The sequence below is a fragment of the Salvelinus fontinalis genome, chromosome 36, assembly GCF_029448725.1.
Source record: "Salvelinus fontinalis isolate EN_2023a chromosome 36, ASM2944872v1, whole genome shotgun sequence".
NCBI lineage: Eukaryota > Metazoa > Chordata > Actinopteri > Salmoniformes > Salmonidae > Salvelinus > Salvelinus fontinalis.
Genome location: NC_074700.1, coordinates 4,567,387 through 4,639,475, shown reverse-complemented (window position 1 = coordinate 4,639,475; position 72,089 = coordinate 4,567,387). Strand labels below are relative to the sequence as shown.

At 44.0% G+C, this 72,089-nt stretch overlaps 3 protein-coding genes and 1 pseudogene across 5 annotated transcripts in view; 2 read left to right on the top strand and 2 right to left on the bottom strand.

The window, feature by feature from the left end:
- sorcs2 (sortilin-related VPS10 domain containing receptor 2) overlaps positions 1-6,703 on the bottom strand; it is a 345,517-nt gene extending 338,814 nt beyond the window's left edge. Inside the window, exon 1 of one of the 3 annotated variants that reach the window (XM_055900408.1) lies at positions 6,233-6,703. In XM_055900408.1, coding sequence (XP_055756383.1) covers positions 6,233-6,610 — 378 coding nt within the window. In that variant the 5' untranslated portion in view covers positions 6,611-6,703. The remainder of the gene's footprint in view (positions 1-6,232) is intronic. The other 2 variants (XM_055900409.1, XM_055900410.1) reach the window with 2 other exon arrangements.
- Positions 6,704-48,943: 42,240 nt separating this feature from the next.
- Positions 48,944-52,024, top strand: LOC129835062 (grpE protein homolog 1, mitochondrial-like). Its single transcript, XM_055900407.1, has 4 exons — positions 48,944-49,069; positions 49,741-49,885; positions 50,402-50,483; positions 50,698-52,024. Exons 1-4 carry the CDS (start codon positions 49,002-49,004, stop codon positions 51,048-51,050), a joined length of 648 nt encoding a protein of 215 aa, XP_055756382.1. The 5' UTR covers positions 48,944-49,001; the 3' UTR covers positions 51,051-52,024.
- A 145-nt stretch (positions 52,025-52,169) lies between these two features.
- Positions 52,170-57,622, bottom strand: LOC129835061 (transcriptional adapter 2-beta-like). The gene is made up of 2 exons (XM_055900405.1): positions 57,254-57,622; positions 52,170-56,698 (listed from the first exon to the last, which is right to left on the bottom strand). The coding sequence occupies exons 1-2, from the start codon at positions 57,605-57,607 to the stop codon at positions 55,493-55,495; spliced, it is 1,560 nt and encodes a 519-aa protein (XP_055756380.1). The 5' UTR covers positions 57,608-57,622; the 3' UTR covers positions 52,170-55,492.
- A 181-nt stretch (positions 57,623-57,803) lies between these two features.
- On the top strand, positions 57,804-60,679 carry LOC129835404 (coiled-coil domain-containing protein 96-like; annotated as a pseudogene).
- The last annotated feature ends 11,410 nt before the right edge of the window (positions 60,680-72,089 follow it).

Here is a 72,089-nt window from a genome sequence, read left to right as displayed (position 1 = left end):
GCCCGCTGCTGCTGCCAGCCCGATCAGAACGATCTGGAAGGAAAACACATCTAAAACACAACCTAATTAGCTCTCATCTCTAATGCTAGCGCAGCATCCCGCCTAGCCTAGCCTGCCTGGGTGGTTCGCCATGGGGTTGACCTGGAAGCCTCACCCTGCTAAAGTAAAGTAGCCTTGGGTGTTATGTATAGATGGTCTGTGCCAAATAGTGTACCAACTCAAATAGTGTACCAACTCAAATAGTGTACCAACTCAAACAGTGTACCAAGCAAAATAGTGTACCAACTCAAATAGTGTACCAACTCAAATAGTGTACCAACTCAAACAGTGTACCAAGCAAAATAGTGTACCAAGCCAAATTGTGAACCAACCCACAGTAATGAGACAATAACTTTGCGTCAGACTTTCTAAGTTGCATCATTCAGATCAAGCAATAGGTTTAACAGTAAGTAGTTACTAGTTAATACATGCATTAAGTCTAAATCTATGTTATAATTATAAAACATTGCAGCCATTGCCTTATGCTGCCCTGTCATTGTTATTGTCAGACAATCAGTGACAGAAACATTGGGAGGGAGGGAGGGCACTCTAAGCCACAGGCCAGCAGGCATCTTTGGTGGCAGAACCAGTCATTCTGAACTCCCTGGCAAAGACCTTGTCTCCGTGTCCCCTGGGGGACCCATGATTCATGTCAACTGTACACGCACGCACGCACGCACACACACACACACACACACACACACACACACACACACACACACACACACACACACACACACACACACACACACACACACACACACACACACACACACACACACACACACACACACACACACACACACACACAAGATCAGCCCTAAACTTCCAGACCTAGCATTGACCTACAGCCTGGTTGGAGAAAAGTGCGCAGAGGATGGATCGAGAGAGATGACATAAACGATTTGGAGGACTCACTTCACATGTACAAACAATTTCCAACCGAAGACTAGTGGAACCAAATGAACTGTCTGTTTAGTATGCGAAGCGTGAACAAATGTATTTTGCATTAAGTCAGCACCTCAGCTTACGACCAGATCCAGGAAGTGGTGGTAGGAGGGAGAAAAAAATTTGTTATGTATGCAAATTGCAATCAAGCACCTTATCATAAAACGTGTTTTTCAATTCTCAATCTAAATGCACCAAATATCATGTTTATATTACATGTTTGCTGCAGGGGATAAACCCCTGACATGATTGGCTGAAATGATCCCTGCAATCTCCCGCCAGCATCTGGCGGCTCGGCGGAATACATCGGCGTGGTAACAAGGGGGGTTAGGGGTGAGGACACGGGCGAAGGGGTAGGGAGGTGAGGTCATCTTATGTCTCCTTAATGTCCTTTAGTCGGACACAGGGTCATCAACACAGACGCCGTGGTAAACAACACTGGTAAACACCGTCCGTAAACACCGTCCGCCTTCCAACAGAAACAATGATAAGAGGAAGAGGATGAAAAGTATCAAGATGATGAAGAAAGAGCACAAGGAGGCACACCAGAGGAGGCTCATGGGAGGAGCTATGGGAGGAAGGGCTCACTGTAATGGCTGGAATGGAACAAATGGAACAGAGTCAAACATGTGGTTTCCATATGTTTGATGTGTTTGACTCCGTTCCATTAATTCCATTCCAGCCATTACAATGAGCCCATCCTCCTATAGCTCCTCCCATGAGCCTCCTCCGGTGTGCCTCCTTGTGCTCTTTCTTCATCATCTTGAAACTTTTCACCATCACCATTACCTTCCACACACACACTCTTTTAACACAACAGTGCAAGTGTGAGCAGTCATCAGAAAAAAACAAGAAGCACACAGGGGTGTGTGTGTGCGTTTACATGTGTGCGCGTGTGTTTACATGGGTCAAAAACTCACTCTTCAGGGAGGAGAGTGTGTGCTTATGATAGATGTTTCTCTCTCTCTCTCTCTATCTCTCTCTCTCTCTCTCTCTCTCTCTCTCTGTCTCTCTCTCTCTCTCTCTCTCTCTCTCTCTCTCTCTGTCTCTCTATCTCTCTCTCTGTCTCTCTCTCTCTCTCTATCTCTCTCTCTCTCTCTCTCTCTCTGTCTCTCGCTCTCTCTCTCTCTCTTGCTCTCTCTATCTCTCTCTCTCTCTCTCTCTCTCTCTGTCTCTCGCTCTCTCTCTCTCTCTTGCTCTCTCTATCTCTCTGTCTCTCTCTCTCTCTCTCTCTCTCTGTCTCTCTCTCTCTCTCTATCTCTCTCTCTCTCTCTCTCTCTCTCTGTCTCTCGCTCTCTCTCTCTCTCTTGCTCTCTCTCTCTCTCTCATTCCCATTCTAAAACTCTCACTTTGCAATCATCCATCATCCATCATCCAATCGCTCTATCGCTCTTTCTCGCTCTCCCTCATGTCTATCTCCTTCACAGAGTAGAGGCCCTGGATACTACAGAGCACTTGCTAAATGCTGAGCTTAACGCCATCGAAAGATGAATACAGAAATAGAGAGTACCCGACTTCTCAGAGCCCTGGAGCTAGTCAACAAAGCCCAGAAGAAAGGGGAGAGAGAGAGAAAGAGAGAGAGAGAGAGTGAGAGAGTGCATAGCGAAGCACAAAGAAGGCTCTTTCAACAGTGGAAGCAAACTCTCTGTTCGGAATGCTGGTATCAAGTTATGGGGCTTGGTGCGCGACCGTTCCCAGAATGTCTTCCGGAACTGACAACAAGGGGTTCTGGAATTAATTACCGTTCTTGGGGACATGTAAGGGAATGTTCCTCCGGCTCCTCCGGTCGGACTGTGTGCGGTCCAAACACGACCAAGCCCTCATTACACCACATGTCAACCCGGACTCCCTACTGAACAGAGACTGGTTGGTTCAACCGAGTGTCTGAACCCTGTCTCGTTAACTTAATGACAAGGGAAATGTGTGTGCGTGTGTGCGTGTGTGCGTGCGTGCGTGCGTGTGCGTGAGTTTGTGTGTGCGCGTCTGTGTGTCTTGAGCATCATTATGAAGAAAAGTGAATGTCTACATTACCATTATGACAATGTGCATGACCCTTCAGTACACTGGCAATGTTTGTCTAGATGTGTAATAAATATGTAATAATAGGGGGTAAAGGGCAATGTGACTTTGTGTACACACAATTAAAAGGTCAAATTGTAATTGGGCAGTCCCATAGAGTCTGACCTCCAGATGCACACCAGGCATGATGCATCTTGGGATACATTTATTGACAATGACAATTGCAAGGAATCCTTTGTCTGGCCACAGCCACCTCTGAAAACCCTATAGACTGTATCAAACCAGACTGGCTGGCTGGGCTATGCATTATGTACATAGCTAATGCCACTTCCTGAAAGAGACTGATACTCACCCTTCAGAGCGGTGTTAGAGAACTTGAGAGGCAGGGAAAGATGTACCGAATCCTATGGCTGTGGGTGTGTGTGTGTGTGTGCTAAGATGGGAAAAAATGACAAAATACATTTACAAAATGCAGATACAAAATCAAAGTATCAAAATGTTTCAAAATAAAAAACAAAATACTTGTATTTTGTAATGTATTTAATTAAAATACAAAATTGAATTAGTAGCCGGCCCTAACAGCAACAACATTCTCAGTAACAGTTACAATTATTTTTTTTTACTTGCTATGACTGTGATATGTTATTGTTTAACTACCTTAGTTGAGCAAGTCACTCTGAATGAGCATGTCTGCTAAATGACCAAAATGTTTACGTATATGTAAAAATGAACACAACAAAATGAACTGCAAAGCACACTGTGGATTGTTTTGGGGCGGAGCTCATTAGAATAATACTCAGCATGCTGTGTATTTGTTCATGTTTACATTTATATTTATTCTCAAATACTTCCCATCCCATGTGTGTGTGTGTGTGTGTGTGTGTGTGTGTGTGTGTGTGTGTGTGTGTGTGTGTGTGCGTGTATAAAATGCACATGTGCCAGCAGCATCTCCAGCAACCAATTCAAAGAAGACAGCACTCTCTCAACCTCCCCTCTAACCCTCCCCTCTCCCTTTCTTCCCTGCCTCACTCTGTCTTGCTCCACATTTCCATCTTGTTCAACCTCCCGAATCCGCCCTTTTCCATTTCTCTCTGTTCAAATGATGTTCCACCATCAGTGAAAGCCGCCCACCACTCTCTTTCTCTCTAAACAGGACATCCTCCTCCCACCACCTCCCTATCAAACACGGGCATCATCGATCTCCAACAGCGACAACGTATGCACACAGAGAGAGAGAGAGAGAGAGAGAGAGAGAGAGAGAGAGAGAGAGAGAGAGAGAGAGAGAGAGAGAGAGAGAGAGAGAGAGAGAGAGAGAGAGAGAGAGAGAGAGAGAGAGAGAGAGAGGAGAGAGAGAGAGAGAGAGAGAGAGAGAGAGAGAGAGAGAGAGAGAGAGAGAGAGAGAGAGAGAGAGAGAGAGAGAGAGAGAGAGAGAGAGAGAGAGAGAGAGAGAGAGAGAGAGAGAGAGAGAGAGAGAGAGAGAGAGAGAGAGAGAGAGAGAGAGATTTCCTCTCCTCTGAGTGGCACTTGATCAATCAAGGCTTCTCAGAGAAATAACAGCCCTCGTCTCGTCACCGTCATAAGTGAGTGAGCCGGGCACAGGACATGTGATTGTAATAAGAGCACAGAGGAGACACAAAGCAGAGGGCATAAGTGCTTTCATCAAGCCATATAATAATCACTTTAAAGACATAGAGACAGGTAGAGTGGGTTTTTAAATGGGTTACTACACTAACAAAGAACACCCACCTTGGACTTTTCAATCTTATATTGGCTCGGGGCAAAAAACACAACATCTTCTACCCATGATTGCTCCATCATTTCCCCCTTAAGAAAGCATAGATCCAGAAGTGGCTGTATTCTTCAGGGATTCCAAATCATGACGCATCTGTAACTGTAACTAACAATAGCCCTTTATACACACAAATTCGGAGGTTTCCTCAAATCCATCCATACAAATTTCTCAAATAGAGAGGGGGGGGGGGGGGGGGTGAAATTAATTTTTTAATACCTATCAATCTGTACTGGGGGGCGTAAATGTCAGACCTGGTGATATTGAATGGCAGCATTTGTCTTCTTTTATTAGCCTGCGTTATATACGGGGAGACCTCCTTATACAGTCGACCTTTCCGAGGTAGGACATTGCCAAGTGAATTTAGGATAACTCAAACACGTCCTCCTGGGCTGTCAGTGTACGTTTGACTGACAGATTCACACTTGGCTCAGTATTGAATCGCTGCATATTGAAGTAGAGACGTTCGTCGGGAGGAACACAAAACTCTGTGTTCTAGTCTACACGCTCAGTTTATTTTTATAGATATCAATCAAATTCACTGCCAAGTCAAAATGTGATTTCAATCTTATAGGCCCAGCATGTTGCTGTTTGTGGCTTCACACTAACCGCTACCTAGTAGACGTCTATTTAAAGGCATGTTAGAGAGCAGTCTTGATTGTGTTTGCAGGAGTGGGCCATTTCTGTCTTGACAATAGCACCGTATTGAAGTGATGTCTCCGGTAGACACTGCGAGGTCCCGGACAGCTGACAATAGGCCTCGAAAAAAAAGTCACAAAGCCCCCTTTTATGTTGTTTACATTGGCCTGTTCTGACTTGACCTCGGCCTTGCGAAGCTCAAAATATACAGTTACACATGTCAATTCATTACATGTCAATTAAACTAGGTTATAAACCTCTAATTATGCGCCGTTCGTTGTTGGAACAAATGCCGTGAATAGACTGAAACATTCACGGTTGATAGGATACTAATACATATTATTTACACACTTTCGTAACATACATGACAATGTCAGGCAACGACACTAACCTAGTGGCACCGAGTGGGACAGAAAAACCAGCCTCCGGTGTGCGCGCCGTTCAAACAGGCTGTCATGATAATGTGCAGCTAAACAAAAGACAGGCGCATTTCTCCGCACCTAATCATGCCCTCTCTCTCACCAGTCCGAGCAGGACACACAATAGGAAAATAAGCTGTTGTAAACATATATGCCTATCCTTTTAGATGCGCACTCGAATAATTATTTTTTTCTACATAGATTCAATGCCATGCGCAATGCCATGACGGAAATAATTTACGCATGTATAGCTACTGCATTGACAATAACTTGTGTCAATTGGCATGGGGTGTCTTGGTGACTGGTGGGTTGTGTAGGCTACAAGCAGGGAACCCGACATATCGCGACTGAGTGGAACCGGGACGGGACCGGTACTTACGCTGCTGTTCTCCCCAGTCCAGTGCACCATCGCCTGGTTGTGGGTAGCATCTCCCTTGAGCACGAACGAGCTGCTGAGCAGGGACACTTTCTCTTGGGATAGTGCTCTCCTGAAGCGCGGGGATTCCACGTCGCCCGCGTCCCCATCATTATCACCCAAGCCCGGACCGAACACTCCGTCAACCCCGTCTATGCCTACAGCGCCGCGGCTGTCAAGCATACGATCCCCGTCGCTCCGGTGTAAAACGCCGCTGTCACATAGCACGGGTCTCATCAATGACATCCAGGCGATAACCACCGCCAAGCACAGGTGCGCTGAAACGATTCCTTTCGGACGCAGAGATACCATGCTTCGCGCCATTAGGCCTATAGCGCTCATATCGCGGATACTGACAGAGACTGCGATGTGAGTGGAAGATAGATAGCTATACTGTCAGCGGAGAGAGAGGGAGGGAGGGAGGCTGGGAGAGAGGGAGTGGAACTGGAGCGAGGGCAGACACTGGTAACAACGTGGTCGTCTATGTGTGCCAACTCCAGGACGCGCGCCGTGCACATAGCATGGGCGCCATCTGGTGACGCATCTCATACTGCAAAAACATTGCTGTTTCTACGAGACTAAAATTATTTGACTTGATCACTTCCCACAAGATTATATAGGCCTACTATCTTCAAAGATGGTGGATAAATGAAGATAGTTCACTCAGGCCGTTAACCATTAAAAACACATTGAAGTTCCGGTCTGCTTAATGGGTGGCTATCCCATTGGTGTGATAGCAGTTGGGTCTGGTCCTCTTTCCCAACTGCGATGTAACTTAAACATTAAGATGATCATAGCAGATGCATCGTAATTTACGAGCCAATTTATTCAGTGTTTTCCAAACAACCATGTAGAATGAAACTCTAAGTGCCACAGCCAAGAGCGTCGTTGGGGCCGTGTTCTTCACACGATCATGTTGGGCGAGCTGTCCAATTCCCAGGTGCTGAAATCGATGCCACTTGCATCATAAGCAAAATCGACCAATAGCCCACATTTAACATTAAACGTAAGCTAGGCCTATACATTTCGCAGAATAGTTTTTATGAATGAAAAATAAATAACACCATAATCTACAAACGAACCATTTCCGTCATGTAACGTTAATTAATTTCAAGATTTGAACCCCCGGCGTCTTCTTACCTCCACAGCGCCACAATATATCGGTCTCAGTTTCCTTTTATACAGTAACTGACCCTACTCTACTGCACACATATAGTTTGTTTAATCCGAATATCCCGGGAAAGCCTGTATTTTGGAAGGATACACCCTTCATTGTGAGTCTGCAACAGGCTCCGTGAGAAAATGCACATTATATAGTCTACACCAGCAGACTGAGCTGCCTGCGCAGGTTATGTTGGAGAGCAACAATCCGTTGAATAGCAGCCATGCTGTATTATTGTTGTTTTGCTAACCTCTGACAATGGCTTGGTGTTTATAGTGTTCCAGGGGTATCCAATTTGTCAGTCTGGACTCAAAGACTAAATGTAATATAGTAAACACAAATCCAGGACACTCAAATGAGTATGATACTGTAGGCCTATGTTATATTTTGTATGGTTACTTTAGGAAAAACTGAAGTAGGTTGATTTGGTGTTCATATAACATGAACGTCTAGCATCCCAAAGATTGCAAGTTTGAAAGCATTTTAGTTAATTATCAACTTTTCAACTATGTACTACTTTTAGGCTACTTTGCAACTACTTAGCATGTTAGCTAACCCTCACCCTAACCCCAACCTTAACCATTTTAGCTAACCCTTCTCCTAAAGTTAAATCAAATCAAATCAAATGTTATTGGTCACATACACATATTTAGCAGATGCTATTGCGGGTGATTCGAAAATGCTTGGGTTCTTAGCTCCAACAGTGCAGTAGTATCTTACCCTTTAACCTAACTCCTAAGCACCTCAACTTAAGCTTAACCTTAACCATAACCCTAACTCCAAACCCCTTTTCAGATAATTGCACCGGAGGGGATGGCTGTCGTTTTACGGGCTCCTAACCAACTGTGCTATTTAAAAAAAATGTATTGCATTGTTTGTAACTTAGTTTGTACATTCAGTTGCTGCTGCCGTCTCTTATGACCGAAAAGAGCTTCTGGACATCAGAACAGTGATTACTCACGAACTGGACCAAAGATTTTTTCTTTAATGAGTCCGACGCAAAGGATATACTGCTTTCCGGAGACCAGGCCCAAATCCACGTCATTCGCGTGAAGAAAAGATGGAGATACAAAGGGAGAAGGTTGCGGTGCCTTGTGAGGATTCAGAAGCAAGGCAGTAAAGGGCCACTACCATCGGTTCTATTGGCCAAAGTGCAATCACTGGAAAACAAACTCGATGATCTATGGTCGAGACTATGCTACCAACGGGACATTAAAAACTGTAATACCTTGTGTTTCACCGAGTCGTGGCTGAACGACGACATGGGTAATAGAGCTGGCTGGGTTTTCCGTGCATCGGCAGGACAGAGCAACTACGTCTGGTAAGACGAGAGGCGGTGGTGTGTGTCTATTTGTCAATAACTGCTGGTGCGCAAAGTTTAATATTAAAGAAGTCTCAAGGTATTTGCTCGTCTGAGGTAGAGTACCTCATGACAAGCTGAAGACCACACTATCTACAAAGAGAGTTCTCATCTATATTATTTGTAGCCGTCTATTTACCACCACAAACCAATGCTGGCACTAATACCGCACTCAACGAGCTGTATAAGGCCATAAGCAAACAAGGAAATGCTCATCCAGAAGCGGTGCTCCTAGTGGCCGGAGACGTTAATGCAGGCAAATGTTTTACCTAATTTCTACCGGCATGTTACTTGTGCAACCAGAGGACAATAAACTCTAGACCACCTTTACTCCACACACAAAGACACATACAAAGCTTTCCCTCGCCCTCCATTTGGCAAATCTGACCAATCTGACCTAAAGCAGGAAGTACCAGTGATTCGCTCAATACGGAAGTGGTCAGATTACGTGGATGCTACGCTACAGCTGCTGCATTCAAGGAGTGGGACACTAATCCGGACGCTTATTTGATATCCCGAAATGCCCTCAGACTAATCATCAAACAGGCAAAGCGTCAATAGAGGAATAAGATTGAATCCTACTACACCGGCTCTGATACTTGTCGGATGTGGCAGGCCTTGCAAACTATTACGGACTACAAAGGGAAACCCAGCCACGAGCTTACCAGATGAGCTAAATGCCTTTTATGCTCGCGTCGAGGCAAGCAACACTGAAGCATGCATGAGAGCACCAGCTGTTCCAGATCACTGTGTGATCACGCTCTCCGTAGCCGATGTGAGCAAGACCTTTAAACAGGTCACCATTCACAAGGCTGCGAGGCCAGACGAATTACCAGGGCGTGTACTCAGATTGCGCGGACCAACTGGCAAGTGTCTTCACTGACATTTTCAACCTCTCCCTGACCGAGTCTGTGATATCTACATGTTTCAAGCAGACCACCATAGTCCCTGTGCCCAAGAATGCGTAGGTAACCTGCATAAATTACAACCACCTCGTAGCACTCACGTCGGTAGCCATGAAGTGCTTTAAAAGGCTGGTCATGGCTCACATCAACACCATCTTCCCGGAACCCCTAGACCCACTCCAATTCGCATACCGCCCCAACAGATCCACAGATGACTGTAACGGTTGTTCTCCTCCTCGTCTGAGGAGGAGCAGGGATCGGACCAAAACGCAGCTTTTGTGGAATACATAATGAATTTATTTAAAGAAGACGAACACGAAGCACACTTGATAAATTACAAAATAACAAAAACGACGTAGACCGACCTGGACATGAGAACTTACATAACACGAAGAACGCACGAACAGGAACAGACTAAACAAACGAAACAGTCCCCTGTGGTACATAGACGGAAAACAATCACCCACAAACAAACGGTGTGAACAGCCTACCTTAATATTGTTCTCAATCAGAGGAAACGTCAAACACCTGCCCCTGATTGAGAACCATATAAGGCTAATTAACAATGAAACTAAACATAGAAACAAACAACATAGACTGCCCACCCAGCTCACGTCCTGACCAACTAAACACAGCTAAACAAAGGAAAATAAGGTCAGGAACGTGACAATGACGCAATCTCAATCGCACTCCACACTGCCCTTTCCCACCTGGACAAAAGGAACACCAATGTGAGAATGCTGTTCATTGACTACAGCTCAGCGTTCAACACCAAAGTGCCCACAAAGCTCACCACTAAGCTAAGTACCCTGGGACTAAACACCTCCCTCTGCAACTGGATCCTGGACTTCATGATGGGCCGCCCCCAGGTGGTAATGGTAGGCAACAACACATCTGCGATGCTGGTCTTCAACATTGGGACCCCTCAGGGGTGCGTGCTTAGTCCCCTCCTGTACTCCCTGTTTACTCACAACTACATGGCTAAGCACGACTCCAACACCATCATTAAGTTCACCGATGACACAACAGTGATCTCACCGACAACGATGAGACAGCCGGTCAGAGACCTGGCAGTGTGGTGTCAGGACAACAACCTCTCTCTCAATGTGTGCAAGACAAAGGCAATGATCGTGGACTACAGGAAAAGGAGGGCCGAACAGGCCCCAAATTACATCAACGTGGCTGTAGAGAAGCGGATTAAGAGTTTCAAGTTCCTTGGTGTCCACATCAACAACAAACGATCATGGTCCAAACACATGGGTCCCCAGATCCTCAAACAGCTGCACTATCGAGAACATCCTGACCTGTTCAGCATCCGACCACAAGGTCCTACAGAGGGTGGTGCGTATGGCCCAGTACATCACTGGGGCCAAGCTTCCTGCCATCCAGGATCTATATACAAACCAGAAGGCCCCAAGAATTGTCAAAGATTCCAGTCACCCAAATCATAGACTGTTCTCTCTGCCACCGCACGGCAAATGGTTCCCGGACTGCCAAGTCTAGGTCCAAACGGCTCCTTAACATCTTCTAACCCCAAGCTATAAGACTGCTGAACAATTAATCAACTGTTCACCTGGACTATTCACATTGAACCCCCCCCCCCTTTGTTTTTACACTGCTGCTACTCACTCATTTTATTGTGTTACTTTTTATTCAATATTTTAACTCTATTCTTAAACTGCATTTTTCGTTAAGGGCTTGTAAGTAAGCATTTCACGCTAAGTTGTATTCGGCGCATGTGACAAATAACATTTGATTTGATAACCCTAACCCTAAGTCTAGCTAACGTTATCCACCTAGCCACCTAGCTAGAAATCGTAACATATCACACATTTAGCACATTTGTAACATATAGTATGTTTTGCAAATTTGTAGATTATTGTACGTTTTGCAAATTCGTAACATATAATACAAGTTGTAATTCGTAAAATATCATACAAAATGGGTGATGGACATACAGAAATTAATACATACCATACAAAACGTAACATATCATACTCATTGGAGTGTCTCGGATTTACGTACAGAAAAATACGAAATGCTCTGAGACCAGGTTGAAGATCAGCTGAATATAAAACTAAGCTTGACAAAATGTTACAAATTCATATTTAACATTTACATAAGAACAAAAAAAGGACAGCAGGGTGAATAAATCGCCATTTCTATCTGGAGGTTCCGTAACATTGCATGGCTATTGTGTGAAGAACATGTAGAATAAGCTTTTGGGAGTACAGACTCTGTACATCACACTTCTATCTGCAGGGTTCAGAACGATGCACCTGAGTAATGCCAAACATTTTCTATTGTAGCGTCTGGGCTAGCATGGGCAGAGCTATTGAGGTTATCTCCATTTTAAAATAGTACCCTTTTCTTCTTCTTCATTGGCTAACACTGCATCCCAACTAATTGGAATCCCCTCCCAGGTGACTACTTTAAAATGGTGAAAGCCCTCAATGGCAACGTCCATGCTAAAAATGGGTTATATCCATGATGATTCCTCTATCTATCTCAGTGGCAACAGGCACAACTCCGATATAAAGCCGTTTTTTTTTTCAAAGTTGCCAAAATGACACATGCGTCCACTTACATTAGCGCACTTGTAGCGACATAACCCGTACGAAACTTCTATCAGATAAAATAAACCTCACATAGCAAATTAGCAATTACATTTTTTGTTGACCAAATTTGACACTCTCATTGACCTCCATATAAAAATTCCTCACTTCGTGGGCTTATTTTCGTGGACAGATTTTGAACTGAGTAAAGCCCCTCGCTTCACCTCTTCCTCTTTGGTAAGCACCTGGTCGCTAGCCTGGCCAGTATAATAATGTCTGGAATGGACCAAATGAAATGGCATCAAACCATGTGTTTGATGTATTTGATACAATTCCACCATTCCGCTCCAGCTATAACCACAAGCCCATCCTCCCCAATTAAGGTGCCACCAACCTCCTGTGTTCCACATAGATCCCGTTATAAAGCACTGTACTTAACCCTTGGTTAAAATGCTGTAAACCCACAACTATCAACACTGTAGAGTCCCTGTACATGTAGATGTGGAAAAGGTAATCTCTGTAAAATATTGCTGACTGCCAGGTAGCCCTTGTCCTCCAATTTGTCTGTGGGCTAGTTTATTTTTGTTGGTTTAGAATAAATGGTGAACCACAGGCTATTTACCGTTCATGGATCAGCTGTTTTAGGTGTCGAGGGAGGTCTAGGAGGAGCTGGAGGAGTTTGAATATTTGATGGTGTTGGACCTACTGCAGGGGGAGGGATGGAGGAGAGGAGAGGACAGGAGGAGAGGTGTGAGAGGAGTCCTTACACCCAAAGTCCTCGTATCCATTTTTTGTGTTATCAATGGGTCTTTCTCTATTTTTGTCATGCATTCTCTCTTCAGTGTTCTTTTCCGATTTTTTTTTAACCTATATTTGTCCCTAACTACCCCTTTAACTTCCCATCTACCCCTTATCTTTCCCTCTCCCCACCTCTGTGCGTTTTGCTCATGCAAGAGAATACAACACACACGGCATTGGGAGCACAGTGGGAGATTACAGATGATGATGACCAACTTGGCACAGACGTAAATTGAACATAAATTCCACGTTGGCTGGTGTAATTTCATTGAAATGACGTGGAAACAACGTTGATTCATCCAGTGTGCGCCCATTGGGGAGTGTGTGTGTGTGTGTATCTCTGTTGACCTCTGTTGTCAGCATCCTTGCCTCAAATTGTTGCTCCTAAACTGGGGCTAAAATGTAAATATTCGATACCGCTGTAATTCGATGCATACAAGAGCAGCAGGGGGAGGAAAATACCAACCGGGCTGGTATGAATACAAATTCTGGGATGCATGCAGTGGCTCTTACAATAGGGCTGTCGTTATCGTTCTAATAGTGAAAATGAAAAAAAGTATCCTGCTTACTGCTGCCTGCCCGGTGAAGATTTTAATGCTGAAATATATGTTGTTGTTTTTATTCATAAACACTTCATTGAACTCCCAGAGTGCCTGAATAGGTCTACCTACCTCTTTCACATGAATCAAAACAACACCCAGCTCACCGAGACAGTTCATGGAGCAAATGCTCCCATTTAACGCAGCATGTAGCGCCACGTTAGCTCGGTGCTTTTCCCAGTGGAGAGATGGGCCCAGCGCCTGTATTCATAAAGCACCTCAGAGTAGGAGTACTGATTTAGAATCCGTTTGACCTTTCAGATCATAACGAATAAGATTACATGGACAGGTGGGACCTGATCCTAGATCAGCAGTCCTACTCTGAGATGCTTGTTGATCACGGGCCTAGGGTTTAATGTTGGCAGCAGTGTGTGCTAATGTGACACAAGACCTCGGCATTCACCCCTAACGCTCATCACTGACTATAGACTCACACACTACACCGTCACACATCCATGGCGTGTTGAAATATTGCAAGAGTTGACTTCAACAAAAGGTTATGCATTTGAACTTGGATTGTGAGCGCGTACTACGGTGTCACTGACTATCGCCATTGGTGTCTGTATGTCAATTATTTTCTATTTCACTTGACACAATTACCCAATTGAATACAGCATAGATACTGTAGATTGGAATGCTGGTCTGGGCTTCTAGTCTGTTTGAGATTTTGCCAACTCCTTTTTCATTGCCATGCCAAACAGTTTGGATGCAAGCTTTCTGAGTGTTAGGTCATTTAAAACGTGTATTGTTTTTGAGGTTTAAATTGATCATTTCCACTTAGATGTGTCAGACTTGATTTTGTGTATCAACGCCTACAAAAATGTCCATTAATTATAATCCACCTAGTGTAATAATTCATATTTCCTGTTGCTGCAGGATAATTTTCCTGCTGTAGTAAAATATATCAAATTAGGATCCTACATCTGTGTTTCTTCTGATCCTATGTGTGTATGATACTTAACTGTATAATGTATGTATTTCATTGATGGCATATTAAAGACTAAAACCAAGTTGACATTGAAGCCAAATTGACATTGAAGTCAGCGCCTACCACGTCATCTTAAATTAAAATGTCATAATAATATTATAATGACATTTAGTAGACGCTTTTATCCAAAGCCACTTACAGTCATGCGTGCATACATTTTACGTATGGATGGTCCCAGGAATTGAATCCACTATCCTTCCTTTGCAAGTGCCATGCTGTACCAACTGACCTACAGAGGACAATATCGTCAATCCTGGAATGTCACCATATAATACTTCAGTCATAACATAGTCATACATTCCCATTCCCTAGCATGACCCATACACCTTTATCGGGTGCTAATAGTATTTCAAACACATTTTAATGGGATGTTCCAGTGAAGTAGTGAGGCCGCCAGCGATTGACCCCGTGTAACCTGAGGAGTAATTACCTCAGTAGGCTAGTCTAAAACCAATCACCCCCCCCTTCCCAACGCTCACTGGGTCTCATCTACGCCGTGCGGCGGGTGTCTCATCAAGGGCCTCAATCTTCCATTAAGCAGCACACACTCGTTCTGTGTGGTGGGTAGTCAGTGTGTGTGTGTGTGTGTGTGTGTGTGTGTGTGTGTGTGTGTGTGTGTGTGTGTGTGTGTGTGTGTGTGTGTGTGTGTGTGTGTGTGTGTGTGTGTGTGTGTGTGTGTGTGTGTGTGTGTGTGTGTCTGTGTGTGTGTGTGTGTCTGTGTGTGTGTGTGTGTGTGTGTGTGTGTGTGTCCCTGTGAGGACCATAACCGTCCATTAAGTAGTGGGTCGTTCTACCCCGGCCTCCCTCAGTGGGGCTCCACACCGCCACTGTCACGCTCTGTCGTCTGAGATTAAACACCACTAGTCTGATAACTAACCCCCCCCCCCACACACACACACACACACACAACCACCCGTAGACCCAGTCATAGGAATTAATATGTCTGCTTAAGACGCAGAGTATCTGATTAGTGTCGTCTGTGGATGTAATGTAGATGTGCTGGATGTGGATATAAAGTACTTGGTATCACGTTTTAGGAAAGACCCAGATGCAGACAGTGTCAAAGTAATGAACGTGTATTACTCAAACAGGGGGCAGACAAAACGACAGGCATAGGTCAGTAATCCAGATCAGAGTCCAAAATGAACTGGCAACAGACAAACAGAGAACACAGGTATAAATACACTGGGGATAATGGGGAAGATGGGCGACAGCTGGGGGTGGGTGGAGACAAGCACAAAGACAGGTGAAACAGTTCAGGGTGTGACAACTTGGGTATGCGAACAGTCACACACACAAACACACATCAAACTCTCTCCTACTTCACACACACACACACACACACACACACACACACACACACACACACACACACACACACACACACACACACACACACACACACACACACACACACACACACACACACACACACACACACACACACACACACACACAATAATAGGTGCAAATGAGTGAAGGACCTTGGTAAGTGCTATGCTCACCCTGGGCATACAAAAGACCTGAGAGACATGGCAGCATACAGTGAATAAAGAAAAAGTGCACCTAAGGTCCTTGAGCTACCTTTGGCATGTTCCCTGTAGCTGTAAAGGCACTGACTGGAAAGCATTAGTAGCCTCCGCTTCACACAAAGCAACCATTTAACTGCAACTAAGAATGTGAATATAGTCAACAACATTATCTAACAGTCAGTTACAATAGCATGTCAATTAACCTTCTCGGGAGCAAAGAAACCCCACACGACACAATGTGATGGATACGTCTCATAACCATGTTTGAAAAGGGTAGGACCTTCCACACCATTCAGTACATGGATCGTTCACAATGTCTCACCACTGTATGGGCATCATCTAGAGTAGGTATTTCCAAACTGGGGTACGCATACTGCCGTCAGGTGATTCACATTTTAAATGGGAATTCCACTAACGGCCCATATGTAGCCGTATCTAATGCTCACGTTGGTATCTGTACTGTTGGCACAAAAGCCATGACAGGGAGACATAGTGGAGTGGTAAGGTGCGCGCAAGCAGACGCTCCCGACGCCACTTGGGTACACTGCAGCATCCACCGAGAGGCTCTTGCTGCCAAGGGAATGCCTGACAGCTTGAAAAACGTTTTGGACACTACAGTGAAAATGGTTAACTTAGTTAAAGCAAGGCCCCTGAACGCTCGTGTATTTTCTGCACTTTGCAATGATATGGACAATGACCATGTAACGCTTTTACAACATACAGAAGTGCGCTGGGTATCAAGGGGCAAAGTATTGACACGTTTTTTTGAAGTGAGAGACTAGCTTAAAGTTTTCTTTACTGACCATCATTTTTACTTGTCTGACCGCTTGCATGATGATGAGTTTCTCACATGACTGGCCTATCTGGGTGATGTTTTATCTTGTCTGAATGATCTGAATCTAGGATTACAGGGACTCTCCGCAACTATATTCAATGAGTGGAACAAAATTGAGGCTATGATTAAAACCTCTCTGGGATAGGGGGCGGTATTTTCACGTCTGGATGAAAAGCGTGCCCAAAGTAAACTGCCTGCTACTCAGGCCCAGAAGCTAGGATATGCATATTATTAGTAGATTTGGATAGAAAACACTCTGACGTTTCTACAACTGTTTGAATAATGTCTGTGAGTATAACTTTTTAGGAAAGTTGTTTGAAATGTTTGGCCAAAGATTACAGGTAACTTATTAGATATTTTGTAGTCGTGTTGCGCGAGTTGGAACCAGTGTTTTTCTGAATCAAACGCGCCAAATAAATGGACATTTTGGAGATATAATGACGGAATTAATCAAACAAAAGGACCATTTGTGATATTTATGGGACATATTGGAGTGCCAACAAAAGAAGCTCTTCAAAGGTAAGGCATGAATTATATAGCTATTTCTGAGTTTTGTATTGCGCCTGGCGGGTTGAAATATGATTGTCATGTGTGTGTTTGATGGGGTGCTGTCCTCAGATAATCGCATGGTTTGCTTTCGCCGTAAAGCCTTTTTGAAATCTGATACGGTGGCTAGATTAACAAGAAATTAAGCTTTAATTTGGTGTATTGCACTTGTGAATGTATTAAAGTTAAATATTTCGAATTTAAAAAATGAATTTCACGCTCTGCAATTTCACCGGATGTTGTCAAATCGATCCCGCTAACGGGATTTGATCCATAAGAAGTTTTAAGTAGTTGGAGCTCTTCTCTGCCTGCATTAACAAGGACAACACACAGGTCTTTCCATTATTGTATTATTTTTTGTGTGCAAATGAACTCAAGCTCACGGTCAATGTCAAATGTGATATAGCGAAGCACCTGAGTGAGTTGGGTGCGCAATTACGCCGGTACTTTCCCGAAACGGATGACACAAACACCTGGATTCGTTATCTCTTTCATGCCCTGCCTCCAGTCCACATACCGATATCTGAACAAGAGAGCCTCATCGAAATTGCAACAAGCGGCTCTGTAAAAATTTTATCAGAAGCCAATGCCAGATTTCTGGATTAGGCTGCGCTCAGAGTATCCTGCCTTGGCAAATCACGCTGTTAAGACACTGATGCCCTTTGCAAACACATACCTATGTGAGAGTGAATTCTCAGCTCTCACTAGCATGAAAACTAAATACAGGCACAAACTGTGTGTGGAAAATGATTTAAGACTGAGACTCTCCAATACAACCCAACTTTGCAGAGTTATTTACATCCTTTCAAGCACACTCTTCTCATTAACCTGTGGTGAGTTATTCACAATTTTCGATAGACAAATAAGGTTTTATATGTAAGACGGTTAAATAAAGAGTAAAATTATTGATCATTATTATATTATTATTTGTGCCCTAGTCCTATGAGAGCTCTTTGTCACTTCCCACGAGCCGGGTTGTGACAAAAACTCACACTCATTCTTATTTTTAATAAATGTATCATATAGTGTGGAAGGCTTACAATGGTGGCAAAAAAAACAACATTTAAGAGTGCGCTGACCCTGGTTCTAGAGGGGGTACGCAGCTGGAGGTTGAATGTTTGAAGGGGTACAGGACTATAAAAAGTTTGGGAACCACTGATCTAGAGCAATGGAATGCAAACACCGTATGTGTAGTAATAACGCTATGGAAATTTAGAGAGTTATAGCTGGAGTAGGGTGGGCCAACTCCTATGCATCTATTCTCAAGTGGGATATTTCCCACACCTTCCCATCCAGAACTCCCACTCAATCCAGCTCTTCCCTAAGGATACTACCAATCTCCTGTTCGCTATAGGACCCTCCCACTATCACACCCCTGGTGTTCTGTGCCATTGGTCCACGCCAAGGGGAAGTAGGAACGCCATCCTTCTCTAACGCCACTAATTGTGACAGATCTGTTTACACCCAGCTAGGCAAACAACATCTTAATCATAATCAAGGGGGAGGGAGGGGGAGAGGAGGGAGGGAGGGTGGATTTCAAGCTTTTCTCTGTGCCTAGGGAGACTGGAGGAAATGACGCGATCACACTGACACATTTACCAGTGAATTAAGCCGCAAAGTTATTCCACACACAAGGTTGGATGTAGGTCGCCTGATAAGAGCCAAAACTCCTGTGAGGAAAATAATGCCAAGGAAGTTTTCTTACCAACGAGTTCAAGTGCATTGCTCAGAGACTAAATTATTGGGATGGTGTGGTTGAGGTTGAGGGAGATAGGGGAGAAATGTGGTACTTTGAGAATGTCTAAAACTGATTAATGCACTTTGCAGTAAACACAATGCACAAGGTGAAAATGTTCTGTGCCTATGAGAGCCCGAGAGGCCCAAAATGTGAATGAAAGCCAAATAATATAACATTTATGAAGGATTTAATGAGAGGGAATCCATCTTTATCCACACCACTGGGGAGATTCAGAGACGGATTAACATTTAATGGTGCCGCAGCTCGGAAAGCAAAACAAAACTCTTACGGTCCCAAATGGAGACGGAAAAGGCATCTTTCCCCTTACAAACGTACACTGCAGTGGGCCAAAACGCCCAGCTCACGCGCACATGATGAGCTCTGAAGACAGCAGTGATGACAGATGCCTCTCTCCAGTGGTGATTTTACCATGTAAATCTTGGTGGGGCAAAAAATAAATAAACTGGGATGCATGCCAGCAAAGCCGCAACACACAAAAAAAAAACCACTAAACAATACATGAATTGCACTATAACGGTGACAAACGGTGCCAGCAAACTGTTAGGGCCTACATCAAGTTGTCCCAACAGCAGTCCCAACATCTTTCCACTGCTACACCTGGCTGTCAGCAGAGCCGAGCGAAACAGTTCATTCAGCCTTTAAAAAAAACATAGCTGATATGGCTGACTTGCTTAAACAACTGTGGTTTCTAATATCAATTGAGATGTACAAACTATGGCATAAGGGGACGACAAGCGGATAAGAGGCAATCCGTAATTTCGATTAAGACATTAATGAGGGAGCTAGGACAAAAGTAAAAAACTGTTTGTTTAGCACTTTTGAAATATACAGCGACAGAATTCAGAACATGGGCCATTCTTACAGTGTTCTCCCTGTACACCAAGTCAGAACAGTAGGCAAAATTAAGAGGGGTAAATACACCAAATTATTAGGGTGAGGCACATGGGCTACTAACATCTTACTACATAACACACACTTGGTATTACTTTCTTAGCAACAGTCCCTGGCATATTACATCATTTATGCAGCAGCATACAATATACCTTGTTGTGCTCACTTGAACAGGAAGGTGGCACCGCGGTCCTTCGTGGGCAAATTTTGTCATCAAAGTCTGGCATTCTTTGGATTTATGGTGCTTTCAAAACAACTGGGAACTCAGGAAAATAACAAGGCCGAATCATGATGACGTCATTGATCTTCAGGTCTTAGCTCTAGAAAGATGCCGGATTTACAATTTCGAGTTGGATGACCGTTCAAAACGTATTTCCCCAGTCGGAGCTCGTTTATTCCCGACTTCCCAGTCATCTTGAACTCACTGAAGTCGAGTTTTCGCAGATCTGAGTTAACAGTTGTTTTGAGTGAGGCATTTTAAACTTGGAAAAGAGCCCCTTAATCCCAGATTTGGGACCACACAGCCACTCCACTGAATAGCAGGCTAATGATTGCTTTGCAATGCTTGCAGTTAGCCACTGTCACTGATTCCTTCCAAACCACTCATTGTTGAATTAGCGATTTCCAACTTGTTGTGTAATGTTTATGTCCAATGGCCGATGAGCACCAATACGTTTTATCTATTATTTTTCTTCATATGACAAGGATCAAAAATGATTTGCCAGTAGATTGTCAAATTGATTCAGGATGATGACTGCTAGCTAAGATTTTGAAAGTATGATGTTGACATGATCAGTCCAATCAAAGCCACTGTACATATAACGTGATTTGACATCCTTTTATCTGTGGCCAATGACCTTGAGCCTTCTTGGATGGGCACCTCGAATGTAACTCTATGGCAGCACCCAAGGGGCTAGAATTTTCAAGCTCTAACCTTGGCGGTGACGTAGTGTCCCCATGAGTGACAGAACACTGAGCCAATCATGGCGCAACGCCCCGTATTTTCTGCTGTCTCGCCCCACCACCACAGAAAGCACTGAGCTAGCCTGAAAACACCTGCATGTTGGAGCTGCCTTACTCAAGAAAACAAAAAAGAGACCATGTTTGTATGCAAATTTATTAACTCAATGATATATATATATTTTTTTACATGGTTTGCAAACTGATATGTGACACATATGAATGACAAAATAACATGGAAAACAGGCAAGCCCCACCTGCCCTGAATGATGGGTCGCCACTGCCTCTCTCAAAGGAACATCTCTCTTTCTCTTTCGCTTTGTGTGGCAAAGAATTCAGTCAACAAAAGTAGAGATGGATGAATGTCTTTCTGTCTGTCATGAACATTCATCCAGACTTGACGGAAATATGCTCTGTCTTCCTAATGTATAAAATATATTCACTCCTTCTGGGCCCTTGACAAGAGATTTGGGTGTTTCAATGCTGGACTACAGTAGAACTATATTTTATCATTCTGTGGGACCAGGCCAGGCAGGTAGACTATGCTTCAGTGCCCTCTATTGACCATTCATGATAGAGTGTGTGGAGTTGTCTGTCAATCACAACAGAAATGTGTTTTTTGTATCAAACAGAGGACTCACACCAAGCAACAGTAGCGATTTGATATATATAAAGACAAGTGACAGCTGCAGTGCAGTGTTGTGACAACCTTGTTAGTCAGGAGAACGAGGGGTTATGAAAGATTCCTGTTAATTGCTAATAAACAACGAGACCAATATGAAACTTGTCTCGCATTTTATCTGTTTGCATTAGAATTCATTAAGATCTCGATGAAGAGTTAACTTAACAAACCCGCTCTCTCTCTTACCCTCCCTTTCAGGCTGCTCTATACCGCTCTCCTCTCTCTACCTGCCTCTTTGCTATCTCTCTCCTCCTCTCTCACTCTCCCCCTCCCCCTCTTTCTGCATGACATCAGTCTGCTATTTCGGTGCATCTCTTCTGTCACCCTCACTAACAGTATAGGAGCAGCAGTAAAGAGCGTCCTCAGGCCCCCGGGGTGGTACAGTCACAATGACTATTCATAAGGACTAGGCCCTTAACCTAGAAAAGCACCAGAGTGGAGAAAAACAAACACTTGTCTGTCTACCCACATCAACTTTGGAGAGTTGTCTGGAAATAGAGTAACGGGTAATGAAGTCAGGGAGGTATCAGAGGTCGGAAAACACAGACAGGCAAGCAGGGATGAGGTCACTGATAGTGGGATAGTGAGTTCAATTCCCGGGACCACCCATATGTAAAGAAATGTACGCACACAAGTTGCTTTGGATTAAAGCGCCTGCTAAATGGCATACATTACATTAGGTCTTCAAAACAGCATGGTCACAAAACGGTTGCCCTTAGAAATAGACAAAAACACAGCACAAACTACACATGATCTGGAAGGACATCTGAGCAGGTGTTAAAGGGTGCTTTTATACATTTCACATTTTACCCACCAGTTAGGGTCCCCTATGGAAATACGGACCAAAACTAGGGCTCCTACCCTGTCACACAATGTGATATATTGCAGCAGTTAAAATGATCTGTGGTGATCTAAAACTGTCTTTGCATAAATGTTTCAATAAGCCCCCATTTATTTCAGATGGCGGCATCTATTTTCGGTCTGGTGGCACTAGAGTCAAACACACATTAGTTTGCAATATCCACACGTAAAAACCAGCGCACTGGCCTTTTCCAGCCCGAACGCCATGTTCGGCAATTTACTTGTGTAAAACCCAAGCCCTCCATAGGCTACCCTTACCCTAGGCCTACTATAATGAAGGCTGGTTCAACAGCAATCCAGCATTTTTTTTATACTGATTTTATGATATGATTACATTTTACATGTATTTACTGTCGTTGGAAAAAAAAAAAAAAAGATTGCTACTGTGAAAAGTTTGGATGTCCGTAAAACCCTCCATAGTCTGCGTTGTTTTAATATTATATGCCCACGGAAAGCAAATATGGTGCCTCTAACTGTATTTAGACATTCTTTATTCAAAATACATTGTTGTTTCATTTTGGTTAGAATTTAATTATAATTATTCATTATCTTTTTAGGCCTTATCAATAATGAATTTAATCGTGCTTATTGACAATGTTTGGCATGTCCATGCTCAGTCCTAATGCGCTTTATAACAGACTAAAATTGGATTGGAGTTGATTCCAAGGCAATACGTAAAAGACCGTAAATACACAACTTGAAGCCACCACATATTTAGCCATGAAGCACTTTCTGATTGGCCAGTGAGGGTCCAAGCTTCGAGACACCCGCAACTTGTTAATTCATTAAAACCCAGCCGTTTCGTGCCAACGCCAGGCTTGAACGCCAGCAACTGAGCCAATAATTGTGGTTGTGAATACAACAAACCTATTTCTGACCCACCCCAGAACCTATAGCTCTACTGCCAGCGCTTAGATATAACATCGCGTTAGGCTTGTTAAAATAGAGCCCGTAGAATGACATTTTTACCACAGACATGAAAAGATAAGACAGGATGATCATTTTGTCTTCCTATTTTGTCTTTGTGACGAGGATGCGGGTGGGCGTCCCCACTGCTAAACTTTCCTGCTCAGATCATGTTGGTGTTCAAAACACAAAAGTACATCTGTGAAGACATTTTAATGAGAGGAACCTAAATCTATATTTTACAGAGAAAGATGATCTTTCTACTTGGTCCCAGTAAAAAGAAAGTGCAGAAATGGATCCTGAATTATATGAGCCACTAAGGTTTGCACTCTCTGGTTAGTGATGATTCATATAACCTTCTCAGGCAATGAAAAAAGAATCTAGTGATTAGCTTGGTCAATGCATTTGGAATTCTCCTTTAACTCATTGCTAATACATGGTTATGCAAAATATCAGATCACTGTATGTCAGTTTGCATCTTTCTCTTCTAATTCTAATTCATTGATACTGAAAATACATGCTGCTCTAAAGCCATAGACTGGTATAGAAACCCAACAGCTCTACACAAACCCTTACCCAGCAAACATGACCCCACTATCCCCATGTGGGTATTAGATGGGCAAGGTGGGGACGGGCAAGCCCACACCAAGCCTACATAAAGTCTACACCAGCCCAATACAGACTAGCCCACAGCAATCTCCAACCTGATCTCAGAGCACTTTGTATTATTCTGTGCGTAAATAGAAGACACTCCATTTAGTATGATATATTACATTGTTTAAGGTATGTATTAATTTCAGGATGTCCCATCACCCATTCCGTATGATATGTTACGAATTAAAAATCATATTATGCGTTAAAAATTTGCTAAATTTACAATATGTTACGAATTTGCAAACATTTGATATGTTACCAATTCTAGCTAAGTGGCTAATGTTAGCTAGCTCGCTAACATAGGATAGGATAGAGGTTAGGGTTTAAGGTTAAGGTTAAATTTAGGAGTTAGGTTAAAGGGTTAAGGTTAAGATTAAGGTTAGCTAAATGGTTAAGGTTAGGGCAGGTGAAGGGTTAGCTAACACGCTAAGTAGTTGCAAAAAGTAGATTAAAAAGTAGTAAGTAGTTGGAAAGTTGCTAATTAGCTAAAATGCTAAAGTTGTTTTTAAGGAGATTTCTTTCTTGCAACATTCGGGTTGCTAGATGTTCACGTTATACGGATACCCATTCACCCCGACCAACCACCCTCCTTTATGTTTTTGCTTTAAAGCTGCAATATGTAACTTTTTGGGCAACCAGACCAAATTCACATAGAAATTTGAGTTACAGATTTGTCATTGTCATTGAAAGAAAGTCTTAGAAGGAGTAGATCTGTTCTATGTTCACTATTTCTATGCTTCTCGTGCTCGTTTTTGTATCTTTAACTTTCGGTTTTGTACACCAGCTGAAAATACTGTATTTTGGTGATGGAAAAGATATTCCACAGCAGTTTAGATGGTACAATGATTCTCTACACTATACTTGCTTGTTTTGTCACATAAAATTAGGCAAACTAATAGAATTTGAGCAACCAGGAAATGGAGGAACGATTTCTGCATAGTGCATCTTTAAGTAACCATCTGTCTTATGTAACCATACCAAACATAACATATCATACTAAATGGAGTGTCACAGATTTACATACAGAATAATACTAAATGCTCTGAGACCAGGTTGCAATCCTACATCAGTGCAAGCCCAAAATTGGCTAACCCACACCACCCAACATGGGCTAGCCCACAACAAGACCAACACAGGCTAGCCCACAACAAGACCAACACAGGCTAGCCCACAACATTCCCACATCAGCCCAACAAAGGCTAGCCTACACTAGCCCAGCATGGGCTAACCCTTGTGTCAAGTTGGCTGAATGTCCTTTGGGTGGTGGACTATTCTTGATACACACGGAAAACTGTTGAGCATGAAAAACCCAGCAGTGTTGCAGTTCTTGACACACTAAAACCGGTGCACCTGGCACATACTACCATACCCAGTTCAAAGGCACATACATATTTTTCTTGCCCATTCACCCTCTGAATGGCACACATACAAAATACATGTCTCAATTGTCTCAAGGCTTAAAAATCATTCTTTAACCTATCTCCTCCCATTCATGTACACTGACTGAACTAGATTTATCTGGTGATATCAATAAGGGATCATAGTTTTCACCTGGATTCACCTGGTCAGTCTATGTCATGGAAAGAGGGGTGGGGGGTGTCCCCCCACATTCTGAAATTGCATTTTTCCCCCCCTGTTTTATCACTGCAATGCGTTTCAAAAAGCGGCATCAGTGTGCTTTAGGACCATGCAAGACGCCTCAGAGCGGCTGTGTGAAGGCAAAGAGCAGGAGAGCAGAAACTGGCTCCTCTTTAGTTTACTCATGTAGCTGGCAAGGTAGCTGCTGTTTAACTTAACAGAAAAAAAAACTAGTGTTTATTCGCAGTGCAAAGCTAGTATTGTAACTGACATGTACAGTAGCGTTAGCTAATGTTTCATGCCCTCTCAACTGAGGTGAATGAATTAACTACACTAGCTAGTAGCTACCACAGCCAGGTCAGCTCTAGCCTCTAGCTAGCGATCTGTCAGATAGATAGAATATGAGGTGGCTATTGTTATTAACAGCTGTTGATTGTATGGAAATGTTTTGTAGCCTTTGTTTTGTCCCCTTTCAACAGATATAATGTCACGCCCTGATCTTAGTTATCTATGTTTTCTTTATTATTTTGGTTAGGTCAGGGTGTGACGAGGGTGGTTTGCTTGTTTTGTATTGTCTCAGGTTTTTTGTATGTCTAGGGGTGTTGGTGAGTCTAGGCATATGTATGTCTATGGTGGCCTGAATTGGTTCCCAATCAGAGGCAGCTGTTTATCGTTGTCTCTGATTGGGGATCATATTTAGGTTGCCATTTTCCCTTTTGGTTTTGTGGGTTCTTGATTTATGTTTCGTTGCCTGTCTGCACTATACATATTAGCTTCACGGTTCGTTTTGTTATTTTGTTCGTGTTGTTCAGTGTTCGTTCTTTTAATAAAGAAGAATGTACGCTTACAGCGCTGAGCGTTGGTCTCCTCCTTACGACTGCCGTGACAAGTAAATTAACTTGGATAGCTTTTGTCAGTTGATGTACCGTTAGAGAGCTGACCAAAAGTTGTCTAACGTTTTTTTTGTTGCCTCAATCACACTAGATCTGAATCAAACATCTGCCCAAAGATTGAAGACCGATTTTCAGATGTTTTTTCAGTGCAATGTGAGTTTTTATTAGTCAGTATGTCAACGTAATGTTGTTGATCTGTCAGTTTCCCTAGCTAATTCCCTATTTTTCCCACTGACACAGTAATAAACAGCTCTAAATTTACAGGCTTCACTATCATGGGGCACAGTAGATGTCTGGGACCAATTTCTTCATTCCACACCAGGTCAGCACCCACTGGCTTTCTGTCCGACTCGCTAACGCAAGAACTGGTATCAAACCTATCCGCAGTCGCACAATGTTATTTTAGGCATATGTGACGCAGCTTACTTGCCAGCCGTGATCCCAGCAATTTTTGCACCCTATAGGCAATATCAAATGCACAAAAATAACTTACGAAATAGGTTAAATTACCAGAGATTCTCACATGGCCCTTATATTAGGCTATCTGTATTACTGGGCTATATCAGCCAATATGCTTGATGTAGTTTGAGGAAAGCAGAGTAGGAGAGACTTGCACCTTCTCTTGAGCTAATTTTATAGCGTGGGAAGTGGGAAGATTTTCAGACGGAGAAATATAGGTGATCAATATTTATTTCTTGGCAATGTAGTAAACTATAGCCTAATCATAGGCCTATTTAGGAAGTACAGTGCATTCGGAAAGTATTCAGACCCCTTGACTTTTTCCACATTTTGTTACGTTACAGCCTTATTCAAAAATTGATTGAATTGCTTTTTGTCCTCATCAATCTACTCACAATGCCCCATAATGACAAAGCAAAATTATTGTTATTTTGTCTTTTTCTTATTAAAGAAATTAAATAAAAACGGAAATATCACATTTACATAAGTATTCAGACCCTTTACTCAGCACTTTGTTGAAGCACCATTGGAAGCAATTACAGCCTTCAGTGTTCTTGGGTATGACGCTACAAGCTTGGCACACCTGTATTTGGGGAGTTTACCCTGTGCTTTGACCTCTTTCTCCCCTCTCTCTCCAGATGAAATCTCGCGTCTTGTGACGGCCGGCCGCCCAACAACCTGCCCGCTTGACCCTATCCCCTCCTCTCTTCTCCAGACCATTTCCGGAGACCTTCTCCCTTACCTCACCTCGCTCATCAACTCATCCTTGACCGCTGGCTACGTCCCTTCCGTCTTCAAGAGAGCGAGAGTTGCACCCCTTCCGAAAAAACCTACACTCGATCCCTCCGATGTCAACAACTACAGACCAGTATCCCTTCTTTCTTTTCTCTCCAAAACTCTTGAACGTGCCGTCCTTGGCCAGCTCTCCTGCTATCTCTCTCAGAATGACCTTCTTGATCCAAATCAGTCAGGTGTCAAGACTAGTCATTCAACTGAGACTGCTCTTCTCTGTGTCACGGAGGTGCTCCGCACTGCTAAAGCTAACTCTCTCTCCTCTGCTCTCATCCTTCTAGACCTATCGGCTGCCTTTGATACTGTGAACCATCAGATCCTCCTCTCCACCCTCTCTGAGCTGGGCATCTCCGGCGCAGCCCACGCTTGGATTGCGTCCTACCTGACAGGTCGCTCCTACCAGGTGGCGTGGCGAGAATCTGTCTCCGCACCACGTGCTTTCTCCACTGGTGTCCCCCAGGGCTCTGTTCTAGGCCCTCTCCTATTCTCGCTATACACCAAGTCACTTGGCTCTGTCATATCCTCACATGGTCTCTCCTATCATTGCTATGCAGACGACACACAATTAATCTTCTCCTTTCCCCCCTCTGATAACCAGGTGGTGAATCGCATCTCTGCATGTCTGGCAGACATATCAGTGTGGATGACGGATCACCACCTCAAGCTGAACCTCGGCAAGACGGAGCTGCTCTTCCTCCCGGGAAAGGACTGCCCGTTCCATGATCTCGCCATCACGGTTGACAAATCCATTGTGTCCTCCTCCCAGAGTGCTAAGAACCTTGGCGTGATCCTGGACAACACCCTGTCGTTCTCAACTAACATCAAGGCGGTGACCCGTTCCTGTAGGTTCATGCTCTACAACATTCGCAGAGTACGACCCTGCCTCACGCAGGAAGCGGCGCAGGTCCTAATCCAGGCACTTGTCATCTCCCGTCTGGATTACTGCAACTCGCTGTTGGCTGGGCTCCCTGCCTGTGCCATTAAACCCCTACAACTCATCCAGAACGCCGCAGCCCGTCTGGTGTTCAACTTTCCCAAGTTCTCTCACGTCACCCCGCTCCTCCGCTCTCTCCACTGGCTTCCAGTTGAAGCTCGCATCCGCTACAAGACCATGGTGCTTGCCTACGGAGCTGTGAGGGGAACGGTACCTCCGTACCTTCAGGCTCTGATCAGGCCCTACACCCAAACAAGGGCACTGCGTTCATCCACCTCTGGCCTGCTCGCCTCCCTACCTCTGAGGAAGTACAGTTCCCGCTCAGCCCAGTCAAAAGTGTTCGCTGCTCTGGCACCCCAATGGTGGAACAAACTCCCTCACGACGCCAGGTCAGCGGAGTCAATCACCACCTTCCGGAGACACCTGAAACCCCACCTCTTTAAGGAATACCTAGGATAGGATAAAGTAATCCTTCTAACCCCCCCCCCCCTAAAAGATTTAGATGCACTATTGTAAAGTGGTTGTTCCACTGGATATCATAAGGTGAATGCACCAATTTGTAAGTCGCTCTGGATAAGAGCGTCTGCTAAATGACTTAAATGTAATGTAAATGTAAATGAGTTTCTCCCATTCTTCTCTGCAAATCCTCTCAAGCTCTGTCAGGTTGGATGAGGAGCTTCGCTGCACAGCTATTTTCAGGTCTCACCAGAGATGTTCAATCGGGTTCAAGTCTTGGCTGGCCACTCAAGGACATTCAGAGACTTGTCCAGAAGCCACTCTTGTGTTGTCTTGGCTGTGCGCTTAGGGTCGTTGTCCTGTTGAAAGGTGAACCTTCGCACCAGTCTGAGGGCCTGAGCGCTCAGGAGCAGGTTTTGATGCCAGGTTTCCTCCAGACGTGACACTTGGCATTCAGGCCAAAGAGTTCAATCTTGGTTTCATCAGGCCAGAGAATCTTGTTTCTCATGGTGTGAGAGTCCTTTAGGTGCCGTTTAGCAAACTCCAAGCGGGCTGTCATGTGCCTTTTACTGAGGATTGTCTTCCATCTGGCCCCTCTACCATAAATGCCTGATTGGTGGAGTGCTGCAGAGATGGGTGTCCTTTTGGAAGTTACTCCCATCTCCACAGAGGAATTATGGAGCTCTGTCAGAGTGACCATTGGGTTCTTGGTCACCTCCCAGACCAAGGCCCTTCTCCCGCGATTGCTCAGTTTGACCGGGTGGCCAGCTCGAGGAAGAGTCTTGGTGGTTCCAAACGTCTACCATTTAAGAATGATGGAGTCCACTGTGTTCTAGGGGACATTCAATGCTGCAGACATTTTTTGATATCCTTCCCCAGATTTGTGCCTCGACACAATCTTGTGTCAGAGCTCTACGGACAATTCCTTCGACCTCATGGCTTGGTTTTTGCTCTGACAACTGTGGGACCTTATATAGACAGGTGTGTGCCTTTCCAAATCATGTCCAATCAATTGATTTTACCACAGGTAGACTCCAATCAAATAATTATATAAACATTTATTTCTGTTATTTAATATATTTGCAAAAAATATTACAACCTCTTTTAACTTTGTCATTATGTGGTATTGTGTGTAGATTCAAGAGGATCTTTTATTTATTTAATCAATTTTAGAATAAGGCTTTAACGTAACAAAATGTGGAAAAAGTCAAGGGGTCAGAACTTTCAGAATGCACTGTAAATTAACTGCCACGTGATTCTCCATTCTGCCATGTAGGCAGCCTACGCTATTTCAATGAGATCACACATACTAGGCGCACTTGAACTCTCACGCCCAACTAGGAGACGTAGGCTACTGAAGTTGAAGCAGTGAATAACACAAAAAATATGTTATTTAAATACAATAGGTAGGCTAATGCATACAAAGCAGAAAGAGGACCGTTTCCAAATAATCTGTGGAACAAAAATATTTTCATCCCAAAGCGATCTGTCTGACCTCCCGCTCAAGCACGCAGAATGAAAAATACAGACCGCGCCGCAATGATCTCTGTTGGGCCCGCAGGTATTTGTTGAACCATTGATTCTATTCTTGGATAATGTAATATATAAATGTACACCAAGATAGTTCTTTGGTGTACCTTATTTTAGGAGGATCAGATGGTGACAGAGGTCTCAGCGGGGTCAGGCAGGAAGGGAAGGCCAGTGTGTGACAGAGTTGAGTTGAATTTTTGCAGATAAAAAAATGTATACTCTGTGGAGCAAACACTGGACCAGACAGATGCTATTTTAAGGAAGTCTAACCTCCGAACTTGATTTTGTCGTGACTTTACTTTCATTAATCTGATGACTGTTATTAATTGAATCAACTAACTCTGTTTAATTGTTACCCAATAAAATTAAACATGTAACAATTAACTCATTAGGATTTGGGGAACCACGGAAGAGGTTTTTTAAAGAGTTGCCATCTCCCGAATTAAACTCTAGAAGGTATATATCTATTACATCGATAAACAGTCATCTTATTAATCATTACCTCGTATCATATCATCATTCTGAACAGTCGTAACCTTCTTGGATCTGCAAAAACCCCAGCCTTACTCATGATTCCGTACTACACAAATGGGTTTAATTGTTTATTTACTAGCTAACTATATAATAAAACAGAATAAACATACACCCTTAATACATGAGACAAAGGTCCCTAGAGGACTGACACAATATGATGGCTTTTTACACAACGACATGGAGAGGGAGAGAGAGAGAGAGAAAAATACACTTATTGTCGATACATTTTTGAAACTATTCTCGCAGTAAACATATACTTTGCACATGAACCACCGCCCGATTAGAATCAGAAATCATGAATGCATTTATGTGCAAGTGCCGTTCGCCATTTATCTCTGTCGGAACCAGCCCTCTATAGGAAGGATGTTGGCCTTTCAGCGGCAAGCTTGTTTGGCTCTGATTGTCCGAAAGGGGTCTCGTTCTGGTCTAGTCTGTGAGATGAGTTGATTTCCTTCACGTTGTGTTGAGGTTCAACGTTCCAACCATTTCAAACGTCTAGATACCGCCTCACGTTTTCCTGGTCTAATGTTCATTTCGTTACCAAGCCTTTTATGCACTCTGGCCGAAGGGGACGGTTCCGTCAGTCTGACACGCTCTAGGTTTCTATAGATCATCTCCGACCATTCCCCACGTTCTTATGTTAGAAATATTGTTCCAGTAATCACTTTTGAACGTGTTAGAGTTTCTTTTGAACATGTTAGAGTTTCGTCAGGAAAAAGTCTGTTAACAATGCACATCCCTTGGGTTGATACTGAAGGGGAAAAGAGAGTCCTTTACTCCTGTAATTTACAACAGGGTGTGAGCTGTCAAACCGGCCCAGTTCCCTCCTCCCCTCTCCAGTGGGTGAGAGAAGGTCTGGTTATTATCAACCATTGCCAAGCTAATCTGACCATTGTGATCCTCACAGGAAAGTCATGACAATTTCCAAACTGTATCAATGGTTGATAGAGGTTTTTTTCCCAATGACACAAAGCATGTAAATCAAAAATGTGAGGAAGATCTGGTAAAAGCTATTGATGATGATGAATGGATACAGGTATGTTTGAATGCCCAGTCATGTTCATATTATCTCAGACACAAATTACTGCAGTCTAAGACCATCCATAGAACGTACTGTATGCCAGTAAAACTGAATTACATACACTTAGAAACGTCATTCCTCAAGTGGAGGTGTAAAACACAAAATGGGACATATTTGCATATGTTATGGTCTTGTGAAGGCTGGCTGAATTCTGAAAAAGAATATGTACTTTTATCCCAGCATGTCTTCAGATTCTCCATTCTCCCTGTGAATCATGGGATTCTCCCTAGAGGAATCCAATACATAGCCCAAAAAAAATTCAGTGCAAAATGACAGTCTTTGCTATTGTGCTGTACAAAAGTGCAATTTCAGGGTAATCTGACAAGTAGTCGATAGTCAAATAGTTCTTACCATTGCAGTGAAGTCATTTCCAACCTTCTCCCAGGCTGTGGTGGGTACCTCTCCCATAACCATGGGCTCTCTATAATGAAAATTGAGATGTGTCACAATATCCCACCATTTGCTCAATGTCAGAATTTATATTTGGCCAATAAAGGGACTGGCCCTTCTCTTACATTTCTCAGCTCCCAGATGTCCTTCATGCACTCTCTGTAGCATCTTCTGACGCATTGAAGTAGGTATCAAATAAAATTCTATTAGTCACATGCGTCGAATACAACAGTGTAGGCCTTACAAATGCTTACTTACGACCCCCTAACCAACAATGCAATTTCAAAAAATTCTGATAAGAATAAGATATAAAAGTAACAAGTCATTAAAGCAGCAGTGAAATAACAATAGCAAGACTATATACAGGGAGGTACCAATACAGGGTCAATGTGCAGGGGCACCGGTTATTTGAGGTAGTATATACATTTACGTAGAGTTATTAAAGTCACTATGCATAGATGACAGAGAGTAGCAGTGGTGTAAAGAGGGGGTGGGGGGTGGGGGGCACTGGTTATAGTCTTTGTAGCCATTTGACTAGATGTTCAGGAGTCTTATGGCTTGAGGGTAGAAGCTGTTTAGAAGCCTCTTGGACCACCATGCTGTTCTTCAACAGCATTGACCAACGACAACTCTGCATTTAGTGGGAAGTACTGATAACAAGAGCCTTTTTGACAGTCCTTTTCCAGATTATGGATCACCTTGCAAAGAATGAGTCTCATTACATTTACATTACATTTAAGTCATTTAGCAGACGCTCTTATCCAGAGCGACTTACAAATTGGAAAGTTCATACATATTCATCCATCCATATTCAGTCTCTTCAGCTATTCTCCTTAGTTGCTGCTCAGAAACAGGAAGTGACTCCATGACCATATCCACATGCAAGGCAATGTGGATGAGACGGGAGAAATGGAAGGATGTGCAGACCCTCATACCTGGGAAGAAGGAGATGATAGGTGACCAGGTTGATGAAACTCAGGATCTGGAATAGTCCTATGTAGCAAGCTTCCGCGAGTCTACTTTAAGGGAAGATCACAGGTGGACAGCCACACCCGTTGACCCAGTCGGAGGAGACGAAGAGGCCTTCGGTGCCGTTTTGCCTGGTGTTGGTGTCAGGCAAAGGAGCAGAGCAAAGAAGATTGCGCTCTGATCCAGGGGGGGTGAGCCCGAAGTGACACTCGAATGGCGATAGTCCAGCAGTGTGTTGTGAGCATGCTCTGCCCAGACGAGGAACTTGTGGGTGGAACCCCGAGGAGAGAGACACCGACAACAGGGAGCAGAAGGATTTCCAATACCCTGTGACAATCTGGGGCCCACGATCCAAGACAATATACTGGAGAAGTCCGTGTAGTCGAAAGACATGGGTAATCATGAGATCAGCTGTCTCCTTCGCCGAGGGCAACATGGGTAAGGCGATGAAATGGGCTGCCTTGGAGAACCGATCGACGACCACAAGGATAGTGGTAAGCCCTTGGGATGGAGGTAACCCTGTGATAGTCTACGGACAGGTGGGACCAGGGCCGGCTGGGGACGGGCAGAGGTTGGAGCAATCCAGCCAGTCGCTGTCATGAAGACTTGTTTCGGGCACAGGTAGAACAAGCCACAACAAAGGATCTCATCCTCAAACATGTTGGGCCACCGGAATGTCCGCCTCAGGAATACCAGTGTCCGATTAACCCCTGGATGCCCAGTTAATTTAGAGGAGTGTCCCCATTTTAGTACTCGGGAACGGGCTGATAGTGGGTCCCCCACCAGGGTCAGGTTCTCGGGTCTGGGCTTGTCGGACCGTGGTCTCAATACTCCATATCACAGGGGCCACAATGCAGGAGCTGGGGGTGATAGGCTTGCTGTCCCCCTCCTAGTTAGAGACATCTGCTTATTGGATCCTGGGCAATAGGCTAGTGTAGAACCTGTTAAAAAACAGAGCCCACCTAGCCTAGCGAGCGTTTAACATCTTGGCTTCTTGGAGACCAAGTTCTTATGGTCCGTTCAGATCACGAAATGATGAGGTACCCCCTCCAACCAGTGTCTCCACCCCTCAAGGGCCCACTTAACTGCCAAGAGCTCCCGGTTGCCTACATCGTAGTTGCTTTCCGCAGGTGTGAACAGCTTGGAGAGGAAGGCGCATAGTTGCAGTTTCTTGTCCTCTTCGTTCCATTGTGAAAGGACCGCCCCTGCCCTGGTGCGTCCACCTCTACCACAAAGGGACGAGTAGGATCAGGATGAACGAGGATGTGTCCGGAGGTGAAATGTCCCTTGAGCGCCATGAATGCCCTGTCAGCCTTGGGGACCCGCAAAAATGGGTCTGGGGACTTGCAGGTTAGGACCGTGAGAAGCGCTACCACCGCACCAAAGTTGCGTATAAAACACTGTGTATATTGGCAAACCCGAGGAACCCCTGGACCGGTTTGAGTGAGGTGGGACAGGGCCAGCCGGTGACCACTTTAAGCCTCACGGGATCCATTTGGATGCCTGCGGTAGAGATAATGTGATCCAGGAAGGAAACTTGGGATACATGGAACACACACACTTCTCTATCTTGACATATAGTGGACTCTGTAAGAGGCGTCTCAGGACTTGGCGGACATGCAGTGTGTGTTCCAGAAGGGTTTTGGAGAAGATCAAGATGTCATCGAGGTAAACAAAGATGAAACGATTCAACATAACCCTAAGAGTGTCATTGACCAATGTTTGAAAGACTGCTGGTGAGTTTGATAATCCATGACTAAATACTCATAGTGGCCACTAGGGGTGTTTAAAGTAGTTTTCCACTCATCTCCTTCCCTGATTCTCACCAGATTGTAAGTGTTGTGGAGGTCCAGTTTGGTGAAGAATTGGGCCCCTTGGGCCAACTCTAAGGCAGCGGACATTAGGAGTAGGGGGTAACGATTCTTGATTGTAATTCGGTTCAGCCCTCTGTAATCGATGCAAGGACACAGGCCTCCATCCTTCTTACCCACAAAGAAGCCTGCACCAGCTGGGGATGTAGAGGGATGAATGAAACCTGCCTCCAGCGACTCCCAGTGTAATTGTCCATGACTACTGCTTCAGGGGTCGAGAAGGAGTACCGAGTACCGTGTAGAGCCAGGCAGGGGTTCTATGGCACAGTCGTATGGACAATGAGGGAGAAGGGTGGCTGCTTGCCTCTTATTGAAGGCCTCCCAGAGGTTGAAGTATTCGGCAGGGAGAGCAGAGAAGTCTTGGACTTCAATGGATGAAGGAGGATGTGGCGAGGCTCTTTGTGGGGGTCTTAGACATTTAGTCTCGCAGTCCTTACCCCTGTCAAGTAGGTGTCCCGTTGACCAGGAGAATAGTGGGTTATGTAGCGCTAGCCAGGGGCACCCTAGGATAAGGGGGTTCTCGGGAGCAGTGATCAAAAGAAAACTAAGAGTCTGAGTGATTCACCCCTACCTGCAGTAGAAAGGGATGGTCTGATATTCCACCTGACCGGAGCCGATGGGCCATCCATTAAGGGCTTGAATTTGCAGAGGGATGGGACATTTCACGCAAGGGATTTGTAATTCTCTGGCGGCGTCTTGATCAATGAAATTATCTGCGGCCCCGCAGTCCATGAAGGCTTGAATCTGTTGCTGACGGTTGTCCCAGTGGAGGGTTGCAGATAGTGACAGATGTTGACTGGGTAGCCAGCTCGTCAGGGTCTCCCCTTGTCCTGGCAAGCCCTGGCGTTTTCCCGTCAGCTCTGGGCATGCAGCACGGAACTGGCCAAGACTGTCGCAGTAGAGGCAGCAGCTTTCGCACATAGTTTCCTGTGAGCTCAGACATTTGCATCAAAACTGCATGGGCTCCTCCATGCTGTGCTCGGGGGGCTTGGGGTGCTCAGGAAACCAGGATGCTGGAGTGGTGTCAAAAGGGTGCTGTCTCACACAATCCCGGATGCGGTTGTCAATCCTGATTGCTAGCGTTATCAGGGACTCAAAGTCCTCTCCCAGTTTCTGAGCGGCCAGTTCATCCTTGGAGTTAGACAGTCCTTGGTTGAAACCAGTTACGAGTGCCTCAGTATTCCACCCACTCTCGGCGGCAAGGGTGCGGAACTCAATGGCGAAATCAACCACTGGTCTGGCCCCCTGGCAAAGTCTGAACAGTCGGCTGGCTGCTTCTCGTCCGCCAACTGGGTGGTCGAAGACTCGAAGCAACTTGGCAGTGAAGGCTAATATGGAGCTGCAGGATGGTGTCTGCAATGTGGAAGCAATTGTTGCTTTTCCTGCTCCCACGACTCATCGCCAGTTGCGCAGATTCCTGGGAATGTTCGGGTACTATCGTACCTTCTGTAAGAATTTTTTGATGGTAGTAGCTCCCCTTACATCTCTGCTCAGTCCCAAAGTACCATTTAAGTGGTCCCAGGACTGTAACTATGCTTTTGAATCCGCCAAAGCACTACTTTGTAATGCCACAGTGCTTGCAGCCCCCAACTTTGACAAACCTTCTAAGTTGAAGGTAGACGCTAGTATAGTGGGGGTGGGTGCGGTTCTCTTGCAGGAAGATGAAGAGGGAATGGATTGGCCCGTCAGTTTCTTCTCCCGTAAGTTCAGCTCGTGTCAGTCAAGGTACTCCACCATTGAACAAGAGATGCTGGCTTTATTGCTAGCTTTAAAGTTTGAGGTATATGTGGGCTCCAGTGCCTTGCCTGTACTGGTCTTCACGGACCATAATCATTTAGTGTTTCTTAGGCAAATGTACAATCAGAACCACCGCCTTATGCGGTGGGCTCTGATTGTACAGGGATACAATATACAGATTAACAATGTGAAGCGTTCGGCAAATGTGGTTGCCAACGCTGTATCACCGGTTTAGTAACTGGGGATGCGTGTTGGTTTTGGAAGTTTGCAGGTTTTGGGGTTGGGGTGTTACGCTCCCCAGTTTCTTTGTTGTTTTTGGTTTGTATGTGTATATGTTTCAGGATGGCTTCCTGGATTCCAAGCAGCTGATTGGTTGGCCCCATTGCAGATTGGAGGTCTGATCCCGCCCTCTCGTTAGGGGATACAGCTGTCGGCAATTACAAACTCCTTCTCCAGCTGGATCAAAGCCGGTGTTCCTTTGTTAGGAGGGAGAGATTCTATGTATGTGCTGTGTTCGTTGTGGGTCTGTATAATTTGTTGTAAAATATTTTGTAGCCGGTCCTGCAGAGGTATGTGTATGTCAAAAGGACTTTTTTGGATTATTGAAACTGTTCGTTTTAAGTTAGTAATCATTCTGTTTTTGTTCCCAGGGGGAAAGGGGAAGGCACCTTGGGAGTGTTTAGGCAAGAAGCCTGCGGGCATACATATACCCGTAGTATGGACCACCCCCTGTATTTTGGTAAGCGCGCCAGGTGGCGTTAAGAATAAGTAAGTAGTGGGTAGGTAGGAGAGGGGGCTCTTTAACTTTTACTTTCTTTGGTTCCATCCAGACCCTTTTCCCCACTTTACCGTGTGAAGGAAATAAATTCCCTGTTAACTGTAAAATTATCTGCCATCCTTACCCGCACATACAGTCACATACCTCTTTCACTCCACGGGGAGTTGAGTGTAGAAGGGTGTTGCGTTCCCTCCTCCAAGAGGTGTGCGTAACACAGCCATTGCCCACACCAGGGCCTTGCCCGAGAGTAGAGAGATGATGTAGGCAATCATGGCCCGATTGGTGTGGAACGAGGAGGACTGTAGCTCGAGCACCGAGTGAGGAAACCCATACATCCTCCCGGGTGGCCGTCATATCGCTCGGGGGCTGGGGTCTTGGGTTCCCGGTACAGGTTCCCTGGAGGAACTACGGCAACACCTGTAGCACTCGGCGATGAGACTTGGGCATTGGCTCCTCCTGGGTTGGTGGCGTGCCGTGGCTGAAAGGAATCGGTGGGTGCCCAGAGGGTCTCTGAGATTTGGGAGAGTTGTTCTTGCTGCCGTTCCAACAGTGCTCCTTGATGGGTTATGATGTTCCTGATCTGAGTGATCTCTGCTGGGTCCATATTTTGGGCAGAAGCTTGCTGTGACGTGGTGAGGTTGGTCCCAGATGCAGAGAATGGACCAGAAGAGGAATCAATGATTTAGGATAAATGTAAATACTTTACTAAAAATAAGGTAACAGAAGGATCACCGTAATACTGAGAAAAAAAATACAAAACTTACTCAGGTGACAAACACACATGGCAACCAAAATCAAGTTTCTGCAAACAAGGACAGAAAACACACCTCTTTTGAAGGGGAAATCATAGTTGTAATAGACCATGTGAGAGACGCAGACTCGGTCTCAACCTTTAAGTCTTTACTGAAGACTCATCTCTTCAGTGGGTCATATGATTGAGTGTAGTCTGGCCCAGGAGTGTGAAGGTGAACGGAAAGGCTCTGGAGCAACGAACCGCCCTTGCTGTCTCTGCCTGGCCGGTTCCCCTCTCTCCACTGGGATTCTCTGCCTCTAACCCTATTACAGGGGCTGAGTCACTGGCTTACTGGTGCTCTTCCATGCCGTCCCTGGGAGGGGTGCGTCACTTGAGTGGGTTGAGTCACTGACGTGATCTTCCTGTCTGGGTTGGCGCCCCCCCCCCCCCTTGGTTTGTGCTGTGGTGGAGATCTTTGTGGGCTATACTTGGCCTTGACTCAGGATGGTAAGTTGGGGGTTGAAGATATCTCTCTAGTGGTGTGGGGGCTGTGCTTTGGCAAAGTGGGCGGGGTTATATCCTTCCTGTTTGGCCCTGTCCGGGGGTATCATCGGATGGGGCCACAGTGTCTCCTGACCCCTCCTGTCTCAGCCTCCAGTATTTATGCTGCAGTAGTTTATGTGTCGGGGAGCTAGGGTCAGTTTGTTATATCTGGAGTACTTCTCCTGTCTTATCCTGTGTCCTGTGTGAATTTAAGTATGCTCTCTCTAATTCTCTCTTTCTTTCTCTCTGGGAGGACCTGAGACCTAGGCCCATGCCTCAGGACTACCTGGCATGATGATTCCTTGCTGTCCCCAGTCCACCTGGCCGTGCTGCTGCTCCAGTTTCAACTGTTCTGCCTGCGGCTATGGAACCCTGACCTGTTCACCGGACGTGCTACCTGTCCCAGACCTGCTGTTTTCAACTCTCTAGAGACAGCAGGAGCGGTAGAAATATTCTTAATGATCGGCTATGAAAAGCCAACTGACATTTACTCCTGAGGTGCTGACTTGCTGCACCCTCGACAACTACTGTGATTATTATTTGACCATGCTGGTCATTTATGAACATTTGAACATCTTGGCCATGTTCTGTTATAATCTCCACCCTGCACAGCCAGAAGAGGACTGGCCACCCCTCATAGCCTGGTTCCTCTCTAGGTTTCTTCCTAGGTTTTGGCCTTTCTAGGGAGTTTTTCCTAGCCACCGTGCTTCTACACCTGCATTGCTTGCTGTTTGGGGTTTTAGGCTGGGTTTCTGTACAGCACTTTGAGATATCAGCTGATGTAAGAAGGGCTATATAAATAAATCTGATTTTGATTTTTGATTTGATTTGTCTCTAGGTTGGTGTCTGCTGCCCTCTGGTGACCGGTGGAACCAAGACAAATTGTCCATATCCAAAACACGCTGGATAACTTTCATATCTGTGGGATTAGCCATCTCCCTCATCGCTTTGACCTTAGCATGATCAGGCTGCACAACCTCCGAGGACAGCTTATCCCCAAGAAATGTGATTTCCTTCACACTGAACTGATATTTAGCCCGAGTAAGCTTCAAACCATGCTTCTGAACCCTCTGCAGAGTATTTTCCAGCTGCTCATTGTGTTCCTGAATAGTGGACCCCCAGACCTCAAAATCCTCCACATTCACTCGAACTCCGTCTAACCTCTCAAACTCCCTCAAACACTTTCCATGGCCTTGTGAAAGAGCTCAGGGGCAGATCTTATGCCAAAAGGTAACCACTCAAAGGAATATCTTCCAAAGGGGGTATTGACAGTACAAAGCTTGGTGCTGGCTGCATCCAACCTCACCTGCCAGAATCCATTTGAAGCATCCAACTTGGAGAACGAATGTGTGCCAGCCAGTTCACACACTATCTCCTCCCTCTTAGGAATCTAAAAATGCTCCCTTTTGATACATTTATTAAGGTCCTTGGGGTCCATACCGACTCTCAGATCTCCATTCTTTTTCCGAACATGAGCACATGTTCATGAGCACATTGAGTTTCACCATTCTTCCCAAATGCTTCTTTAGATCCGTCCGCAGTGGCATGGGAACTATGAGTGGTGCATGAATCACTGGCTTGGCGTTCTCTGTGAGAGTAATAGAGTGAATGAGAGGCAATGCTCCAAATCCTGTGAACTCATCCGAATATCTTTGAGCAATTTCCTCACCATTTTGATTACTTGTCACCCATTGAACACTGCGCAGCCAGTCAGTCGTTAGTTGTGTACATTCGCATAACAAGTCCCAACGACTCACATGCTGTATCCCCCAAAAGAGAATCATGACCTTCTGGTACAATCACACACATAAGTGTGTGGTTTCTTGTTCTCCCCTTTACAGTTAGCCGACCTGAACCTTTAGACTCAATTGCTTGGCCATTGTACGCTTAGCGAGCCACAGCCTTATGCATGATGACTGGTTTGTGCTTTAACTCATAAAAATCCCTCATTGATTAGGTTGGCTTTAGCTCCTGTATCCAGCTTTTAAGGTCAAAATTGTACCATTGACAACGAGTGGTACAACCCAGTGGTCACTAGCTACAGTTTGGACCTGTGATGGTTCTTGCCCATCCTCCATCCAATCCACAGTGCCCACAAACAATTAACTTTGTTCATTCTTCTCCTTTTCAATGGTGTGAACATTTGGTCTCCCATACTTCTCCTTTGCAAAACACGTTTTTCCAAAATGATTTTTTCCCTTGCACTTCTAGCAAATTTTTCAAAGGCAGGACACTTCCTGGCCTGGTGCCTGGTGCCACACCTGTTACAATCATATTGCTTGTGAATCCTTTGCTCATAGCGCCCCCTTGTGTACTTATCTACAAAAGCCACTGCTGCGCTTTCTACAACCATAGCAGTGTTTGCTTGTGTGGAGCTAAAGGTTTTAATATGCAATTGTGCCAGCTCATTCGCCTGGCATATTTTTACTGCACTGTCCAGATGTAACTCACGATCTTTCTCGAACTCTGGAGTCATTTATAACAAACACAATCTGATCTTGAAGCATAGATGAGGTTAGGTCTACAAAAAAATACACATTTGTGCTTTTAACTTCAAATCTGTAAGATAGACGTCATACTTTTCACCTCGCTGTGGTATACGACAGAGAAACAGACAATGTTCTCATTCTTCTTAGGTGAACAATATGCATCAGACTGATCCAGTACCTCCGCGAACTCGTGTTTATCCTCCTTATTTGCAAATGTGAAGGTATTGAATATACTGATCGCCTGTGGTCCCGCTATAGTAAGAAAGAGAGCAACTTTACGTTCATCCGGCTCATTTGTAACTCAAATGGCAGACATGTACGGCAAAAAACACTGTTGAAATGTTTCCTCAATTTGCGCCCACATTCTCATCCAGGCTCAAAGCCTCTGGTGGTTTAATAACATACATTGCTCTTCCATAAACTCCAACATTCACAGAAAAAACACGATTTCCACACCTGGTACCATGTATTACTTTGTTAGTTACAGCGAGCAGGGACAACGATCACCATCATTTATAGTTAACTAGTTTTAATGTTATTCCGCATTGCCACATGTACTACAGGTGTCATAAAAGAGTGTCGTAAACCATCACTCAGAACCACATCAATACAAAATGAGTCTGTTAAGTTGAACTAAGCAAGATACTAAATCGTTCAGTTTACATCTTGTCTACATTTTGCCTAGGCTACTGTAGACTATCGGGGGCTTTAGGCTGCCCACATCTAAGCAAACTAGGGCAACATTTTATTACAATAATAAACCCAGATTTTAGTCTTTAGCCTATGCCTATTGAAATGACAAGTCAAACTTGCAAATGTGCCATTTACACTGTAACTGTTTGTAGTCAACATCTGGCACATAATAATGGCACAATTTCCAGAAAATAGCCTGACATTTGTTTTTTAAGTTTGCCCAAGTGTTTCTCGCTCAGAGATTGAGATCCTCTGTCCAACTTTCATCACTCAAACTCTCCTGTTGGATTTATATATAGTTATGCACATTTACAAAAGAGATTTATTTACAATTATAAACTGGGTGGTTCGAGCCCTGAATGCTGATTGGCTGACAGCCGTTGTATATCAGACCGTATACATTTACATTTTACATTTAAGTCATTTAGCAGACGCTCTTATCCAGAGCGACTTACAAATTGGAAAGTTCATAGATATTCATCCTGGTCCCCCCGTGGGAATTTAACCCACAACCCTGGCGTTGCAAGCGCCATGCTCTACCAACTGAGCCACACGGGACCACGGGTATGACAAAACGTGTATTTTTACTGCTCTGTTACGTTGGTATCCAGTTTCTAATAGCAATAAGGCACCTCAGGGGTTAGTGGTATACGGTCAATATGCTGTGTCCAGGCACTCCACGATGTGTCGTGCATAAGAACAGCCCTTAGCCGTGGTATATTGGCCATATACCACATCCCCACGTGCCTTATTGTTAATTATAAACTGAGTTCAAGCCCTGAACGCTAATTGACTGAAAGCCGTGGTATATCAGACCATATACCATGGGTATGACAAAAAATTACAAGTTTATAATAGCAAAAAAGGCATACTGGGGGTTTGTGGTACATGGCCAATAAACCACGGCTAACGGTGCAGGAACGCCCTGAATTACAGGCTGCAGTTGCACGCTATTGACACAGGCTAGCACACACCAAGCCCAGCACAGGCTAGCTCACACCAAACCCAGCTTGAGGAGGGGGCTCCTGTAACACTCGTCTGAAGAAGAGGACCAAAGCACAGCGTGGTACGTGTTCATGATGATTTATTCAAACTGAACACTGAAACAAAGTAGAACAAAACGAAACAGTTCTGTCTGGTATAGACACAAAACAGAAAACAACTACCCGCAAATCACAGGTGGGAAAAGGCTGCCTAAGTGAGATTCCCAATCAGAGACAACGATAAACAGCTGCCTCTGATTGGGAACCAGACTTGGCCAAAAACAAAGAAATATAACACATAGAATGCCCACCCTAATCACACCCTGGCCTAACCAAAATAGAGACTAAAACCCTCTCTATGGCTAGGGCGTGACAGCTCCAGTTTAGTATTCTGTTGTGTGATGCCCAATTCTTTTTTTTTTTATCTCCTGTACACTGCCAATGATGAAGACTTTTAAAAGACAAATAAGTGCATGTGACATGAGACAGTTTCTCTTGTAAAAATATATGTATGATAGTACCAACTTGGTTGTCTTTATAGACAAGGTATCACATTCAGTCAATACAAACTGAAATCGATGAGCATACAAAATATTAATTCAATAGGCCTACACATACTTATAAAGAACATACAAGTAAACAAAAACTAAATCAGGAAGCCAGAACGGTTACCGTAGCAATTGTCAGGAAGTCGGCATGTAAGCTGAAGCATCTTTTTTGGTAGCATCGAACGTGGGTGGCAGAATCATGGTCACAGGGATGGATGTGGGCAGCCTACACAGGGCCAATATTTTTGCCCGCATTAGCCCACATCGAGCCAATGTTGGCATGTTTACTGTGAAAAGATGGGGTTATTTCAGGCAGAGTAAAGGCTACCCTCACTAGATATGGGCTGCCCACACTGGGCAAATGCCTTAGGGGCCAACATGGAGCTGATGAGCAAAGGCATATTAGCCCAATGTTGGCAGCTTACATGGGGCCAATATTTTAGCCCGCATTAAGCTAAATAAAACAGGCTGAGGTAAATAAGTACAGTAGCTAGCAATGTCAATCTAAAAACAGCTTCAATAATGTATTCCTATTTAACAACATTTTCTTATATAAAGACAAATATATAGTATTTATAAGTATATTTCCAGTCTTTTCGGTCTTCTGAAGCAGTAGGTAGTCAGCTGGTCGTCACCGTCAAAAACACCGTCCCTGGAGAGCGATTCTGATGTAATACTTTTGTGTGGACTGAGCGAGTGCTTGTGAGGTGTTATGAGAATTATGTTCTCAATATTCATAACCCAAATCAATTATACTACTCAGTCTGAAACCCAGAATTTGTAAGATACTGGTCGAATGAAACAGACGGAGGCCCAGCTATGATAGTCAAAATGTTTATTCACGGGCGCGCTCCTTCGTTGTACAAAACAATAAGTTGATGATTCTAATGTATTTCACTGATGATTCTAATCAATTACATACAATTATATAGTTTCAGGGTGGAATATTCTAATCATTCATTTAAACATATAAATTCCATCAACATGAGGTGAAATGGAATTAGAACTGCCTGCGTCCTCCGCGACCACAACGAGGTAAAATAGAGCCAAGCAACCAGCATAGCAACGGACCCTTTGATTCATTACTTAGGCCGGTCAGAATTTTGCAAGCTCTAGCAACAGCCCCATCAACGAAAACTAGAACTCATCGAATCCCATTGTGACTCAGGGAGGTGGACACTTTTTGGCAGGGGGACACTATTTGGCATGACAGGCCCACTTCGTGCCAATGTGGGCATGTTCGCTGGGTACAGTGGCGACCCGTCATTTAGGGCAGGTGGGACACTATATCTACCGTAGCTTTGATTGGACTGATTATGTCAACATCATTCTTTCAAAATCTTACTTAGCAAGCTAGACAAGCAGTCATCATCAAGAATCAAGTCGACAATCTACTGGCAAATCCTTTTCAATCCTTGTCACATGAAGAGAAATTATAGATAAAAACGTATCGGTGCTCATCGGCCATTGGACACAACAAGTTGGGAATTGCAAATTCAACAATGCGTGGTTTGGAAAGAATCAGTGGCTAACTGCAACCATTGAAAAGCAATCATCTAGCCTGCTATTCAGAGAAGGTGGTCCAAGTCTGGGTTTAAGGATCTCTTTTCCAAGCTTTAAAGGATAAACATTCACATGCAACACCATGGGCAAGAAAAGGTTGAATACATTAGCCATGCTGTCAATCCAGCATGACTTCTGCAGCGTTCAAAACAACTGGAAACTCGGAACTGGGAAATCTCAGACTTCAGTGAGTTCAAGACAACTGGGAACTCCACTGACTGGCAAGAAGCCTTGTGGTTAGAGCGTTGGGACAGTAACCGAAAGGTTTCAGGATCGAATCCCTGAGCTGACAAGGTAAAAATCTGTCATTCAGCCCCTCAGCAAGACAGTTAACTGCTGTGGATGTTGATTATGGCAGCCCCCTGCAGCTCTCTGATCCAGAGGGGTTGGGTTAAATGTGGAAGATGCATACTGTAGATAAGAAAGTAATACTAAATACTACTGTTAGTAGCCCATGTGCCTCACTCTAATAATTTGGTCTCTTTCCCCCTCATAACTTAACCAACTGTTCTGACTTGGTGGTGCATATGTAGCCTATAGCCTGTTTTAGAGAAATATCATCATCGAATATTTTAAGAGATCTCATTGTCTGCTTATATGTCCCCTTTATTTATTCTACGGTTCTGACTTGGTGTACAGGGAGAATACTGTAAGAATGGCCCATTTTCTGAATTCTGTCGCTGTCCATTTCAAAAGTGCTGAACCAATAATTATATTGACTCACTCATTAATGTCTGAATATCCGCTCATCATTCCCTTATGCCATAGTTTTTACATCTCAATTGTCAGTAGAAACCACATTTGTTTTAGCAAGTCAGCCATATCAGCTATGGTTTTGTTTAAAAGTAGTAAATGAGGCTGAATGAACTCTTCGCTGCCAGACTAGGTTCCACTGATAGCCAGGTGTAGCAGTGGTAAGTATTCACTCTATAGTGCTGAAAATAAAGCTCTGCTGTTGGGAAAGCTTTATGTAGGCCCTAACAGTTTGTGGGCACCGTTTGTTACCATTTTAGTGCTATAAAATGATTGTTTAGGGTTGGGTTGTGGAGTGGCTTTGCTGGCATGCATCTAAACAAAATTGTTGGGCCTCAACAAGATTTAGGCTACATGCTAAAATCGCCATTGGCTGGGTACACAGTACATCTTAATTATGTTCAAAGACCTGTGACAGGACACCATCCTGGGATCATCAAACGACAACACAGAGTCAAGCTCCATCTCACAGGGCCTGTGTCAAATAATGAGGAATCCGTAAGGGGCACACACCGCCGCTCGCCGATTCTGTCTGCTTCACTTTCTGCTCCGCTTTCTGCAAATGAATAATTTGGTGGTTATCAAACACTTATCAAAGCATCCGCACAGGTGGCACAGCGAGGAGGGCTGGAAATCAATTGGCTCCGCCTCTTCAGATATGACCCAAAAGGGTCAGATAGAAAGACTACTATGCATGATCTGAGGCTGATCTGTTCCCTCAAATGTGGCACAAATGGTGTGATGTTTCTTCTTCTTTCAGGTCCATCCCTATTGAGCTGTGGGATAAAAGTCCTCATGGCTGTTTGACCCACCAGGGGCAGTTATAAACTGGGAACACGAGGCGACAAACTGCAATAATGCTGTGTTCGTAACCAAGTGGGAAGTGGGAATTTATACATACGATTGGGAAAAATCCACTTGATCAGCCCTCCAACTGTGGGAAACTTGTCTATCATCCAGAGCTCCCACATGCTGACTTCTGATGTACAATACAATGCCCCATCTGACGGTCAGACGCACTCTGAAGGCCACTTGTCATTGCCATAAAATGACTCTGATTTTTGTGCTAACGTTTTGCATCCGACAGACAATACCTGCTGCAGAGATTTCTTACAACCCTTCTTCTGTTGTTGTTTTTTTTTCATTCTGAGCTGCTCCTGTGAAGCAAAGGAAGGGCTTTGAGGTTTGCCAGTTAAGATTAACATTGCCTGGAGGAGTTTCAGACTAGTTGTATAAAATGTGTGATGGCAAGTCTCCATGGTTTGTTAACTGTAACGAGACATATGCAGTGCCGTTAAAAAGTCTTTCACCCCTTTCTGATTTTCTCTATTTTTACGTAATGGGACCCTTGTCGTCAAAAAAGTTATACTTTTGACTCATCTGTCCATAGAAAATTCTTCCAAGAGTCTTGATGATCATCCAGGCGCTTCCAGGTGCTTTTTGGCAAACTTGAGCACACTTTTTGAACAAGATGGGTCCCTTTATGTCTGGAGCAAGACAATTATCCAAAACACACAATCAAGTCTACGTGAAAACCTACATATTTCAAGTTTTGGAATGGCCTAGTCAAAGTCCAGACTTAATCCCAATTAAGACTTGAAACGAGCATTTAATGCTTGAAAACTGACAAATGTTGCTGAGTTAAAGCAGTTCTGCATGCAAGAGTGGGCCAAAATTCATCCACAGCGATGTGAGATACTGATTAACAACTACAGGAAGCATTTCGTTGCTGTCATTGCCGCTGAAGGTGGCATAACCAGTTACTGAGTGTAAGGGGGAAATTACTTTTCCACACAGGGCAATTGGGTGTTTCATAACTTTGTTTAATAAATATTTGTAAACTCAGGTTCCCTTTATGTAATATTAGATGTTGTTTGAAGATCTGATATCATTCACTATCAAAAATAGAGAAAATCTAAAATGGGGCAAATACTTTGTCACAGCACTGTAGTCGTGTTTAATGTAAACTCTCACGGCTCCTTGGATATAAAATATTGTTAAACGGACAGACTTGCCATCCAAATTTAAATTCAAGAGGAACGCTGGGTGGAGTCATATTTTTATTAGGAATTAAAAGCAATGTTCATATGCATATGTGATTATAGCATCAGGCCAACTTATTGATCATCATCATCATTGCCCTATGCATCCAACATTGTAATGACAGGGGTTTGGTGATGATACATCGCTGCCAAAAGTTACAAAATAGGGATAACCTTCAGTTTACAAAACAAACTATTTCCGTCCTTGGTCACGTGCAAAGTGTTCGACCTTTAACGTCACTTCAACCAAACTACAGGAAAACGTCATTCTATATACCACCATTGATTGGACGCGACTACTACTTGCAGATCTTTCTGATTTGTGATTGGCTCAACCTCACGGTCTTGCCGCTGGGTTACCCGGCTCCTTCAGTTTGTGTTATCACTAAAAATGGCGAGTTGGTGTGTACGAGTTGTAAGACAGAGTTACTATGTTGCGGCATCGCCTTCATTAATAAGGTAATACATTGTGTGCTTTATAATATGTTTATTCAGATCATTGTCGTGTGTAAAGTAACTAGCTAGCGTGTGCCATTTGCTATCACCCTTGGTGCTTGCTAGCTAAGTAACGTTTCAACATGTCATATGCTGCTTTCATAATGGGAGCACATTTCTTATAGGAAAGCAAACTGAATGAAATGTTGAACATAAAAAAATAGTTGAATCCTATGAGGCTGTTAAAATAATTAACTAGTATAGCTAACTCAATCTACTAACGTAGCTGGCTAGCTAACGTTAGCTAGTTAAACAACCTTGCTTTCATGAACTAACGTTAGCAGGTTTAACGTTATGCTCCGCTAGTCACAATGCTGCCAAGTCAGATGGCTTACCTACTAAAACGCCACAATATACTTCGCCCATGTATTGGCAAAGTAGAGCACATGCAATCAGAGAGATTCACCAAATGGGAGATTGACAAGTTGAAAGAAGCCATGACCATGGGGAGGAAACATTTAAGGCACGTGCCACCAATTAACGATTTGCCCGATGACGCACACACACACAAAGTAGTTGCAACCATTGTTACACACTTACATTCATTTACAAGAATACCAGTGAACTAAAGTGACCACTGTATAAACAGCTGAAGTTCTGTTGTGTATCTAACCCATTTCCCTCTGTTCTGTTAGGGCATCCCCGCGGCTCCTATGCACAGCAGCTCATCAGAAGAGTGGCCAGGGGTCGGAGGAGGACCAGAAGGCTGAGCAGAGCCCTGCAGAGAAGGCCTTGGCCGAGGAGAAGGGTCAGCTGGAGGAGCAGCTTAAAGAGGTCACGGTGAGTCTGGCTCCAGGGTGAAGTTTCCCTAGGTACAGATCTAGGATAAGCTTCCCCTCCTCCAATCCAACCTTAAGCATTAGGGGGAAACACAACACTGACCCAAGATCAGTGTCTAGGAGGGGGCTCTTCACCCTACTCCTGGGTCACTACATAGACTCGGTTCCAACATCCACGCTATCTCACGAGTGGTACAGCGGTCTAAGGCACACACACACAATGGGCGCAGCGTCATCTGGGTTAGGGTTTGGCAAGGGTAGGCTGTCATTGTAAATAAGAATTAGTTCTTGACTGACTTGCCTAGTTAAATAGTAAAATACTACCTAGAATGAAGCCTGCTTACATTCCTACTGGTATACTAGTATGGACATTGGAAGGTATACATAGACTCGTATTTACAATGTTGCTGTGATGTCATCCTGGCTGAATTCTTAAGTCAGAAGAGCTTTGAGAAAAATATCTGCTCATGGGGTCTCTGTATGGTCTCAGAATTAGTGTGGTTGTTTCGGTCTACAGGACAAGTACACGCGGTCTCTGGCAGACATGGAGAACCTCAGGACGAGGAGTCAGAAGATGGTGGAAGACGCAAAGAAATATGGTGACTTAATGTTTGCATATTTATTTGTCTCACCAGTGCATTGGACAGAGCAGACAGACATACTTATAGGTGGTATTTAAAACCGTCATTTTGGTTCATTGACAGCAAGGAACACAGTATAAAGTTAATATGTAGGCATATTGCATGATGTTGTGGTGTTCAGTCTGTTTTCAGAATACAGAATGCATCTCTCTTTTCTTCCCACACCTATCAGGAATCCAAGGCTTCGGCAAAGACCTGCTGGAGGTGGCGGACATCTTGGAGAAGGCGACGGAGAGCGTGCCCAAAGAGGAGGTGACCTCTCAGAAGAACCCCCACCTGAAGAACCTTTACGACGGCCTGGTGATGACGGAGACGCAGATCCAGAAGGTCTTCGCCAAGCACGGCCTGTTCAAGCTCAACCCCGACGGTGGGCAGAAGTTTGACCCCTATGAGCATGAGGCTCTCTTTCACGCCCCCGTGGAGGGTAAAGAGCCCGGCACGGTCGCCATAGTAACCAAGGTGGGCTACAAGCTCCATGGGCGCACCCTCCGGCCGGCGCTGGTGGGCGTGGCCAAAGCCCCTTAAAAAAAGAGATTCATTGCTTGATGTTGTTGCCTGGGCGACGGATCGTCTTGGGTACAGCAGGCTGGTCAGAGCCCCCTCCCCCAACCACCTAACGTTGCCTCAAAGAGGCAGGAATTCAACTCGAACTGATATCGTTACCATGGACGACATCATCACACAGCCTGTTTTGACTGTGCATATCGATTCTCCACCCTTCTCCGGAAGTGTGCACTTGCTCACTCCCCGTCATGAATTGAAAAGCATTGTTGGTATAAGCATTGGCTGGACGGAGTTTACGTCGTCTTTAAATCCATGACAGGGAGTGTGCAAGTGCAGATAATTGGGACAGAACCCATGTATATGCCAGGAGCAAATATGTTTTAACAGAAATAACACATGTAATGGCATGTAGAGCACAGAACCAGTTTCATGCAAATTATTTCAGTCATCGGGGTCAGATTCCATTCTTCTCTTTGTCCAGTCATTGTAATTATTGTGTTATGGATGGGAGAATGTAATGGATCTCATTGATTATAGACCAAACTGTTGTCTTCACTATCATTGGAGAACTATCATAACTCTCATACAATTGAATTTAAAATAATGACATTTTTCCTGTAAGATGAGTTGTCTTTGGCACAACTTAACCCTGTATATTGCTGTTTTAGTATTGCTTCCAGGAACACTTTTACATGTACTATATACTTCATTTTCATAAATGATGTCTAGACAAATTGATTATTGTTCAGCTACAATAGTACAGTAGGACACTGACTATGGTTGTCAAAACGAGACAGAAATGCTCTGGTCAAATTGATTACAGATTCACCTGAGATGAGCAACATGATGTTGAACCTCTGATGTAATAATTCCGGACTTCACTGTTTTGGCAGATGTCGACAGCATAATACCGATTGAGTTTATCCAATAACTATTTGAACTGAACATTATAGTGAGTGTCACAGCAGCATTTAAATAAACAGATTTACTTTGAATCAGAAGTCCCCTGATTTTATTGCTTTCGATTTGACTATTACCCTGTAGGTAGAAGGCTCCCTAAATGTAGAACACTCAAACTATCAGCGATATCACCACATACTCACCCGATGCTGTAAAAATTAACCAAGGAAGCCATAGAAGTATAAAGTATTTGCACTTTTAATACAAAACATCCTGTGCAACCACAAAGAATGGGCCTTCAAAAATTCCCCCTCAACATTTTCAACCACTGAGTTGTCAACAAACGCTTTGACTTCCTAAGCATACTACTGATACACATGAACAGTTTAACAGCATGCTACGACAACACACGCAAAAGGCTTCGAATGGTTCTCACTCGCATGTTTAAGATTTGTTTTATCTTTTAAAGTTATAAAAAAGTTACTGAAATAAAATACTGTACATTTCACAGGTCAGTATTAATATGTTCATTTTCAATTTCTTACAAAAAAATCATGTACATTTGGTAAAATATTTTTGCTAAAAATTCCACAGAAACAAAATAAAACCTTTCTCCTCGCCCTCATAGAAAAGTCTTGATGTTTAGAAACAATTCAAATGGAAATCATTTTCAATCAAGCCATTTAACCATAATGTACTGTTAACATCATTTAAAACACTTGGCTTCACATGCAAAAACACGCAAAACACTCCCGTATGCTCGTATCAAATGGTAATGATGTTTCATAGAACAACAAAAGTGTAATTTCAACCACCTATAAAATATGTTCGCTTTTGAACATGAAAAAGAGGCTGAAACAATTCAGAATGCCATCTACTGATGGGAAGCTTTAGCTCAACTGTGAGTGTTTCCCTTGGTCATAAAATCTGTGCCATAGGTAAAATGGTTTGGCACAGCAATGTCACACCCTGATTATTAAACAAGGCTATGGGAAGCAGGCTGTGTGTATTCATGTCTTTGAACTTTTTACAATGACAATGGTTGAAGTAGTTCGCTACTAGCTTTGACAGGAAATGAAATGAGAGACTGATAATAGGCACGGTCAACTTTAGAAGTAGGCACCAAACGGAAGACAATAGGGTGAAACAGGGAGGGACTACCTGGCCTTGTCCAATAAGAAATTATTATTTTTTGTTCTCTAATCAACATAACACTGGGCTGACCAGCCTGCTCCACCTCTGAACGCAGGGCAACTGGCTCCCCGCAGCAGCAACAGCAGTGAGGAATGGGGCTTTAGTTTTATGGCAAAATCCCTATCAGTAAAAAAGCACCAAGAGCCAGTACATGGACAGGGAGAGGCGGAGGGAGGAAAATAGAACAAGCAGCAGCACAAAACTAAATCTTAATGCTTTGACAGAGATCGAGCTTGAACACTCCACTACTTCTTACGCCCACCCCTCGCTCTCCCAGCCTCAGCCCCACTTTTGTATTCCAACTCTCCCCGTCAACCGATGCCCATTCAAAACTCAATTTCCATTTAAATGGCGCTCTCCTGCCACCTCTCTGATCGACACGCACAAAAGCCCTCGGCACCGCAGAGGAAATTGAAAAGAAATCATAGACGATGCCGTTATGGTTCAAAAACAGTTGTTTTCTCTTTAAACCAGATAAGGAGATATCTACGTAGTCTTTGATTGTAAACCGTGCCGGTTGTTGCGACAAATAGAAATCTTCAGGTAGGCGATGCGAGAACCCAGGGGCCTTGTCAGTGTATGGATACTTTCAAGCTTATGGGGAAGCATAAATAAAATATTGCTTTTATTACTTCTGTGGTATGATAAATATACTATGATGGGGATGCCACCAAGGCCTATACGTGTGACAGAGGAGCCTGGTGGGAGGAGCTATAGGAGGACAGGCTCCTCCGACCAGCCTCCATTGGTATGCGATCATTACATCTACTTCCCAGCGTCAAACTTGATACTCCTCAACACTGTTTCTATACACCCACGCCACCTCTATATCCCTGCAGTAGTTCACCTTTTCCATTTTAAACAGGCTAACTGGACATCAGAAAGATAAAGTGCCAGTGGACACTTCAAAGTACCTGTGCTGGGAACAGACACATTTGATGTCAATGGAAAACATCAATGTCTAATAGCAACCAAGCTTTTCTGAGGCATTCGTCCCTTTACTCTACCAGATTATTCCTGCCCTTTGATATTGTACTTGCAAGGCCATGTGATGTAGCCTATATGAATGCTGTGACTGTAAAACAAAACAAAAATATGAACCAGGAAGTTAGATTGAGCAAATGTAGCAGGTCTTCAAAACATTTAAATTTGACTTTACTCCCTTTGGATAAGTGAAACACTGGCAAACAAAAACAGCAAGCAACCGGTGATAAGACAATAATCATGCACCACATATTCAGTCTGACAGGCCATCACACAGTTAACACAACATCCAAACCAAGGGGCTGGCAAACGTTACCTGTGATGGAACAGGGTAGTAAAAAAAACTAGTGATAGCCTATATGCTCATTTGGCAAACAAGAGATTTTTGATTTGTGCTTAAGGATTGTACGTATGTCATTGGTTAATGCCCATATTTAAACGTTTAAAAGTTTATATCTTTCTTAGTGAATAGCCTACTAGAATCAGAAATCGTGCAGGGGGATGGAACAGAATAGTGAGAGGTTAGGCTATTCCTCTCATAGTGCCAAATTCCGAGCCTGACATCCTAAGGTAGACCGCTACAAGAGTCAAAATGGAGATTACTGCGGTACTCTACGAGAGCGCTGGCTGCCAAATACTGACTCCTGTATGCTTTTGCCGGCCTTCATCTCTTCATGGGAAGAATAGGATGATATGCCCCCTGCGTTCCAGCACAGTGTGACTGTATTGCTGTTTGAATAGGCACTAACTTGTGCTCTCCAAAAACGACATCCTGACCTAAAGGAAGCTAGCCTGGTCCCAGATCTGTTGGTGTTGTCTGGTCAATGACCATAGGAGTTGGCTAGACAGCACCAACTAATTTGGGACCAGGCTAAAAGGAAGCTGGAGGCAAACGATACGTAACAATTTATACTTTGAGAACAGCTTTGAAAACAGTGTTGTCTGGTTTGCCCAGCAGCATTAGGCGATCCTTCACTGGAGTTTCAATACAGAGACCCTGTATCATCTACCCATACGAATACATTATCATTCATATGATTCAAATGCAAAAATATATATCTGTTCATCACTCTCCTGTAAATGGTATCCAAACTTGAATTTTTTTTAAGAAAGGGGAAATCCTTATTCTTTGCAATGTACATATTCACAAACAGTCCTGTGGTCGACGACGTTGGACAAAATGAGATAAAAGTTGGTAAAATCCAATAGTTTTGTCTATGTGGAGCTTACGAGTGCAAAATCTCACATCTAACAAGACACACCGAGACGCATCAATCCAACGGAGAACAGAGTCATGATCCTTCTATGATCCTCAGTCCCCACAAACGCCATACACACATTGTTAGGACACTTCCCAGTCCAGTTCCTACAAACCCGATGGACTGTTAGGATACGTCTCGGGATATCCAGCCGCTCTCTGTGAGGAAGCTGAGGATGCGTTTCTTGAGCACCTTGTCCAGGTAGCCTGGCAGGCGGCTCTTGGAGGTGATGCCCTGGCGCTTCTGAAGGTGGTCCTTGATGATGATGGTCTTGACGGTAAGGTAGCGCGTGGGGCTGAGGTTGAGCGTGTTACACAGCATCTTCTCCCGGTCCGACAGCAGTTCAAAGCCGGACAGGTTCTCAATGGCCGGAAACTCGCCTTCCTTGCCCTCCTCTTTGATGACGCCACCGCCCGCTCCTCCACCTAACGCCCCTCCTCCAAGCCCTCCCCCTCCTCCCCCGGTGCCGAGCCCGCCGCCTCGGCCTGTTTTGGAGGTAGCCACGCTCTTGTTCTCCTTGCGTTTCTCCCGTTTGTGCCGCGCCGACTCGTACTCGGCCGACTCGTCCAGTCGCGCGATGCCGTTACGGCGGTATCGTTGCAGCTCTCGTACCTTGACACGCAGCATGCGCTCCTTGTGCATGTTGTCAAAGAAGTCCTCAAACTCCCGCAGAGCCATGAACTGGCACATCCCCCGTAACTTGACCCGCTGCTCCTTCTCCTCCTTGGTGATCTTACGCTTTGGCACTGTAGGAACGGCTGCAGCTCCCGGCGTCACAATGGGATTGGTCAGCATCAGAAGGGTCCCCACTACTCCTCCTCCAACTCCGACGGCGCCACCACTACCACCGCCACCTACAACTCCCAGCGTGCCTGGCTTCTCCTTGTCCTTCTTATCTCGCCCAAGGAAGACGGGCACCAGGTTGTAGTCGCGGGCCACATTCTTGCGGCGCTGACGCTCCCGCAGCTTGCGCACGTACATGTCCACGTGCGCCCGCTTCATTTCAATCTCCACGTCTTCATCGTCGTAGTTGACCGACAGGCCGCTGATGAGCTTCTCTGCCTCCTGGTCATACTCAATTTCGTAGTCGTCGCGAAGGGGCATATAGCCCAGCTGCTGCTGCTCGCCCAGGGTCACGTCCAGCGGGGGCAGGGGGGTGGTGAGGCTGGGGGACAGGGGGGCACCGCTGGGGCAGGTGTGGTCCGTTACCCGGTTGGGGATACTTTCGGGGACGCAGGCCTTGCCCAGGTTGCCGTGAATGTACATTGTGACGTAGTGGTCCATGACTTCCTGGGGGGTCCGAGACGCCCCCACGTGAGTGGCCATGTCCTCCTGAAAGACAACACACAGGGCAGAGTGTTACTTGGGGGGGGGATGTTGTTTTTTACCTCATAAAATGCAGATAGTTACACATATAGGGATACATCACTGCAAGCATCTAGACACAGACCGACACTGCATGCATTGCTATACACTATTACCATACGTGTGTTGAAATCCGTTGATAGGCGATACATACAACAGATCCATTTTAACAGATGACTAGCCTACATTAAACTAAACGTTTTCATAAATGCAGTGCAGGTTTGCAACCTGGATTGCAATGTACATTTGCATCAACAAAAATATGCATTATAACAATTTAGCCAGCTAGCTGTAATCAGGACTAAAACCAGGTGGATTTCAAGGCTTGCAGAGTTGCATCGATATTGCCAACTCTCGACAGGACATGGCTGTCAGTCTGAAGTTGTCCAATGTATTCGGAGATACTCATGAAAAATAATACAGTGTAAGTTTACTCATTCACATTTAACCTGTAACATTTTATGCACGTGTTTGTATTCTAGCTAGATAGCTATGAGACAAGTAGGCTATACATTGAAATACCCAGTTTCCAAAGCCATATTGCTCGATCGCATCGAGTAGCGACTGCTCTTCCCTGCTAGTCCATCCTCCCTCCGCTTCGGGACCCCAGAGTGTGAAGCGCCCGCCGTCGACTTGCTGATAACCGTGCCATCGCCGATGATTACCGATTTCTGCACCCGCGGAGAAGCATTCCGGACACAGTTCGATATCTGGGCAGTCAGTACAGCGAAGTCTCAGATTTGTAACGTCTGCAAGGCAGTTCACGCAGTACTTCTTTCCTAGGTCGGCCATGTTGCTGGCTTCTTGCTTGTTGTTGGAAGCAGCAGTGTCGCGGGGGGAGGGCATGCGTACTGGAGTCGCACAACTGCGTCTCATTAATATTAATAAGCTTGGCGCAAACGCCTGTGATTGGCTTACATGCTCAGTTTCCAGGACAACTCAAAACGGCAATAGGTTAATTGACAAACACTGACTTCTGTTGATATATTTGAATTTTGCATTACACATTGGGACTTCATTGACATACTTATGTGATTTTATAGATTTTTTTTGTAAGGAATTCTACATTCCCATGGATGCGGAGGCAGAGCAACAAGACAATGACCCTGGGTCCAATCATAGCCCTGAAAACACAGAGCTGAAGAACAATGAACAACTCCAGAAGACACAAGCTGTAGATCCCCCGGAGGAGGGCAAATCCCCTAATGTTGATGACAGTAAGAATAAAGCTGATACCCCTGCAGATGAGGATGAGGAGGGCGGGTTAGTGGAGTCTGAAAAAGCCTCAGAACAGGCAACAGATTGCACCTCAACTGATGTTGCTCCCATCGCTCTCCTCGCCCCAACCTGGGCTTGAACTAGGGAACCTCTGCACACATCGACAACAGTCAATCGCAAAGCATCGTTACCTATCGCCCCACAAAAGCCGCTGCCCTTGCAGGGCACCAATTGAACGTCACTGATTGACACGTTACTAGCGCGTACCGCTAACTAGCGAGCCATTTCACATCAGTTACACTGGGACAGAGGGAAGGAACTTGGCCGCATTTGAGCCAGGCGCTGGAGATGAGTCGCCCACATAAGCAAACCTACCTACGAGCTAGACATTTGAAGAGGGAGAGGTCCAAGAGATGAAGCCTCTAATAGGGGAGCCTCTCTCCCGCGAGTGGAGTTTTACACTTGAAAATGGCGACGATAACGACGATGATGAAGACGGACCGCCCAAACTAGACCCAGGGACCCCCAAGAGGGAGTGCTGCAGTCCTGTGCAGGTTGAAGACGAGTAAGGCCCCAGCATCGACTACGAAGACTACATGAACTTCTTCATAGAGCTGCAGGTGGCGAAGGAGAAACAGAGCCAGGTCAGAGGTCAGATCAAGCTGGTGGAGTATGTCCGCAAGAAGACGGGTTACGACGCACGTCCTAAGTAGAAGGCCGTGTCTGACCAGGAGCACCGGCGTGACTTGGAGGCGACCAAGCAGCAGGCCGAGGAGCTGCGGCAGCAGAGCCAGGAGAAGGTTGATTGCAAGGAGGAGTTTGTCGAGGACCTGCACCTCATCGACTTCGAGCAGATGAAGATCGAGAACCAGGCATACAGGAACGAGAAGATAGAGGAGCGCAACGAGGAGTTCCTCAAACTGTGCAAGAAGATCACCAGCACTGTCCAGGTACTGGCCCACGTGAAGGAGAAGTTCCAGTTTGTGCAGATGGAGAACCAGGCCAAGCAGGCCCAGCTGGCCAAGGTGGAGGCGGTGGTGGCCAGGACGTGCTGACCAAGACCAAGTAAGCCAGGGACGGCCTCCGCATGGACAACCTGGCCTGCTGGGCAACGATACCCTCCTGAGGGACTTTGAGGAGAAGGTGAATGCCTCAGACGGCCTGGAGGAGAGGCATGCAGAGTGTTCCGGGGTGTTACGGAGAAACTGGAGCACACCAAACCCACGGCGCAGTGAGGGAGAGGAGAGGATATACGGGAAGACGCGCTAACGAATAAGCGCACACACACACACACACTGACACACACAGGACTGAAAGAATGTGATCAAACACATTTGTTGTGATAAGGGAATAATTGTCAAGCAAAATTACTTACATGTTCATAAATGCATAAACACATTTATGAGTTATGTTTTCACATTTAGAATAAATATTCAGTTTATTCTACATGTCCTTATTCTATTATTTCTCAAAAGACCATAATAGGCTACAACCTCAGCTTTGATATGTAGTGTGAGTAGTGAAGCTTAATGATTCTGAATATGAAATGCTTTTAGTCACCTAATTAGTGAAAGACACCATTACATCCAGGGGCGGAACTTTTATTGGGGACGGGGGGGACGGGACATGACCCCCACCCCCACATTCTAAAATGGCATTTTTGTCCCCCCCAGTTTTATTATTGCACCTTGATACTAAAAGCGGGCGAGTGAGCTTTAGGACCATGCGGACGCCTCAGAGCCCTCAGGTAGGCTGTTTGGAGAGCCCTCAGGTAGGCTGTTTCAGATGGCTGAATTTAGGACCACTTGGACACGATAGAGCGTGCGGACAGGGTGTGTGAAGTCTGAAAGGTACAGTGCTGCTGTCTGTGTGTATGTTGAGCTTTTTCTCTGAGTTGTAAAAGCAAGCTGGACAGAAACAATCTACTCTTTATTTGACTGCTGTTTGACTACACAGAAAAAAACATATTTATTCCCAGTGCTGAGCTAGTAGTGTAACTGACATGTAACGTTAGTTACAGGAATGTTTCATCCCCTCTCGGCTGAAGTTCTGTCTGAAGAGAATGAGCTAGCTAGCTAGTAGCTACCACAGCCAGTTCATCTTAAGTCTCTCTATCTGTCAGGTAGCTGTGTCTTAACAGCTGTTGTGTGTATGGATATGTTTTGTAGCCTTTTTGTCCCATTTCAACAGAAGTAAATTCACTTGGCTAGTTGTCATCAGTTGATGTACCATTAGAGCTAGCCAAAAGTTGGCTAACGTCAGCTAGCTAGCTCACTAACTTTAGCTATTATTTTTGCCTCAATCACGATAGACCTGAATCAAACGATGAAACCAGCTGCCAAACGACTGAAGACTGATATTTGGACATTTTTTGACAGCACAATGTGAGTTTTTATTAGAGTCAGTATAGTAATGTAACATTATTGATCTGTCAGTTTCCTTAGCTAATTCTCTATTTTTCACACTTACAGTGGGGAGAACAAGTATTTGATACACTGACAATTTTGCAGGTTTTGTTACTTACAAAGCATGTAGAGGTCTGTAATTTTTATCATAGGTACACTTCAACTGTGAGAGGCGGAATCTAAAACAAATTTCCAGAAAATCACATTGTATGATTTTTAAGTAATTCATTTGCATTCGTTTTTTCCGCTCATCAATCTTCACACAATGCCCCATAATGACAAAGGAAAACAGGTTTTAATACATTTTTGCAATTGTATTAAAATAAAAAAAATGGAAATATCCTATTTACTCAGTACTTTGTTGAAGCACATTTAGCAGCAATTACAGCCTCGAGTCTTCTTGGGTATGATGCTACAAGCTTGGCACAACTGTATTTGGGGAGTTTCTCCCATTCTTCTCTGTAGATCCTCTCAAGCTCTGTCAGGTTGGATGTGGAGCGTCGCTGCATAGCTATTTTCAGGTCTCAAGAGATGTTTGTTTGGGTTCAAGTCCGGACTCTGGCTGGGCCACTCAAGGACATTCAGAGACTTGTCCCAAAGCCACTCCTGCATTGTCTTGGCTGTGTGCTTAGGGTCGTTGTCCTGTTGGAAGATGAACCTTCGCCCCAGTCTGAGGTCCTGAGCACTCTGGAGCAGGTTTTCATCAAGGATCTCTCTGTACTTTGCTCTGTTAATCTTTCCCTCACCCTGACTAGTCTCCCAATCCCTGGCACTGAAAAACATCCACACAGCATGATTCTGCCACAACTATGCTTCACCGTAAAGATAGTGCCAGGTTTCCTCCAGATGTGACGCTTGGCATTCAGGCCAAAAAGTTCAATCTTGGTTTCTTCAGACCAGAGAAACTTGTTTCTCATGGTCTGAGAGTCCTTTAGGTTACTTCTGGCAAACTCCAAGCGGGCTGTCATTTGCCTTTTACTGAGGAGTGGTTTCCATCTGGCCACTCTACCATAAAGGCCTGATTGGTGGAGTGCTGCAGAGATTGGTGTCCTTCTGGAAGGTTCTCCCATCTCAACAGAGCTATGGAGCTCTTTCAGAGTGACCATCGGGTACTTGGTCACCTCCCTGACCAAGGTCCTTTTCCCCCGATTGCTCAGTTTGGCCAGGCGGCCAGCTCTAGGAAGAGTCTTGGTGGTTCCAATCTTTTTCCATTTAAGAATGATGGAGGACAATGTGTTCTTGTGGTCCTTCAATGCTGCATAAATATTTTGGTACCCTTCCCGGTTTCTCTATGATCTGCTTGGCCTTCACTTGAACACTGTTGAACTCTGCATCCAGCAAATGAGTAGATAAAGCATGTCTGGTTGGAGGGGTGTATGCTGGGCGAAGAACATTCAGAAATCTCTTCCAATACACATTGCCTGTGAGCATCAGAGGTGAACCAGTTGCATACACAGCTCGAGCAAGACATTCATCAGCATTTCTCTGACTATGTTCCTCCATTGAGTCAACAAAACTTCTGATTCCAGGAGGACCATGAGCTGTTGCTATCGATAAGGTGTCTGATTCATAATTTTCACCTCGAATAGAAGTAGAGGGAGCTTTGAGAGAGGTTGCTTGTTGTCAGCGCTGAAGGAACGTTATGCACTTAGCCAGATGATTCTGTATCTTTGTTGCATTCTTTACATATGATTTGGCACAGTATTTGAAAATGTACACAGCTTTTCCTTCTACATTAGCTGCAGTGAAATGTCTCCACGCATCAGATAGTGCCCGTGGCATTTTCCTGTAAAGATTAGAAAAAAAATGTAAAAAAACAACAAATACAATTCCATGTACAGATAAATAGTTAAGCAGTTAGCTTAAACAACTTCTTTGTAAGATACATGTTTTAAAATGAAACATGTATGGAAACAGGTGAATTAACACTCATCAGTTAGCAGGCTCAAGCAAGCTAAAACCCACATGGTAGCAAAAACTAACTAGCAGAAATTGTTAACAAGTTAGAAATGATTTAAACACACTTTGCTGTAGGTTACCATTTACTAGTTAACAAAAAATAATGTATGTCCTATAAAAATATATTCACCCCACCCAGTATTGTATTCAAAACTTACCAGAAAGCATGTAGTCCTTAGCTCAGACAGTGTAGTAGTGTGGGCTCAATAGCATCTCATTAGTTTGCAAGATTTTGAGAATCAGCTGAACACATGATGGAAGAGTGCACTGCACATGTGATGGAAGAATGCACTGTGCATGCAGAGGGTTGCAATTCCATTGAATTGGGGATAATTTAACCAAAATATGCCACAAGACCTAGAATTGCCTTATGTGTATCCCACAAAAAAAGGTTCCTGTTATAAGCTAACTTTTTTGATGAATTTAACCTCTCTGGGATATTTGGGATGCTAGCGTCCCACCTCAACAACAGCCAGTGAAATTGCAGGGTGCCAAATTCAAAACAACAGAAATCCCATAATTAATTTCCTCAAACATACAAGTATTTATACACCATTTTAAAGATACACTTGTTGTAAATCCAGCCACAGTGTCCGATTTCAAAAAGGCTTTACGACGAAAGCACACCAAATGATTATGTTAGGTCAGCACCTAGTCACAGAAAAACACAGCCATTTTTCCAGCCAAAGAGAGGAGTCACAAAAAGCAGAAAGAGATAAAATGAATCACTAACCTTTGATGATCTTCATCAGATGACACTCATAGGACTTCATGTTACACAATACATGTATGTTTTGTTCAATAAGTTCATATTTATATCCAAAAATCTTAGTTTACATTGGCGCGTTATGTTCAGTAATGTTTTGCCTCCAAAACATCCGGTGATTTTGCAGAGAGCCACATCAATTTACAGAAATACTCATAATAAACATTGCTAAAAGATACAATTGTTATGCATGGAATTATAGATAGACTTCTCCTTAATGCAACCGCTGTGTCAGATTTCAAAAAAACTTTTCGGAAAAAGCACACCATGCAATAATCTGAGTACGGCGCTCAGACACAAAAACAAGTCATACAGATACCCGTCATGTTGTGGAGTCAACAGAAGTCAGAAATAGCATTATAAATATTCACTTACCTTTGATGATCTTCATCAGAATGCACTCCCAGGAATCCCAGTTCCACAATAAATGTTTGTTTTGTTCGATAAAGTCCATAATTTATGTCCAAATACCTCCTTTTTGTCTGTGCGTTTAGTACACAAATCCAAACTCAGGAGGCGCGGGCAAGTCCAGGCGAAAGTCAGACGAAAAGTCATTTTACAGTTCGTAGAAACATGTCAAACAAAGTATAGAATCAATCTTTAAGATGTTTTTATCATAAATCTTCAATAATGTTTCAACCGGAGAGTTCCTTTGTCTGTAGAAATGCAATGGAACACAGCTAACTCTCACGGGAGTGCGCGAGACTGAGCTCGTGGCACTCTGCCAGACCCCTGACTCAATCAGCTCTTATTCCCCCATCCTTCACAGTAGAAGCATCAAACAAGGTTCTAAAGACTGTTGACATGTAGTGGAAGCCTTACGAAGTGCAATATGACCCCATAGACACTGTATATTCAATAGGCAATGACTTGAAAAACTACAAACCTCAGATTTCCCACTTCCTGGTTGGATTCTTTCTCAGGTTTTTGCCTGCCATATGAGTTCTGTTATACTCACAGACATTCATTCAAACAGTTTTAGAAACTTCAGAGTGTTTTCTATCCAAATCCACTAATTATATGCATGTTCTAGCTTTTAGGACTGAGTAGCAGGCAGTTTACTCTTGGCACCTTTTTATCCAAGCTACTCAATACTGCCCCCCAGTCGCAAAGAAGTTAAGCAAAATTCCCCAAATTCCCGGGCTTAACTTCCCATGAAAGATTTCCAGAAAAATACCAGAAATTTACCGGAAAGTTTCTGATCCTTTGCAACCCTAGTCCTGTTTCCATTGATCATCCTTGAGATGTCTCTACAACTTGATTGGAGCCCACCTGTGGTAAATTCAATTGATTGGAGATGATTTGGAAAAACACACAGCTGTCTATATAAGGTCCCACAGTTGACAGTGCATGTCAGAGCAAAAACCCAAGCCATGAGGTCAAAGGAATTGTCCGTAGAGCTCAGAGACAGGATTGTGTGGGACCTGGGGAAGAGACTGTATTGCAATCATCTCTGGTGGGTGGTCGAATGTTCGTGGGCAAGGAATAATTAACTACATCATCTCAACCAGTATTCTACAAGAGCACAGACACAAGGGACAACAGACACACTGCATTGCAGATGATCTGAAGGCAGTCATCAATGACCTTGGACCACAGAAGGTATTTGCACTGTGACAGACAATGTTGCGAACATGAAGGCTGCTTGGTCTAAAGTGGAGGAGTCCTACCCTCACATCACACCCCTTGGCTGTGCTGCTCATGCATTGAATCTGCTCCTCAAGGAAATCATGGCACTGAAAACAATGGATACACTCTACAAGAGAGCCAAAGAAATGGTTAGGTATGTGAAGGGTCATGAAGTTATAGCAGCAATCTACCTCACCAAGCAAAGTGAGAAGAATAAGAGCACCACATTGAAGCTGCCCAGCAACACACGTTAGGGTGGTGTTGTCATCATGTTTGACATTCTGCTGGAGGAGATGGATTCACTCCAAGAAATGGCCATATCACAGTGTGCCGATATGGACAGCTCCATTAAGAGGATCCTCCTGGATTATGAATTTTGGGAGAGAGTGGTAAGCAGCCTGAAACCTATAGCAGTAGCCATTGCACGGATTGAGACAATGTCATCCTGTCTGATGTTCAGACTCTGCTTGCAGATGTAAGAGAAGAAATCCGTACTGCCCTGCCCACTTCACTGTTGCTCCAAGCAGAGAAAACTGCAGTTTTGAAATACATCAAAAAGCATGAAGACTTCTGCCTGAAGCCCATACATGCCGCAGTGTACATGTTGGACCCCAGGTATGCTGGCAAGAGCATCCTGTCTGGTGCAGAGATCAACAAGGCCTATGGTGTCATCACTACCGTCTCTCGCCACCTTGGCCTGGATGAGGGCAAGGTTCTTGGCAGTCTGGCAAAGTACACTTCCAAGCAAGGGCTTTGGGATGGAGATGCAATATGGCAGTCGTGCCAACATATCTCATCAACCACCTGGTGGAAGGGACTTTGTGGATCTGAGGCTCTTTCCCCTGTTGCCTCCATCATCCTCCAAATCCCACCAACATCAGTCGCCTCAGAGCACAACTGGTCCTTGTTTTGGAACACACACACCAAAGCACACAACAGGCTAACCAATACACGGGTTGAAAAATTGGTGGCCATCTGGGAAAATTTGAGGCATTTTGAGCCTGACAATGAGCCATTCTCAACAAGGCTGGAAAGTGACAGTGAAGATGAGGCCTCAGAGTCTGATGTTCAAGAGGTGGACACAGAGGGTCCAGGGAGAAGACATGGAAGCCTGAGAGGAAGACAACCAAAGCTTTAGTTTCTAGATTATCAGTTTACAGATATATGTTGAAAATGTTTTTGGGAGATGCGATAGATCATTGGGGATCATTCAATATTCCCTTTATTTTTTTGTTCAGTGAAATCATCCCATGTGAAGTCAACTAATTTAATTCAAATGCAAGTCGTAACTAAATTGTTTAGTTAATAAACATTTCTATTGGAAGGATTTAATCATTTGCAATTATGTCTACTTATGATAAGGTAAAATGTTTATGTTTCTGTCTCCATATGATATGGTAAATATATCCAATGCAAAAAACATCTACATTTAAATGGTATTAATATTAATTTGCATATATTTCCGTTAATTCCCATATACTCCTGTTAATTATCATATATTCCTGTTAACTCCCACAGAAAGTTTCCTCCTCTGAATATTCCCCAAAATGTGCAACCCTAAACAGGACACACCTGAGCTCAATTTTGAGTGTCATAGCAAAGGGTCTGAATACTTATGTAAATAATGTTTTTTTTGTTATTGTTCTTATACATAAAAAATAAAAAATAAAAGTTTGCTTTGTAATTATGGGGTATTGTGTGTAGATTGATGAGGAAAAAAAGAAATGTAATACATTTTAGAATAAGACTGTAACGTAACAAAATGTGGAAAAAGTCAAGGGGTCTGAATTCTATCCGAATGCACTGTAAATGTACACCAAGGTAAGTCTTTGTCATGCCTCATCTGAGCAGGATCAGATTGTGACAGGGGTCTCAGCAGGGTCAGGCAAGCATGGAAGTCAAGTCTGTGACATTGCTGCGGTGAACTTTTGCAGATACAACACCTTATTCCCTCTGTGCAGTAATCACTGGACAAGCCAGAAGCTTCAAATATTTAAACTATTTTAAGGCAGTTTGACAAACCTCAAGTTGATTTCCAAACTGTATCAAAAGTTGATATAGGCTTTTCCTAATGACACAAAACAAAAATGTGAGGAAGACCTGGGAGACAGTATTGATGATGATGATGAATGGATACAGATGTGTTTGAAGACCCAGTCATGTTCATATCATCTCAGACGTATAGTACTGCAGTGCAAGACCATCCATAGAGCATACTATTATGCCAGTGGAACTGACTATCATGTAAAACACGAAAGGGGACATATTTGCATGTTATGGTCTTGTGAAGGCGGGCTGAATTCTGTCAGAGTGTCTTCTTTTATCTCAGCATGTCTACAGATTCTCCCTTTTCCCTGTTTTTGTTTGCTTGGAAATGTTGATACTGGAGAATGTTGTCAGAAGAAACTATGTAACCTAGTATTCATAACGGCTAATAAATGCGTTGCCGTTAATTGGAACGTTGGTTATCTTCCCACAATGTCACAATGGATAGCAGAAATGTCAAGTTACATATCACTAGATTTGATTTATTACAAGATTAAGGGTATACGGTCTGGGTGCCTTATATGGAACACTGTATGTATTGAAAACATGCGATTTTTTTTAGTTCAGCGGTCGCAAATAGATTAAAAAACATTAATGGCACATTAAACACCTGTCTCAGTGGACTAATCCATTGAGGAGGCCACTGTCATGGCATGATCCAAGAATATGGGGATTGTGGCTCACATGCACAAGGCACTTTTCTCTCCAGAATGCGTTCCCTCCCGCCATTTCGTGGGTATTCTTTGTTTCCCTTTATTGTGTGTATTTTTTCCTGTGTCTATCAATTCCCCATTACAAATATCACCAGTAGTAGCCTACATTTGTCTGTAATTCCTATCATTTCTAATCTCCAATTGTCATGTCTACTTCCGCTCCTCCTCTCTGGTGCTCGTTGTCGCCAGTTGTCTCATCATTACGCACACCTACCACCATCATTACGCACAGCTGCCACCATCGTTACGCACACCTGCGCCTCATGATACTCACCTGCCTCATGATACTCACCTGGACTCCATCACCTCCCTTATATCTGTCACTCCCTTTGGTTCTTTCCCCAGGTGTTAATAACTCAGTTTCTGTATCATGTCTGTATGTGTTTTGTGGTTCATGGCGCCGTACTTTCTGACTCCAAGTGTACATGTTACAGAATAATGCCTCACCAAAGGGAAGCAACAGGGATTTATTTTTTACTGGTGACGTCGGGGTCCAAGAGCGGCTGCCAAAGCAACCGGGGATGCCTCAGCTGGCTCGACAGGTTCTCAAGCCTCAGTCGGCTCGTCAGTCTTCCATTGCCTAAGCTCTCGGCGATGCCTCAGCTGGCTCGACAGGTTCTTACCTCCCCTATATTTGTCACTCCCTTTGGTTCTTTCCTCAGGTGTTATTGACTCTGTTTCATGTCTGTACGCTTTTCTTGTTTTGTTCTATTGATTTCATTTGCAGTCCTGTACTTGATTCCCAACTCCCAGCGTACACGTTACACCAGAGTTTGTTTGGTGAATGCATTATAAATATTATTTAGTTATTTACTGTTCTCATTGTTGGCTTGGACATGTGTTTTGCAAAACTCACAACCTATGCTACACTTGTGAGAAACTTTTTTTATTTTTTATTATAAGAGAATCAACTATCCTCTCTGATGTTCAGTAGATGGCGACATTGTAAAGGAAACTATTCTCACCCTATGAGTGAGCATTCTGCAAAGGTCTCTGATCAGTCATAAATCACTAACTGTCCAGAGGAAAATCATATGTATTACAATAAGTAATCTGTTACTTTCTTTGCTGGCATGTGTTTTTAGTTGTATTTACAACACCAGGTTATATTACAGTTGTCATGAAGGAAACTACCATACTCAAGATTGGTGGTAGAGAGCGCACTGAGCAGTTTATTTGCAGTCACTTTAAGCTGTCATCAAAATGGAACATTTTTGATTTCACTTAGTGGTTTAGTTGCCAGTTATTAGCAATCAGATACCAAAAAAAATAAATTAAAATTAAAAAAAATCCAGGGTGGAAAGAATTAGTCATGAAATGTCAAAAGGCTGACACCTTTAGCTCTTTGATAAGCAGCACCATTTACTTACAACTGTCTGCTGTGTAAATACTGTCATAAAGTACAACTCTTTCAGCATAGCATCATTGAGGAGGATGCATTGAACATACGTTGACTAATGTGGAGTCTGACGATAACTGCAATCTCTTCAGAGTTCTTTTGGCCCAGGGTTGGTTGGGGTCCGCACAAATCGTCTGGCCCGTCGTCTTCAGAGTTGCGCTGTGCGCAGGACCACATTGGAGAGTAATAAGAAACAGTTATGTTGAAGTCAAACATTCACAAAAGGAAGAATGTGTAAAACAAAACTCCTGTAACGGTGCGGTAAAACAAAGTGTGCGGTGAGTAAATTATTCACAACAATACAGTAATTAAGCACATCAATGAAGCGTACATAACCTCCAGGAAGCTGCAGGTTGGAGATGTGTACACTACAACAACAGAGATTAATTTAGCTATTCTTCCCTACTCATTCTTGACACACATGCAGCGCAGACAATCCCTGCTTGAGACAGAAACAAAGAGATACAATTGATAAAATGTCCATTTATACATTTAGATTGGCATTAAGTAACTTAGTTATTCTAGCCCATGTTATCAGTAGTGTAGGTAGGTGTAGAATGGCTTGTTTGGGTAACAGCTACAGTTTACATACACTTAGGTTGGAGTCATTGGAACTTGTTTTTCAACCACTCCACAAATTTCTTGTTAACAAGTGGGTTAGGACATATACTTTGCATGACACAAGTAATTTTTCCAACAATTGTTAACAGATTATTTCACTTATAATTCACTGTATCACAATTCCAGTGGGTCGGAAGTTTACATACACTAAGTTACTGTGCCTTTAAACAGCTTGGAAAATTCCAGAAAATTATGTCATGGCTTTAGAAGTTTCTGATAGGCTAATTGACATCATTTGAGTCAATTGGAGGTGTACCTGTGGATGTATTTCAAGACCTACCTTCAAACTCACTGCCTCTTTGCTTGACATCATGGGAAAATCAAAAGAAATCAGCCAAGACCTTAGAAAAAAAGTCGTAGACCTCCACAAGTCTGGTTCATCCTTGGGAGCAATTTCCAAACGCCTGAAGGTACCACGTTCATCTGTACAAACAATAGTACGCAAGTATAAACACCATGGGACCACGCAGCCGTCATACCGCTCAGGAAGGAGACGCGTTCTGTCTCCTAGAGATGAACGTACTTTGGTGTGAAAAGTGCAAATCAATCCCAGAACAACAGCAAAGGACCTTGTGAAGATGCTGGAGGAAACAGGTACAAAAGTCCACAGTAAAACGAGTCCAAAGGCAGCTCAGCAAGGAAGAAGCCACTTCTCCAAAAACCGCCATAAAAATGCCAGACTACGGTTTGCCAAATATCACTTTGGCACATTTCAGGTGTAAGTGGTGTATTTTCTAAAACTTAGTACCAAAGTCTAAACTGATAACACTTGTAATGCCCTCTGTCTTATGTTTAGGACCTTTGATTGAGCATTCATTGGAGTAGAACACATATTTAACCCCTGAGTCATTCATACAAACGTTTTTTTGCAAAATACAATGAGAATATTTAATTTAGTCACCAACACATCAGATAATGATAGGGTCACCATTTAGTAATTTTAACTAACATTTAATCCAATAGCAAGAACATATGATTATACTACTCAAAACGGATATTTTTGAAGTGCTGATAGAAGGAATAATAGAGGGTAAATACCATTTTCATAGTATTTAGCTATGTACCAGTATGAACTCTACCAAGACAGCTCCTCAGACTGGCAGGAACCGATGGGGGTGTGGCTCAAGGAAGTCTTCTGGGCGCTCTCGGGATGTTGACAATATGTTGAAGAACTAAATCTAGTCCACACTTGTACAACAGCAAACATCAGCACACCACACCACAGCACGACACTGAACCCTGACAAGTGCAAGGTCCTATCAGTAACCTTCACAGGTAATCTACCCCACCATCCTAGGAGGATCCTTCAGTTATACTGAGGCCCTTAAGACCCTGTCCCTAACACGGCTTCAAGACAGACAACTCTGCACTGACTTCGCCTCCTAAAATCTAGATTCAGACTAGCTACCCCCTGCCCAATTCACAGTGACAGGCAGGAACACCCACAGCCATAACAAAATGACTCGACTAAGTCTAGAACTGAACGGTACATTAGGTCACCAAAACCCATGAGTTCATTTAGGACAGCAGGACATTCTAGATTTAAAGGCTTGTACTCTTTTTTGTATTTTGTTGCTCTTATCCATTCATATTTTATATGCTAATGGTTTTCAGTTTGTATTGACTGCTATAAATGTAATAAAAAAAACTTGAAAAATAACACATTTTTTCAAGTTTACTGTAAACCAATTGTATGTTTTGTATCCAATGTATAGTTTGGAGCATGGGGCCTCCCGGGTGGCGCAGTGGTCTAAGGCACAACATCGCAGCGCTAGCTGTGCCACCAGAGATTCTGAGTGTGCCACCAGGCTCTGTCGAGGCAGGCCGCGAACGGGACGGCCATGGGGCGAAGCACAATTGGCCCAGTGTCGTCCGGGTTAGGGAGGGTTTGGCCGGCAGGGATATCCTTGTCTCATCGCGCACTAGTGACTCCTGTGGCGGGCGGGGCGCAGTGCACGCTGACCAGGTAGCCAGTGTTTCCTCCGACACGTTGGTGCGGCTGGCTTCGGGGTTGGATGTGCGTTGTGTCAAGAAGCAGTGCGGCTTTGTTGGGTTGTGTTTCGGAGGACGCATGGCTCTCGACCTTCGCCTCTCCCGAGTCCGTACGAGAGTTGCAGCGATGAGACAAGACTGTAACTACTACCAATTGGATACCACAAAATTGGGGAGAAAAAAGGAGATAAAATATTTAAAAAATACAAATAATAAAAAAGTTTGGAGCATGTTGAAAAAATTTGTCTTACAATTTCAGTATCCTTATACATTGCATACTGTACGTAGAAAAAATCATCAGACATCGGTTTTATTGTGGCAGTTATCAAACTATACACTCTTTGGCCAGTTAATTAGATACACCACCCTGTTCACAAAAATGGTTAGCTCCTACAGACAGTGACTAAGGCAGGCAGACAGGCATCGAGGCATTCAGTTACTGTTCGATTGAATGTTAAAATGGGCTTAACCAGTCCCTATCTCAGAAACGGCCGACCTTCTGAGCTTTTCACGCACAACAGTAGGATTTACCGAGAATGGTGCGACAAACAGAAAAACATCCAGTCAGTGGCAGTTTTGTGGCGGAAAACAGTTTGTTGTTGAGATGTCG

Excerpts from the sequence above, each read along its gene's own strand:
- LOC129835062 (XM_055900407.1), top strand. The coding sequence starts at position 49,002 with ATGGCGAGTTGGTGTGTACGAGTTGTAAGACAGAGTTACTATGTTGCG. Across the intron at positions 49,886-50,401 it reads AGCAGCTTAAAGAGGTCACG|GACAAGTACACGCGGTCTCT; the intron begins GTGAGTCTGGCT and ends TTCGGTCTACAG. Across the intron at positions 50,484-50,697 it reads GGAAGACGCAAAGAAATATG|GAATCCAAGGCTTCGGCAAA; the intron begins GTGACTTAATGT and ends CACACCTATCAG.
- LOC129835061 (XM_055900405.1), bottom strand. The coding sequence starts at position 57,607 with ATGAGACGCAGTTGTGCGACTCCAGTACGCATGCCCTCCCCCCGCGAC. Across the intron at positions 56,699-57,253 it reads AATATGGCTTTGGAAACTGG|GAGGACATGGCCACTCACGT; the intron begins GTATTTCAATGT and ends GTTGTCTTTCAG.